General features: G+C 44.7%; 3 protein-coding genes across 3 annotated transcripts; 1 reads left to right on the forward strand and 2 right to left on the reverse strand.

Moving 5' to 3' along the window:
* The first annotated feature begins 13,351 nt into the window (after nt 1-13,351).
* Nucleotides 13,352-30,608, forward strand: LOC142591577 (uncharacterized). The gene is made up of 7 exons (XM_075703888.1): nt 13,352-13,357; nt 14,703-14,796; nt 17,480-17,619; nt 19,463-19,510; nt 23,353-23,388; nt 28,559-28,721; nt 30,449-30,608. The coding sequence occupies exons 1-7, from the start codon at nt 13,352-13,354 to the stop codon at nt 30,454-30,456; spliced, it is 495 nt and encodes a 164-aa protein (XP_075560003.1). The 3' UTR covers nt 30,457-30,608.
* Nucleotides 30,609-40,190: 9,582 nt separating this feature from the next.
* Nucleotides 40,191-40,736, reverse strand: LOC142591578 (iris-like). Its single transcript, XM_075703889.1, has one exon. It carries the CDS (start codon nt 40,734-40,736, stop codon nt 40,191-40,193), a length of 546 nt encoding a protein of 181 aa, XP_075560004.1.
* A 101-nt stretch (nt 40,737-40,837) lies between these two features.
* LOC142591579 (iris-like) lies at nt 40,838-41,224 on the reverse strand. The gene has a single exon (XM_075703890.1). The coding sequence runs from the start codon at nt 41,222-41,224 to the stop codon at nt 40,838-40,840; it is 387 nt and encodes a 128-aa protein (XP_075560005.1).
* Nucleotides 41,225-72,089: the final 30,865 nt, after the last annotated feature.

Here is a 72,089-nt window from a genome sequence, read left to right on the forward strand (position 1 = left end):
GCAGCCACATCACCCAACCGCCTCCATCATATAACATGAATTAACGTTGCTACTACTAGCCTCTTCTTCGTCGTCTCATGCTGGTCTCAATTACCGTTTTGTGTTGCAACGGCGATTCTCATTTTCACGATTCTTTCGCGATGTTTCTCGCAATTATACCAAGCACAGCGGCATACGATGACGACACAGCAGATGATTAGTAGCAAATACTTCCGCCTCATTTAGATAACTACCACAGGAGATTATGACTCTGGTGAAAAAGAACATTGTGGTTGTGTAGCTTACGATGATGACGATCACCTCAGAAAGTCACTTTGAAAGAGAGGCTACTAATTTGGCGGTATTGGGAAAACCAAAAAGTCATATAAAATTATTTGTGAAATAATAGAAAATATTATAGCGAAGATGAAAAAATCGGAGGACACCTAAGCACTTCTAATAACTTGTAAATGCGAAAGCAATAACGTCGAATTGAATGCCGCTGAGCGGCCCTTCCTCACCGGCAAGCGAGCGCGTTCAGAAAAGTGGCGTGTTTTGATTTGGCCTTACCGGGGTGCCGTTAGAACGCAAGCGAGACCTCGGACGGACAAGAAACAGGCGCGGACGACACAGCCTTCCGAGAGAGATAGCGGGGTGACGTGGCGTCGCGGCGATGCCCTCCCCTCTCACGCAACACCTGAAACGCTGTCGTGACAGCAGGCGTTCCCTTTCCCCCGCTCTGCTCCATCAAGGCGTGCTCGTGAGATGGCGTCACAGCCAATGGAGTTTAGGTGCTGCTTCGCTGCTACAGGCTTCAGACGGCGTTTTTTTTTTCTCAATAGTGTATTTGATCTTTTGCATCAAGTGTGTAAGGAATGTGTAATGTGCCTTGCGAGGAGCAAACACGTTTAAAACAAGCGCGATGAAAGCATAGATGGAACGTGAGAAAAGCGATATCATAAATGTTGCCTTAAGCTTTAAAACATAAGTAGAAAAAATTCAGAAGCAATTGTACTCTGTGTAGGTGGATGACCAGCGCTGTTTAATGCACGACACATACGGGACACATAATTTTTAACAAAGCTACGAACATATTTATAGTCCTAATGAGTGGTCATCGAGACGATATAGGTACGCACACACATTCGCGTATCACCTCTATTGTTCATCGAGTCAATCACGTAAGACAATGAATGGCTTATAAGGTGGTCTCCCCATTACAACGACAGAAGTGCAATTTTAGGCTGGAATGACTTGCGGCAACGGAGCCAGCTGCTAAGGACGACGATGACCAGCGCATGAGCAGTGGCGTGAGCGTATTCGCGCGGCGCCAGCGAGCCAGCTGTGGAAGAAGACGACGCTCAAGCCATTGCTAATGATAAGAGTTTCTTGCACAACGGAGCCAGCGGAGGAAGAAGATAACGACAACAACGCGTGAGCAGTAGTGAGCAGTAGCATGTTCGCGTTCGCATGGTTGGCGCCGAAATTTTTTCAAGCGAAGCTTGTATTACCTCACTCGTCCCAGTGTCGGTGTTGCCGTACGAAGAAAAACTCTAGTGGTGCCAAAATGAAAATTGCTTGGCGGCTTGTCAGCAGGTACGCGGACTCGTTGATTGCGGAGGTTCGTTCTGCCGAAGAGCAGGCTGCGTTCAAGGAACGGCAGCGCGAACAGACCGCGCGTCGTGCATTCGGCCGAAGAACAGGCGGCGTTTGATGTACGCCACCTGGAACTCGCTCGAGAAAGGGCTCATCGTCCACGTGCCTGCCGACTTCGCCGTGAGGAAGCGTGAAGCCGAGGCGTTACGACAACGAAGAGCCGCGCATCCCAAGCTTCGCCTGCACCCCTCTTCACAGTAGTGGGAGGGAGTCATTTTTTAACAGTCCTTTTTTGAAAAAGTTGTAAAAAACATTTTTCCAATAACATCGTTCTTACCCTTGTGCTTGGGAACACTTTGGATCACAGGTGCGACAAGGGTAGTTCAGGGCGCGTTATAGGTACCTGAGCACACACATGTATTTGCCATTGAGTTTGCACCCTTTCTGCACTATCGCGAGGATCGGCCCACACGATGATAGTTTCTGCACACAGGCGCCACAGAACACCGGATCTGAGCCATATGCAGCTTCGCTGTAAGATTACACAGAAATCTTAGGTGATATGAGAGTTAGTGAAATATAAGATACACAAGCAGAGCTATATGAAGTCCGAGTATATGAAACGGACCTTCGAGATTAAGTTTCTTTGAGTAAAAAAACCGTTCTTACGATAGTATAAATGATCAATCGATTCCTCTTTACAGAGATATAGCAAGACGGAATTGTGATGCCAGGCAACTTCTTGTGGCAATAAAGGAAAAGCTACGGGGACAAAGCGCACACACACGATAGCCCTTCTGAATATAGTGCCCCATTTTCATTCGCATTAAACTGAGAAAGAGAAAACATGAACACCTTATTTACAACCGCTAAATAAGATGATACACACCACTTAGGCTACGTTCACTCTTGGTCCCGGAGCAGGCGGAAGCGGAAAAAGGTTGAGAAAATCCGGCCGCCTAGACAGAAAAACGGGCGGAAAACCAGGCGGCGAAAAAATTGGTCTCAGACCGATTTTTTTCGCCACGGCGAAGCGGAAAACGGTTCCCCTTCACCGGAAGCTGCACTAACATGTAAAAATCCGGTCGTAAAATTTAACATTTTCCGTTGTTAATTGTCTATCTTTAGAAAAAGCAACTAGCTAAAGCTGTCCACGCTATGTCTTGTTTATTGTCCATGGTAGACGAAAGTTAAAAAAGACACGCGCAGTTGCGTGAAATGATAGCTTTTAGTAACTGATGGGTCAATGAATGAACGTATGTCTTGAAATAGTGTGATGAACAGCGCCACTACGCGGACAAACGTACACAAACTAGATGGATGTGGGCGAAAGCGGCAGTGGTTTCTGCTGCAGTGGCGAAACAAATGCGAACATCTTGTACATGCGCGAAAAAAGATTCTCCGGCCGCTTTGACTTTTCCGCCCGCTTGCCGTTTCCCAAGTGTGAACGTAGCCTTTAGTGTTCAAGCTGACTTAGTTTGCGGCTTCTTTATGCCGTGCCTGGGCAAACGCGCAACCGTCGCATGCGGAAGCTGCGTCTATCGGCATCGGCTCCGAGAAACCGAAAGTTCTGCCAAAAGCTGCCGGACTACTTGGCGTGGTAACGCACGGGCACATACTCCGGCCGGCCTTATAGCCTATTTTTTCATTGCCACTGAAAGTTATCCGTGTAGCAACAGACCGATGTCGCGTCCCCTCGCTTCGAGCGGGGGTTCGTTGCCTGCGCGACGAGCAGTCGCGACGTTCAGCTGCCACACCTGGGCAGACTCCGGTCGACTACGGAAGGTGTTCTACATTTACTACTTCTACTCGTGTTACAACGCAGCCTGATGTGCCTGTATTTCCGCACAGCTGAACCAAGAGCTGCCGTTTACCCCCCCATTTCACCTTCCTCCAGTGAAACAGAAGCAAACAAGCAAGAGTCCTACCTCGGTATACAGATTTTGACGTTATCTTATTCACCGCAGTTTTTGTTTATTTTTTATTTGAATGTATACATGCGCCGGCACTCAGCCCTTAGGGTTGGTCCTGGACCCGATAAATAATGGATGGATGAATTGATTATTATTACTAATGGAAGTAGTAGTAGTAGTAGTAGTAGTAGTAGTAGTAGTAGTAGTAGTAGTAGTAGTAGTAGTAGTAGTAGTTGTAGTAGTAGTAGTAGTATAAGTACCAATATTATTATCCTTACCGACTGCGCTATTCCTTTTTCTTTTGTATGTACGCTCTTTTTTTGAGAATTGTTCCTTATATTGATTGTTTTTTAATGCGTAACTATTCTTTGGCGAGCTCCCCAGCTCTGTCACACGAAAAGTGTAACGCCTTGTGTGTTCACAAAATGCGTAGTTGCAAAGTTAAAACATTTCATCGTTATGATAGTGTATATGTAGATGATTGGAAGCTTTTAAGCCATAAGTAACAATCTAAAGCAAAAAAAGGAGAATATCGATACAGATACATAGGGCTCCTTTGAAAATGCATGGGCTGGGCCAACTGAAATTTGGGGTCTGGTCAACTTGAAATGTGGCGTTGAGTCAACTTGAAATTTGCAGGTTGGCCAATTGAAATTTGGGGGTGGGCCAACTTAAAATTTGGACATGGGCCAAATTAAATTTTGGGTTGGGCCTACTTCAAATTTGAGGTTGGCACAACTGAAATGTGCGGTTTGGCCAACTTGCAATTTAATCGTGGACCTACTTAAATTTCGGGGTGGGCCTACTTGAAGTTTTGGGTTTGGCACAACTGAAATGTGCGGCTTGGATATCTTGGATTTTGAGGGTGCACCTACTTAAATTTGGGAGTGCGTGAACTTGAAGTTTGGGTGTGGGCCGAACTGAAATTTTGGGGTGGCACAATGTACATTTGAACGCTGTTGAGCGTCCTTCGAGGTTATGAACACCTCGTGGTCAAGCGAGCGCGTTGAGACGCTTGGCGGGTTTTCATGGGCCCTTACCTAGGCGCAGTCAGAATGTAGACGAGTGCTTGCGTGCACCAGGAACGCGCGCATAGCGCAGACTTGCGAGAGCGACAGGGGTGGTGACTCGGCTTCGCGGCGATGCCCTCACCCCTCACGCAACGCCTCGCCTGATACTGCGGGAGCTGATGTTCCTTTAAGGCGCGCTCATGAACGGCTTTCCGGCTGAATTGGTACGATTGCATTGAAGGGGCCAATGCGGCGAGCAAATCTGGCAATTGCCTACTAAAGCCTAAGCACTTTTTGTCAGCAGAAATGCCACGGACAGACGCGCATCAGCAAGGAAAAGCAAGTAAGCAGAACTAAGCAAAAACATAGTCACAGCCGAGCGAAGCAGTGCTTACGCATTAGTAGACAATTCTCAGAATTTCTGTAGCTCGTTTTAATTATACTCCCCTGCAGTTTTTATACTGTTTTATACTCCCCTACAGAGATACAAAGCCCTTTTCGTGTCGAAACTCTCGCCATGCGCAAGGAAGCTCGCAACTCGCTGCCCATATAGCTGCTGTGCGCTCGACACCATTGTCCGTTACATCTGAAGACGAACCACCATGCGTATGCCTGATACCACGTCGAGTTCTCAGACCACGCTTTCAACCGTCTCAGTGATCCTTCTCTGTGGCCAAGGTCTCGCTTGGTCAAGCCGTCTCATTGTAAGCTCCACGACAGCATGATCTTAGCAAGAGGAAGACGCGGTGAAAGACGGGACAAAGGGAAAGTGACGTATCAGTCATACAGCAGACACATGCATCTTCTACCAAAATTTTTCAAGGCATCTCAAACAGCATAAGAATGATGTCGTGAAGGGTAAAGCATTGACAAACGCCCTCGCAGAATGTGTGAAGAACAGTAGTCACGAGATAAACAGGAACAGTTAAGGCACGTTCACACCGAAGGCGGAGCGCACAGGCGGACAAGCGAATGCGGCCAAGCGGCCGCGGATTTTCCGCTTTGCGGAAAATGCGCGGCCGCTTGGCCGGATCGCGCCCGGACCGATTTTTTCCGCACGGATAAGTTGGCCGCTTTGGCCGCAGCCAATCAGAACCCGACACTGCGGAAGCGCTGGTGAAGGAAAGTAAACGAATGTCTTTCTCTGGGCTTTTCGCTTCTGTTATTCAAAAGCGTCAAAACGGCAAGTTGGGCCAGTTGGTTGGGATTCATAGTAAGGTTTGTTACAGCGCAACACAAGACAAGGACAAAAGAAGGTATAAAACGACGACACGGCGCCGTGTCGTCGCTTTACATCTTCTTTTGTCCTTGTCTTGTGTTGCGCCGTAACAAATCTTGAAAATCGACTAGACAAGTGGCGAGTAAGATGCCAACGATCTCGTCTTCCTCGTCTGAGCTCATCATTTTGCAGAAGTCGATAGCGGACGGGAGCGCGCCGACCCACGAAGAAAAAAATATCGAAAGTGCGCGTACAAACCCAAAGTGCCGCGAGATGGCGGCACGTCCCTGAAATCGCTAAAGAAATTGTGAGATGCCCCGCCTTCCCGGCGGCGCGGATAGCCAGAAAACGAGGCCGGTCTGAACAGGCGCGGGCGCTCGCCGCCTCGCCGCTTTGAAAATCCGCTTGTCCGCTTAGACGCTCCGCTTTCGGTGTGAATGTGCCCTTAACCCACAAATCGTATAGCCGTAGAGAAGAACCCGACAACGAGGCTCGATCTTTGATCTTTAAACATTCGAACCACGAGTGCGACAATAAATGGAGGCCTAACTAAGGAAGCCTTTCGTTCGCACGTGCTCTTTGCCACAGGTCAGTCGCCTTCACTAATAATACGTCCAGCATCAGGATTGGCTCGAATTTTTTCTTAGGAAGAATTCCAGCTTCTAGCTTATGCGCTTTTTCTGAATAAGGGCCCCGATCCTCCAGTGCCGTCAGTCACAGGTTCTCCCAAAGGGCCGATAGAGTCGTGTGCGCCATAGCACCCATGCGCTTGCCCGTCACCCGCGTTGACGAAGTGAAATGTAACTAATGCGTTAAGGAACATAAACTCCTCATGCAGTGTCTGAGAATGTAAAACAAAAAACTGCAGGACCTAATAAAAACTGCACTACTACTTCATTGCTACGAGGCCCCCACTGAAGCCTGAGTGGGGGCCTTGTGGGGCCTTTACATGTGACGCATAGCATCATAACGCTTACGCGCTACACGTAATTTTCACGGAAGCACCGTGGACATACGTTAGTTTTCTGTCAACCCTGCTTTGACGTCTAAAGGCCTATGCTATGTTATCTATGAACAAATCAGTAGACAAGTATAGCATGAATACAACTTTTTTGGCACCTCCGGACAGTAATGCGGCCATCATGCATGGGCCAGCCCGAGTGGTCAAATCATGAGGGGGCTGCATTAAGAATTTGATTGTGCCTCAATTTGATGTATTTAGCTTAGCATCGGTATTTGAAGCACTACAGTCCAAAGAAAAGCGTGGCACAGAAATAAAATTTCTTCTGGTCCTTAGTTTTTGCCTTTTGCTTTGAACTAACAGGGCTCCACTAATTAAAGAAAACTAAACTATGTATCTCTTTTCTTTACAGGTGACTGCATTGATGGCAGCTTACCCAGTATTATCAACTTCGAACAGGTATGTACCCAGTGTCTATGTTGTGTAAACACACAGCATCAAAAACAGTGTGACCAAGTTGTTTTGTATGTGCGTTGGTGTAGACCCACAAATGCAGTGGCAGACGTCCACAGATTAGTGTTCATAATTGATTATGTATTTATTGTACGTATTGTTTTATAGCACCTAATATCATATAACATGTGACCCAGCTAACATTAACCAAACTGTTAAAAAAAGACATGGTGCAAGGTAAATTATCGAGCCTACGGTGTACGGTCGAAAGAGGTCTGAAAACCGGACACCGTAGGTTTTAAAATCTTAGGTTGCATTGTGCTTTTATCTTTAACAGTTTGGTGAACGTTAGCTTGAAACCCTTATATTATAGATAAGGTCCTACAACGCGGTAGTTCGACTACTGTTGCTGCAACCAGTTCTTTGATGTACTTTGGCACTCTTGCTGAGAAATGCGTTCATACTCAATACATCATTTTATCACACAACCTGCTATGCAAATGAGGACTAAATCACATCGAGCACCTACATAGTTCTTTACAAAGTAGGCTAGAATTATTTCGTTACTGATGCTAATCTCAGGACTCCTGCTGTGTGAACTTTCGCTGAGTGCTTACTGCATTCACTTTCGCATTTTGCAGTATTCGCCTCAAAATCAATGTCTTGAAAGCTTCCCACTCAGTGTTAGATGTTAGTAATTGATTATAGAGAATTTACTGTTGGAAGCGCTACTCACAATCTAATGTCGAAAAAAAAATGGCTTCAGCAACGTGAGACCATATATTTCTATCAATTCCCTTAAACGCCTATTACATTGAAGAGATGATCAAAAGGCACCATATGTTCCTTACTTCTCCGTTTCTTGCATGTCAACTATTCGCCGTCGCAAGCTGCAGCAGAAGTGGAAACCGCCTTTTCGTCTAAATTGCTCTTTGCCGATATCGTCCCTCGCGCTTCTCGTTTCAATACTTATTCTTCGTAATATTTGCTTCCGCCTTATATAGTAATGAATGAATAAGTGAAGCTGATCCGCCATGCCTAGAAAAAAACGCAACTTCGTGTTACTATACATGAATAAACATGTGATTTTACAGGGTGCCTTAGTTAACGCTAGCCAAGCTCCTAACAAACCTGGTACAATACACAATTTCCAGACCAACGGTAATCGCCCATAAGTCCTGTTCCGAAATCAGAATATTCTGTGCAATCTTTGGTTGGCTAATTAGAAAAGAGTAATTAAGGATGTCTTTTTTAAGTAGTGCCTTTACTTTCAATGAAAGAGTAGTTATCGTGACCTGAAACAGTCATTTTCGTAATTCCGTCATTTTTGGCCACTCTCAGCACTGCGCAACTATTTTTTCCGCGCTTTAGCTGTAGCACAAATGTGCGAGAAGTGTCATGTGGTAATAGCTTTCCTATTGACAACCACGATTATGAATTGAAAACAAAAGTGTTGTTTAATTTGGTACCTCTTTAGCACACAGATATTATCCTTATGGCGGAAGATGACTAGGGACCTAAAATTGTGGGTACAATAATCATATACGCTAACAGACACTTAACAGGTTGGCAAACGTTATCTAGGACACCCGGCATGTACCCGCCGTGGTTGCTCAGTGGCTATGGTGTTAGGCTGCTGAGCACGAGGTCGCGGGATCGAATCCCGGCCACGGCGGCCGCATTTCGATGGAGGCGAAATGCGAAAACACTAAACACCCGTGTACTTAGATTTAGGTGCACGTTAAAAAACCCCACGTAATCGAAATTTCCGGAGTCCTCCACTACGGCGTGCCTCATAATCAGAAAGTGGTTTTCGCACGTAAAACCCCCATAATTAAGTTTACACCCGGTATGTAAGCATGACAGGTGTCCCCTGTATTGTGGTTCCAAGCCTGGGTAATATTTATTACTTCCTTACAGTGCCTTGGAACATCCCTACAGGTCTGCGACGGCACTCTGGTGAGCATTTAACGTCCATTTTTAACGCTGATATGCGGCCTGCCAGCGCTGCTTCAACGTTGTGCGAACGTTGCATGTCCGTGTACTTCGTAAGTGATGTGTTGATGTGCCGGTAACATTTGATGAAATAGCTTTATTTATTTCACGACAGCTATTGACTCACTTTTCTTACTTTCATTGCTGAAATGTTAAATTACCAAATCCAAGCTATTTGCTTCATGCGACGGAACGAAGAAATGAGAGCTAGGTTAGATGAAAGATGAGAGCGTGACTCAACTGCATAACAGTCATCCAGGAATTAACTCGCTAAAGCAAGCTGGCCGAGTTATAGTCATTTGCTTCCTTTTCTTTTGGGACCTAGTATGTTAACCCTGACGTCTCAACTACTCTTCTCAAATTGAATTCTTTCTTCTAAGACAGTTCATTCTGGGAGAATGCTTGTTTGAGTGCTTGGTACAACCCAATATATATACAAGCACCAGTGCAGGCCATGCTACAAATACTACAAGTCACAGCACAAGTCTGCAAGATTTAGTATGCTCCTCTGTTGACGTCTAGCATCATCGTACCAAAGTTCTTGTCATCATTATAATGGGAGGGGGGCGTGTTGACGTCCCGGACCAGGACGAATTTTTCTTCTACTCTGAGGCTTTTCTTTCGAGGAACCCGTATGGGTTTCCTTTGTAGCAATAGCTACGAACGGGTGGATGTCCGATTTTCCCTTTATTAATTACTTCTCTCCGCCTTGCGGGTTCCCGCAGAACTACTACGCGTCATCATTATGTTCCAGTCCTATTTCGTTTTCATTTTCCTCTTCCCATGTGCAGTGTGGCAGGCTAGAAATCACAAGCTCGGACCGACCGCCCTCTGCCTTTATATACATAAATCCTTCTCCTGCGATTGTTCGGATATGGTATGAAATGTAAAAGAACTAAGGTTGTCTAGGTACCAGATACTCTTGTTCACGTGGTTCGATTTTACTATCGCAGTACCTATTGGCTCGCGGTTAAACTTGTCGCCGCCGCTACTTCCCAGATATATGTGGTTCAATTGGTGTGGCTTGTAAGAAATCTCATTATAGAGAGCAGCTCACAAAGACGCTGTCCCTAATATTTCTGCAAAGTGGGCGAGTTTGGTACTGGTACTATGAAACATAGTCACAGCGCTGAAAAAGACAGGACGGAAGTTTACACAAAACAAACAGGTCGAGCGCTGGTCCGGCGCGCTTGTGCTGCGCATTCGGTGTGGCGTTTCTTCTTTCATAGAGCCATAAATATTTTATACATCTCTAGGACGCCTGACAGAGTGGTTATGCGCAGAGAGTGCTTGAAAGAGTGAAGCACCATTTATCTGTTATTCAGTATTCAGAAGTTTCATTTTGCTATACTACACAGACCCGCATTTTCGAAACGAGTGATTTAAGTTACTTATTCGTAGTGATTAACGTACGTAGCGTTCTTACTACTTCCAAACCTTTTTTTATGTTTCGAAAATACGCTAGAATTACGTTACTACAGATTAATATGTTCAGGCTAACATCATTTGCAATAAATATCAAACAAATTAACTCATAAACGTAAACTGATTACAGTAATTGCCTTTTTAGCTACAAACTTTACGACACATGTTTACATTGGAATGTCGGAGGGAATGGTCTTCATAGAAGTCTTCATACGTGTTTCTAGATTTCGAAATGGCCACGTTTCAAAATGGCCACGCCACACTTCTACGACTGCGACGTAGAAGTGCGGCGCAAAACGATGCTGCTGTCGCACTTCTAGTTCTGTGAGGTTATTCCAATCGGTGGTTCTCGCAACTTGTGACTGGATGCATAGTCGCCTCACTAACAGGGGTGAGACAGGCCACTTTATCGCGTACTATGGCGAAGCATCTTTTATGAGCCGCCCCACAACACCACCGTATATTTCACCTCGAGCCGCGTTTCGCAGTAGCGCGTACGTATTCAGGTAAATTGAAGGAATCATTTTACGCTATTTTTATCAATCTATTTGTAAATTTGGAAAAGTATAAACACACAACTGTACTTTCATGATAATTTCCTTTCAATTTTCTAATATGAACCATGCGCCGTAAAGTTTGTACTTAGGAAGGTTATTTACATATGTATTGTACGTATACATGTACGAAGGCTTTCCGAAAACTCGGTTTCTTGCGAAGAAAATTAACTGCAACACCATCCTATGTGAAACTAACAGCATATAAAACTTTAGTAAGGCCAATTCGTGAGCATGATAGCATAGTGTGGAACGCCGTACCAGAAAGGTCTCTCACAAAAATTAGAAAGTATTCAAAATAAAGCGTTGCGATATATATACTCTAGGTGTTCTCGACACGAAAGCGTAAGTGCTCTTAGAAACCAAGCAGCACTGCCTATCCTTGTTTGTCGGCGTCATGCGGCTGTCATGAAGTTTCTTTTTGTGCTGTGTAACGAGAACATTAATATAAATAAGCGAGATTGCGTGCAGCCACCACATCGACACTCCTATAGAACCTGTCATAATAGGCAGTATCCCACACACTGCGACACATTTAGATATTCATATATCCCGTGAGCAATCGAAATCTAGAATGCGTTGCCAAAGGAAATTGTAGAATCAGATTCCGTGGACGGCTTTGTCGCAAAATTGGAGCCATATTTTGGTTGCTCATGAAAGTATTTGAGCGCGTAGTTTACAGATAATGAATTGGTTGACTGCTTGGACACTAGTGCACGTGCGATTGCGTACTGCCTTATGATTTCAAACGTACAAAGAACTTCGTTGCCCCTTAAACGGGGTAAACTATTGCAATGTGCTGAATAGCGGTGTTTTGTTGAGCCCGATAACTACAATAATGTTATACGACTAATATTACAATTGTTTTTAGTACTTTTTGTTATTCCTTAATTCATGAGAAACAAAGAAAGTGTCTTGTGTATAATGCCAGTGTTGTTGTGTGGCAGTTTTCCTTTCTTTTCTATATTTTTCTTCTTACTTTTCTTTTCCTTCCTCTTTTTCCCATGCGCATATGTATTTTTACAATCCACTTCCTGTTTGAGCCTGCGCGAAGGCCTACAGTATTGTTAAATACTAAATAATATTGTAATTACTCAATTGATTCCTTTATTTTCTCTTACAAATAATGTCGGCCTGGTGCAGGTAGCACATCTGTAGCAACCGTGCACCAGCAAGTTTTCGAGGTTTTTTTTAGGTGTTCTAATTAAATAAAGAACACTGCATAAGGCGATGCACAAACAAAATTGTTAGAAGCTAATGAAGAGAGAATTGGGCAACCGATTGGAGAGGTCTGACGGTAAGCAATATTCAGCTGTGCCGAATAAAAATTATGTTGGTATCGTTTAAAGGAAGCGGTACTTTCGCTCCGTGTAGATACGCTATTCCCGAGAAACTGGTCAGACAATGCGTTTTCTAAGCAAACTTCAAGAAAAATATAAAGTTTCTTTTTATTCTGCATCTATGTGCCGTAATAATCCAAAGCCGTTATATATGTAAGTACCGAATAGTTCCGCAAGAAATTGGCCCCATCACGTGTTCTGGAGGAACTTCAACTGTTTCAATGGCTCGAAAGTACAAAATTCTGGCGCGAAGTAGTCACTATGTTATAGATTAACTTGCTGTTTCTGTTATTCCTTCCACTTGGCAAACAGGAAGACGTCGCAGAAGCCGTTGTGACTGGGGTCGAGGTAAGTGCATCTTTGAATCGTCAGCCAGTTCGCTACAGCAAAGTTTAACGGACTTTTACCGTAAAGAGCAGTCCTTATGCCCCGTTCGATACGTGACAGTCAACGCTGTGGAAGCTACGCAAGAAGTTGGCTCAAGAAAAGTGATGACTCCGCGCGTTTTGTCCACGCTTCGCTCTAGCGAGCACGCGCGCGAGGCTCCTTGCGACGGGTTGCAAAAACCCGGAAAGAGCAACGAAGGTGAAAATTCTCTAAAACAACGCACTAGCAGCGGTATACCACAGTGTTATTGTTGCTAAGGCTTAAAACTTGTTTCATTCAGTACTGAGCTTATACAAAAAAGACAGTTTCACACAACTGCGATCACAAAACATGGAACTATATCCACGCGCGAAAGAAGCCACCGAAAGAAGCCCCTCTATAGCCTCCGCAGCGCTGTGTGGAACGGAGTATAGGCGTCTCGAGTAGCGCCTGCGTCGCGGCAAAAGCCGCCGGGTTCAGCATCATCGCGTCATTGCACTCGCCTTCATGCTCCTAGCTTCCTCCTTGCCTGTTGCTGACATGACCGTGCGTCAGACGATCCCGCACGGGATCGCGCACCGGCAGTCCGTCAACTTCCTGCAGCTTTCGAATGTTTTAAACAAGAACCAAAGATGCAGGAAGAGCGTTCCAAGCGATGGAAGAAGAAAGCCAGCTAAAGATCTATATTGAACAGAAAAGAAAAATGGTACGAACAACAAAAAGCTTCGCATCAATTCAGACGGCTCTGCACTACGGTGCGAAGCTACATCGGGAAGCATGAGAACGCGGTCATATAGAATTTAATTTCTCACTTACGCCTATGCATGCATATCATGTGGAAATAAAGCAGGAAGCGTGGGACATGTTCCGTTAATATCTCGCCATCTTTGCGAACTTGTGCTATTTCACGTCCCGAAGTTGAACCACGGGTTTTATAGGGGAAGCCGTATTAAAAGGCTGCGCGTAATCCTTGATCGACTAAAGTCCTTTAACGTTTACAGACATCAGGGAACGGGGGCGTGTTCGCATTTCACCTCCGTCAGAGTGCAAAAGCCACGCTCAAAAGTCAAACTCGCAAGTTCGTGCTTTTTGGTAAATTGTTCGCCTAGGCCTCTAGACGATGTAAGGAATACTCGCAGGTCTCAGAACGTCCTAGACATCCTAATATAATAGCTTTTCGAGAGTCAATCTTTTTTTTTTCGTTTCCCAGGAAATTACTCTTTCGTGCAGTCATGATGCGGACGGTGGTCACGTGAGCACAGGACAGCGCAACGTTCTGGCACTCGCCCCGGTTCACTCGGTCGCCTCCTATGCTGCTACTCGTTGTGAGGGCCGATATATCCGCCCAGCAGACGGCCGAATGAGCCAGAGCGAGTGTCGAAAGGCCGCAATGTCCAGCTCCCACGAAATGACGTCAGGGCAGAGTGGAAGCTAAACTGAAACTGTCTGTAGAAAAGCTAATATAATAAATTATTTGAGCACTTTGAGACTTACGAGTACTTTTCTATGATTTAGAGGTCCCTGACCTTCATTTAACGGGAAAAACGAACGCTCAAAAATGGCTTGTCAGTATCCTTTCAAGTGCATTATGTATTCCTTGGCCTAAGGCACGGTCACTCAGCTAGAAGCGTCGCCGATGCTGCGTTTCTTGCACGCACAAGTAAAGAAAGACCACAGAAGGGCATAAAACAGCGCGCAACATTTAGGTTACCAGGCAAGCGAGAACGTTAGATCGCGTCGACACAGTATACGCGGTGACTAGAAATGGCGAAATATATTGCGGGGCAAATTTATCAAGGCGTCGAAGCAACAGATGCCGCTGCCCAGTACCGTGGGTGTTTCCTGGGGGCGTCTCACCCACAGCGTTTTTTTTTCTTGTTTTTCAATTTAGTGTGTAGCTTCAAAGCTGGTGGAAATAAGCCCGATTGGCGCATTGGCTGCTTTGATTGACGTCGTAGGACTTGTGCTTGGCAGCCTCGGCTCTGGTAAGTTTCCACTTTATCAAACACTATCACTTTTTTTTAAGTTATTTTTGCAATTTCATGCTTTCCTAATTCTTATACGGCCTGTGCCATTACGAAGGTGCCCTAAGATTCTGTACTTGGGCCCCTTCTTTTCCTAATTTACATAAACCATTTACCTGATTCAATTAATTCCTCTGTTAGGCTTTTTGCAAACGACTATGTTGTATATCGCGTCATTTCCTTATGATAATAACACATCACTACTACAGACTGACCTTGACAATATTTCTTATTGGTGTAACACATAGAAAATAAAACAACGCGACGAAGTGCAAACTAATGAAAATTTTCGTAACCTTTCCACTACCCTTGCATGTATAACATAAATGGTTCCCCTCTCGAAGAAGTGACTACTTACAAATACTTAGGGGTCCACATTAATTCTAAGCTGTCTTGTTAACCACACATTAATTATATTGTCAGTAATGCGAACCGCATGCTTGGGTATCCGCGCCGTAATGTTTCAATGGCCGCCTTCTCTTAAACGCCTTCTTCATAAAAAAGTTTTTCGTTCCAAACTAAAATATGCATCAGCAGCATGGAATCCATTTATTGAAAGTCTTATTAGTCAACTTGAAGCTGTACAGAATCGTACCGCACGCTTGATTTTTGCCAACTACTCCCGTCTTTCCAGTGTTTCGTCTATGGAAACAGCGTTACAGTTCCCATCCCTTTCCTTAGGCAGCAAAATAGCACGTATCTCATTTCATAAGATTTACTACCATAACCCTCGTCTTAAGCAAGGATTACTTTCCCACCCATCATTCATATAATCTCGTATTGACCATCGTTAAAAAGTGTTTGTTCCTCGTTGTCACACTAACCAACACTTTCTTTCATACCTCAAACTTGTAGTGATTGGAACCACGTTCCCGCTTCCATTGTATCTATTACGGACCCCGGTCACCTTAAAATGCGCTTGAATATGTTACCTAATATTTGCTTTGTGCTTTTATTTCTTATTTATTGTTACCACTCTCTCCTGTAACGCCCTATTGGCCTTGAAAGTATTCAAATAAACAAATAAATAAAAAGGCGCTTCCATTTTTATATGCATTCATATCCACTGATGTGACTCTCCTAATGTCAACCAAGGACAACTTTCTTTAAAAGCCACTTCAGCAGTTGCACTTATTGCGACAGTCCTGAGTCGCTTCAAGACTGTTTTCAAGGACGCCTTAATGTGGATCGCCAGTCTCCAGACTTTGTTCTCTTTAGAAGCTCATCCGACTCTGTGCTTAAGGGGCAATGACCAATCCTGGCTGCTGTATCTGAGGTTTTGGGCGAATCAAAGAGCTCCGGCTTTTTGTCTTGCGGAGGTATAGATGTTTCCAAGTGAGTTCTTACTCGATGAAATGTTGGATATATTAATCGAGGGTTGTCCTCACTGTCATGAATCGCGTGGTACCTTCGCATGGCAATCATCGGTGTCATTGTGTTCGGGGCCGCTTTCAAACGGCGCTTATGACAGCGTGACATTGCAGCCTCTTTCGGCCAAGTCCTACAGCTCTGAAGCTGATTTCTCCAGAACCTGTGGTCTTGGCTCCCCCACTTTTTAAACGTAGAGCTGGTAGGTAACGTATGGGAATTGGTCGTCTTCCCACGGAAATAAAAAGCGGTAAGTACGCCCGCAGTACAGCTGGAAAGAAAGTACATGCGCCACTAACATGTTGCTCGCATAGCGGACCTCCAGGAGCCGGAGGTTAGGATTAGAAACCTGTCCAGGAGCTTACCTCTCCAGGACAGAGATAAGCTTGCTTCTACAGGAGAGGCAAACTGGCCTGTCTCAGAGGGAAAAGGTCAGCTATGTGAGTTTCTCCATTTTACCAGAAGCCACCACGAAATTATGCAGCACGTGACCATGTTGGGAAGGAAGTGAACGTTGCAGGAGCTCTGCTGACAAAGTTCAACAGACTCGTGGGTGTATACCGAAACGTCGTCCATGCAACAATTGGGTCTGCTCAACAAAAAAGAAAGCAATTGTGCGTTGCTTCTGTGCCCTCTCCATAAAGTAGATGGCCAACCATCAGCAGTGCATTTGAAGAGGGCATATTCGTGCTTTGCCTTTACGTGTACCACTCTAATGACTTGCCAATGAGCCAGAGAGCAGTGTTGTACTCCATCTCTAGCCAATTTCACCCCAATTATCAGCCCCATTAACGTAGCTACTTTGCAGCATCAGAGATTCAGCTCCCCTGTTTAGTACTAAAGTCACGGCCTGCCACATGCAATCGGTGAACCACTTTAAAGACGCCCAGCTGCACCTGTTTCTTATTAAGGTAACTTCGTCGAAAAACCACGTGAACCGTCCCAAAGAAGTCATCAAGAGTATGGAGTTAAATTACTTCATACTCCTGAGAAGGACAGGTAGCAGTTTCCTGGCGTGTCAATGAGACTGTGAGCAATTTCCTCCCAAAATAGTTTTAATTGCATATTTGTTATTGTTTCGGCATTTACACAATGTGAAGGGTATACTTTGGGCGTGTCTGATCGTGCTGCAGAGATCCGCAGTGGTGCAAAGAAATATTAATTATGTGTGATTTTTCCCGGAGTCATTGAACTGCACCACCCTGAGTGGCCGTTTATAATTCTCGTGCGTTACTTATTATCACCGCGATGTAAATGTCCTTTCGTGGATGTGCAGAACTCGACTCGGTCACTAACATACTCACGCCCCTGTGCGCCGTGATTGACGCCCCCGGATGCATCACGCTACTCTCCGGAGCCGATACTTGCACCACGCCCATCCCAATAGGTCTTCCGGGATATCTGGACATCGGAGGGGTAGGTCTGGTTTTATTCGACAGTTCAGTTTTAGCAAATTTTTCCCATTCGATAACCGCTAGAGAAAGTGCCTCAAGATGACAAAAATTACTGTTATACCAAAGACGGCTCTTCGCATGACAGTTTTAAAGACCAGTGGCTTTTTCAAAATGCCCCTCCGCCCCAATAGGACATGCTTCAAAGAGGCTATTTCTCATAACCGACGGTCTAATGATGACAGCTTTACTGCAAGAGGGTCTGTCATTACATAAAGTGTTTGAGTTATGACTGAAAAGCCTCGCAAACATGGTCTATGATGACGATAAAAATTATCCTTCTGCGTACTCTTTTGCTTTGGTAAGATATTAGCTACTTTGGTGGCTGCAACGTAATCCTGCAGGCCTCTCTCAAAAATATGTGAAGTGCATATTTGTATAGGAGCTTTGTTACTTGGAGAAAAATAGGTTAATTGAGGAGACGCATCTCACAATCCTTGAAGAAAACTTCCAGCTTTTGTTAAACATCAAATTGTTCCTGCTAGGAAAATTATGCATTCATTCAAAATCCATTTTTTTAGAACAAATTGATTATTATATCATGTATCATGTATATCATGATCGAATACATCATGATTACAATGAGCCAGCGTAAGCCGCAATTTCTAATAAAGTCCCAACTCTTGCAGCTCTAGAACTTAAATTAAATAATGGGGTTTTAAGTGCCAGAACCACGATCTGATTATGAGGCTCGCCGTAGTGGCAGACTCCGGAAATTCGGACCACTTGGGGTTTTTTAATGTGCAATTAAATCTAAGCACACGGGTGTTTTCGCATTTCGCCCCCATCGAAATAAGGACGCCGTGGCCGGGATTCGATCCCGCGACCTCGCGCTTAGCGTATCAACACCACAACCACTAAGGAACAACGGTGGGTTAGATGTTGGAACCTTACAGTTTCTCTATGAGCACAGACATCCATCTGAATGCGGCCCTTGAAAAGACGATTTATGTTTCTCTTAGACGCAGGTTAAGCGTTACTGTACGCGAAATGAGTTTGTTGGTTTGTTAATCATTACTCTTCGGTCTTAAAGGAAAGGCCCACCAAAATCTAAAGGAATGCGACTAGACTATATGCCTTACGTGCGCAACACGTTTTGGGGTAAAGCTTTGTTATGAATTAGCAATATGTCAAATATGTACTTAGAGTTTTTACACCTTGTGTCTGCGCTATCCATATGCAAACTTTTTAAGCGTGGTTAGAGTATGTTTTATAATAACGGAAGACCAGCCTTTCTTTTAAGGTGGGGAGCAAAACAAACGCCCAGTTTTGTAGCAATAAACATTTCCTTAACGTGCAACGAAATTTATACGAATTATTACGTATCTCTTAGGCGTAAATTTTGGGCATGAGCAGCCATTGCTCATGGAGGTTCCAGCTACAAAAGGCAGTGAGGCCTAATGTTCTGAAAATATTCATAACGCAGGAATGACAGCGAAAATTAGGCTAGTAGGTACACCCGGATAACGTATCCTGGCATCAGGTAGGTGTGCAGCAATAATTGGTTTTGTGCCAGAAAGTTTTGGTGTCAACAACTTGTTGAAGCCGGATTAACACATCTTTTGAGGATCTTCAAATTAGGCATCGAAACAGAAATTATTTGCGAATACTATAGAAATTAATTCGGTATAGCTAAAAGAAGCCTAAACGGTAATTTTATTTCTTGCAAGCAGCGCTTCTCGAAAGCACGTAATCCAAGTTACGGAGACGTTCTTAAAACAATATACAACAGAAGTGTGGCTTCCATCTTTGTTTGGAAAATGCTTAATGACGTCACCTGCTGACAATGCACAAACTGGTGTTTTCAGTGCCTTGACAACGCTGTGGATTTGTGTGAAGCCGGCGAGGTTGCTACGGTAAGTCATGCCGTCCCAATTCATATCGCGCCGCATACGGGTGCGTCAAATACATCATAGAACATGTAGATAAATGTCGTGTCGCTTCTAAGAGCTCTGATATGCTCACGTTTTTCTGATCCTTGCTGTTCCAAGTTGCAAGTGTATCGGATTATTGCCGCCTGCACATTTAGCGCACAAGCAGGCACGGCTTCAGGCGTCCTCGGAAAGCAATGATCGACAGTGCCACTGTGGTACTGCTACTTCTAAACGCTGGTGTGATCACTTGCGAGAGCATCTTGAAGTGACTTCTGTGACAATAGTCCAGTGGGGTGCTATTTATTGGTACTAGCATTCAGCCATTACTAAAGCGAAAATCGAGGTGCTGAAGTATAGTTTTGCTCACTGCTCAGATTGCCTCCGTGGAATACAAACATCATGTCTAATAGGAATTGGTTTCCGTGCAAATGACATCACCTTCTGGTTGCACCTCAGCTCTGTGTAACTTCATAGGTGGACTGTGGTAATGTGTACGCTTACTCGCTATAGGAATGTCTAGGTCACTCTAAGATTACACACTGTACGAAGTATTCGACAAAAGGAAAGAAAAGTCAACTTTTTAGCAGTTCTTGAAAGGTTAACTCACAAATAGATGACGTAACATTAGGTCTTTATTACAATGTGCTGCGCGGAATAGATAAGCAAAAGTCATTCTCTGGACCCAGAGAATTTGCGGAGAGTTCCGGAGGCATTGTTGACCAAGCTATTTAGAAAGCACGTGATTTTGGGCATGATCTTGAATTGTAGCGCCAAGGCATACAGACAGAGACCAGAAGCAGACAGAGCGCTTGCTCTCAACTAAATCTTTATTGAAGCTATTAACATATACACAGATGACTGCGAATACCGCAGCATATGAGCATGACAACGTATCTTGATATGTTTAATTTATGTCTTTAGACCTTGTCATATTCATATGCTGTGGTATTTGCAATCACCTATATATATATAGGTTGATAGTTCCAACAACGCTTTAGTTGAGAGTAAGCGCTCGTCTTGTCTGCTTCTAGTCTTTGTGTTGCTTCGCGTTACAATTCAAGATCATGTTACCGTACAAACTCGCCAAACTTTCTATCCTTTTGCTTTTGGGCATGTTGGGCAAAGAACGCCTTCCACCTGGCAAAAAAAAATCTGTTTTCAACTCTCCTGTGTCAAATTTTGAAAAGCTCCTTGCGTCGATCTTGAATTAAATTTGGGCGCTGAGCTGTCTTCCCTACGCGGTTGGAGTATAAGGTGCCTCTCCCCTCCCATATATATATATATATATATATATATATATATATATATATATATATATATATATATATATATATATATATATATATATATATATATATATATATATATATATATATATCCCTCACTAAACTTACAAAGATCAATAAGTTCCGCTCAAGCGTTGCCCTACATACTATAAACTGCCATGCATTTCTACCTAAGGCAATGATTTGGTTGCTGTCGCATAACTGTGTCGGACTTTCCTTAGTTTCTTACTCCTCACGAAAACTCCACGTCCGCCTTTCTTCTGAAATAGACGGAATCGCAATTTCTCGCGTGGCTGAGGGCTGTTGTTATGATGCATACTCTGACTTGACTACCGGAATCGTGCTTTATTTAATGTTTATTTCTGCCGCCGCTTCGCTCGCTCAACGAGATTGCTCTTGGGCTTGCAATAATTGGGCCAAGGCCCTTGGCCAGAACCTCTCGAATGCTGACCAAATATGCGTAGTAAATTTTCTGATGTGTTCAGAGTGCAAAAAATTTGTTTCCGGAGGACATAAAAAATTCGTGGATTTATGTTGCGCATCCCACAAAAATAAAACGAAACCTGTCTTACCTTGCAACGAACTCGGAGTACGTGTTTTAACTGCTGCAATGGCTCCCCAACTAATAGTTTTATTTTGATACTCCATATTTGCCTGTCAATAATAACACGTTGCCTCCTAAAAACATTTGTTTTTTCCTGTTAGTGAGCTTTTTGACATTGATGTTATCAAGTATTTGCTCTGATGCAAACGCCATCACAACTGCCGAATGTCTACCCCCGGTCGCCTCCGCTATCGGCAAGAGAAATTGATCAGTTTACAAAAGTGTACGTATCAGCATGTTTTACTGACCTGCAAAGTTTAATTTGCTTGACGTCTGAGTGCCCTCACAGCTGGCTACGTTGCCTACCACAAATCAAAGATACGTTCGTTGTTTATATAATATCGCGGAGGACAGCTTTCCTATGATTTGCAGATGTTCGGATAAGGTGAACAAAAAAGATGTTAAGCGGTTCTCATTTGGATAACCACACACACTCCCAGGACAATCTTTCACGATGCTTAGGTTCGAAATTTCGCTCTTGTTTGCAACTGTAATCGATGCCCCGCTAAATACTAAAGCCTTTACGTCCCGTCCATTTGCTTGCACAGAAGTGTGCCCAAGCTTGGCACGAACGGTAAGCAAGATGGTCACGGGAAATGAGAGAAGGTAATCCTTTCCAATGTACACAGGGTCACGTTCTTACACAAAGTCTGTGACCTTTTTCAGTACATGAAGTACTGCCACCATTAGGAACACTCTCGGGATGCTGCGGAGTGCAGAAGTCTATCACATTTATAAGCACGTCATCAACCGTATGTGGTGTTCATAGTTAGACATCGTGCTTTTATTATTAGAGGCACGAGGAAGAGTTCAATAATGTTGAATCATCAACATGTAACAGCCTTCTCTTCACAACAGAAAAGCATTCTACCAGAGGGCCGGATTAATATTTGAAGGGTATACCACTATCCCAGCTCTGGAGCTTATTCTCGGAGAAAGGCATAAAAAAAGACTGCCTCTCCTCTCAGCCCCTGGTCGGTGCGCTTTTCCTGTCATTCTCAAGTCATGCCGGGTTTTCGCTATGCGTCGTAGCTGTAAGCGCATGTTCACAACCTTCTCTACGTCTCGTCACCAACTATTTTAGTCGCGCGAACCCGTAGAAACTCAGCCAGACTTGAGCGCTTGCAGATGACGAACCGTCGTAGACGTCCGGTTTCATCGTTTCTAACGACGCCCTCCTAGAATGCTGAAGAGTATTCTTCGTCATGAGTTCTAGCATTTGTTGCTGGTGCTCGCTGTTTCTCTGCTTGTGTTCCATTACATGATGTGAAGTGCTTTTCGCACTCTGAGATTTTCGGCCTTGTTCACTCATGCTGGCCGCCCACGGTCGCACTACACCACCAGTAGCAAAAGGTCGTCTTCGTGAGCGTTCTCAACAATGGGATCAGCTTTAGATGCTCGCGGGCGTGTCGCGATCCGCGTAGGTTTCGATCCCGTTCGAAAAAATGGTCGTCGGTAAAACGAAGTAGGTGAGGTGCACAACGCGGTATCCAGTCCTCGAATGCGCCAAATTTGTAATACAACATAAATAAGCTAGTATGCCAAGGTAGCCCTCATTGTTTATTCTAGCTTACTCCTCTTCTCCGCCCTTTAACCTTACCTCTTCTTCTTCTACCTTACACTGCACAAGAAACTATCCACTGAATGATATGATAACTCGCGGAGGACGACGAATTCTACCCTGTGACAGACATCCCGTACCGCCGCATAATGAATCAGGTTGCCTGATTGCAGACAAACAAACAGCATTTCTGTGGAGTACAAAGTGGCGTCAACGCAAGAGCCAAATTTTGCCATAGCTTGTGCAAACATTCCTCGGTAATGCGACTAAGGCTGCTAGCTCATGTGAAAGTACATAACACTGTGGAGCTTCTTGGCGCTGTCAGTAATTCTGGTCTGCTGCGTATGTATGATATTTTTTCTGTTCTCTTTAGGATGAAGCTCTTCTGAAGGTAGTGGATGCCTTGGTGGTAAGTGCTTTGCTCTAACAAAGATCTTCTTGTGTCATTTGGTGCACTCGAGAAAACCTGGCCGACTTAGGCAAAGCCATTCGGCGGTAACGGTCACATTGTGTTACGCACGGTGTACGGAGTCATGCGGAGTATTGGAAAACGAACTTTCTCAAGTATTTCAGTAAGCCCCGTTATATAGATAACTGGTAACTTAAACCGCGAAAACAAACGCTACCCACGCCGAAGCACGAAAAAACTGCGCAATGACCATTCTATAATTTCAACTTCAATTTATTCAGACATGTTCCCAACGTGCCCACGAGATGTTACAAATTTACTGACAACTGTTCAGCCGGGCAAATACGTGTCCAACATAATGGAGGCGGGTTTTCATTCGTAAGAAGTGCTTGTCGCACGCTTATCACGTTTGTTATGTGCTGAGAGAGTAGTGGCACTGCTATCAGAATCCACGTTGACCTATCCCTCGATGTGCGCGTGGGTGAGGTGGGCACTATTCACATGCACTCAAGCACCAGACACTCGAGCATTCACTCGTGCATCAGACAGCGAGCCTCGGAAGAATGTGTCAACTTATTCGCTTTAAAAACAACAGCACCAGTTCAGTAAATGCACTTAGTCGCATCGAAGCCACGCTCTTATACAGAGTAAAAACAGGATCATCTTACACTTCTGCATGCATGTTCAAAGTCCGCGGTGCTGCTTCTCCAACTTCCGTCACCGTATATGACTCAATCAATTTCTTTTCGAGCGGAAAGAAAACTAATGCAAAAGCAAATGAACCGATAGCTGAGGAACGTACCCTTACTTTATGGTCAACTAAAAATTATACAGGGCAGCTATACAGCAGAAACTATTGACACGATTGAAGAATTCGTGGTTTAGCTTTAAAATGCCGCCGGACTAAAAAGATTGGAATAGTTCAGTTACATATATCTTGGTTATCGCTAGAAACAATGAGTAACTTTGCCTGTAGTTTCGTGCTCTCATAACTCTTATGTTTAACTTATTTCAACGATTTCAGCTGCAGAATTAAATTAATATTTCACTATATGCATGATAATATTGCAGATACTGTGGCCGTTAGAAGCGTATATTATATTGCGAGATTGTAAATACAATAGTGATTTCGGGGATAAAAACTTTTGTACGCAAAGTAACGTGGACTGAAACAGACGTCTTATGACTACATATTGTTTTAAACGATGACACACGTTTTGTTTCGCAAATATCAGTAAAGGCACCATTTGCAGAGAAAGAATAATTTGCTGCATTTGTTGCATTTGCTGAGGCCCCGTACAAACGAGTTGCTACAACCAATCCGTGCAGCTGATACCGGATGACACCACCATGATATCTCCATCCGTCTCCTGCGTCGTGTGAAGCCGAAATGCATGGTTAACTGCGGCCGGCCGCGGTGTGTATTGCCGAGTGAATGATCTAGTACTGAGCGTATACTACAAACATATGGGAAGAAGGACAAAAATTATGGCATTGCAGGTTATATGAACATTTTTCTACCTAACATGGTTTCAAACTGGTCCTTTGTTTGCAGGAAGCACTCTAGAACAACGCACATCAATGCGAGAAGAAAAGTTGCAGTTTCGCCCGAAAGGCGAAGTTTCGATTGCGATAGCGAATTGGTGGACACCTATACGAAGCAGCAATGGTAGTTTTATCGGCCATTGACCTTGTAAGCATACGCATGCTAACTAAATTACCAAGCATGGTGTCACGCGCGCCCAAGCAAACGTGAACGCATCTCACTCGATGACCACGGAAACTCGCTGTCGAAATGCTGGAGTGAGGAAGTGCGGCTGCAGCAGCGAGCGAATTGACCTTCGTGCCGGGTCTCGCATCAACGCGAACTAAGCCGCGTTTTCGCGGCACAGCGCGAAGCGCCCTCTGTTGTCCCCGTGGCAGATGGCTTTCGAGGTACAGCGGCCCGGGCAACCGCGCGCAGCCGCCCGGGTCGCCCAGAGTAGAACGCACCCCCCTCCGTGCCCTTCCCACGGAGCCATGCGCGCGACGGAAGACGGTGCACTTCCTCCCCGCTTTCCTCTCTTTCGTGCGCGTGATCGAGCCGCGATCGCCGACTTACCCTCGCACGCTTTGACTCCCACATACAGCATACGGCACCCGGCGAAGATTTTATCGCCCTTGAACTCAATGTGGAATCTCACGGCGACGCCGACGGCAGAAATACTCTTGAAATGTTCATATCATTGATATAGCAATATTAAGGAATGGTACTGGCGTAGTACTGAAGAAATTTGCACGAATTTGCCGTCGCATTTCAACAGCTTAAACGTAAAAGAACAGTACCGTACTCTGAAAATGCAGCTTCATTCATCTACACATAGATCCCTATTTCTGGGGCATTTCAACCTGCACCAAAATTCTTTAAATTGTGGGGTTCAAATTCTCGAACCTACGTGCATTGTCGGCTATGAAGGACACCATAGCTCGGGCTTTCTGGAATAATTTTGTCTACCGTTGGTTCTTTAACTTGCACCCAATGGACGGCACAGGAGCTCTCTGCATTCGGCCGCCATCAAAATGCACTCGCCGCGGCCAGGGTCGAACCCGCCGTCTTGGGCTCAGTAGAGTAACACGTTAGCCACTGAGCCACCTCGACAGGTCACAATACCTTCGACTGAGTAGTTATCTGTAGCTAGACACATCCTATGATAATTCCGTCTCATATTTGACATGGACTTTACAGCGAAATTGTTAGCCTCTCGGCGGTCGGCATTTTTCGTGTCCGCGTTCGTTAGCGAAAAATGCGGGCTTATCCCGGTGGCAGTGCAGGCCAGGAGCAGTAGCTCCTACCACCGTAACGCTGAGGCTACAAACACTCAGCAAAGTTAACCGATTGGTACATGCATACTTTAAAATTACGCATACAAAATATAGAACGATATCCGCTTCAATAAAGAACAAGCATTACATAAGCATCCGAACCACATAATTGTTGATCAGGCGCTCCTGATAACAATGCGAAGCCCGTAGCGTTCCCCGCGTACGTTTTCCGGTAAAGATTACTGTGGCGCAAGCTGCCGCGGCGACGCCAGCTTGCGACGTGGGGAGTGACATCTGTAGCCTTTAGCATATAAAATAACCAGCCTATCAACTGATTGTATTTGCAGCACCGCTACGGGTACGAAATGCGTAGTTCGCACTCCCTAGGAGCCGCGTGAATACGAGGAGTGGCAACGGGAAAAAGAAACGTCAACACGACCGGGGGCGGCTTGCTGCCAAAATTACCGTTACTCATATTACTACCATTACCCTAAAGCAATAAAGCATTGCATACCCTTCAGCAGTTATAGTGGTGGTTTTTTAACCCGTTCCCTGGGGACCTATTTTCGCAGACCCGGGATTGCGAGTCAGTATTTGTTATGTCGCACACGCCCTAAAACGCACCAAATATGTTAGACATGTGGCCGGTATTCATAGAATACTCATTATGAGGTCTTAAGTGAAAGTAGGAGAAAAAGAAACTGTGCAAACTAATGAAATAAAGAAGGCAGAAGGACCACAGAAAAAATTTATGTACGCGAAAATTGCCCTGTTGGCAGCCTGTCATTCCGCTTGAGAGCAATACCCACACGATATTGGTGAAATACCTAGCATAACCATATAAAATAACCAGCCTATCAACTGATTTTATCGGCAGCACCGCTACGGGTACGAAATGCGTAGTTAGCATTCCCTAGGAGCTCCCTAGAAAATTGCCCTATTGGCAGCCTGTCATTCCGCTTGAGAGCAATACCCACACGATATCGGTGAAATACCTAGCAGAAAGTGCGTTTCCGCCGATCAAGCGCGGGAAGCTTTTAATATATATATATATATATATATATATATATATATATATTTCCCAGAAACGGGGACAACAAGTAATGACGGACGGTCGCTACACAGGTAATCATTCGAGCTTGATTGTACTTTTCCGTTAGTTCCTGAACTTTAGCGGCGAACACGTCCCAATTTTGTCGAAGCGAAGGGTTTTCGAAAGGCGGTAGGAAAAGGTCGAGAAATGCGACTGATTCGTTATTTAGGACGGTAAACTTTTTGTAATTATCTATGGTTTTTCTGAGTTTATTTGCTTTGGGGCTTCAAATGTTAATTGCAAATTCGAGTAGGCAGTGATCGCTTATACCAGGTAGGTGTGTAATCTCCAAGATTGTATCGGCGTAGGATGTGAAAACACGGTCAAGGGTGTTTGCGGCTTTAGAAGACACACGTGTATAGTTCGTTTTACTATAGCTGTGACAATGAAAAAAAAGACCGCAAGGTTAACAATTCCTTAGCGTGTGCGGAAAAAGGAGAGAATGAAGAAGGTTTACTTTTCCAGGTCTTGTTTGGAACAATAGAATCGCATAAACATAGCATGGTAAAAGAAGGAAATTACATGTGAACAAAGGTAATACTACCGTGCACTTCTTGGGAAAATGTAGGTGCTGCAGAGAATGAGCGATAGCACACGCTTATGATGAATGTTTTTCGTGACTAAGAGCTACGGAAGTCCAGACAGCCTCTAGATCGTCGCTCGTGCAGACAACACAAGACGGAATGTAATGTGAAATACTCAAAATGACGCCACTTCCTCTACGTGCAGCGGGATCGCAGTGACAAACGCGAAATTGCGCAGCATGCACCATGGAAACTTGTCGCAGATTCGAAGTTTTTGATGCAGCAAATTCGTCTCGCTCGAAAAGTCATAACGTTATTTAAGCGACAATTCGGTAAAAGCGATCTCTGACAAAACGTTAATCAGCGCACGCGTGCCGCAACACTGAAAATGACGGGCTAGTTCGTTATGCTTCAGACGAAATGTTGCTAGTGAAAAAAAACACGAACGAGCAAGGAAAGAACGATGGAACGCTTGGTATACTTTTGGATTTGTAGGGAGTGCTTTGCATCTTCTCTCTCTGCAACAATGTTGAGCCTCGACACGCATGGCTGAAATATGCGCTTCGCGTCACGGCGGTAGCCCGTGGAGATTACTTTAAGAAAATATGAGCATCTTGAGAGTCGGGTCTTGCGCAGCACGCGTGACACCTAATGCAAATAATGTTCGACGTTCAAAATACCTGTGGTGCTGCTAAGAGCGTCACACGAAATATTGGTGCGCAGTAACAACCAACATACCGTCCCGCCGCAGTGCCTGCTGCGCGAGCTGCTGGACTCGGACGCTGGCGATGAGGTCGTGAGGGCCTTGTCCTGCACAGTTCTCACTTTGGTGGAGAGCGCAGCGTCCAGCGGAGGCATAGGGATTCGACTCGCACTGGGTTCGATCACATCAGTCATCGGGACCACCGCGACGTGTGAGTGGCCACTGCGCTAGCGCCGTCAATAAAGAGCAGCGCGCCGCGTGCGTGTTTCTTCGTGTTGTTATTGTCATTAACGCACTACGTTGTCTGCACTAATGGCACTGCAGCAGGTCCAAATAGCCGCCTTCCTCCATAACTGATTCGCAATTTTCATCCTTCGCAACATATGCGCAACTTAAGCCAGTGCTGGATAAGTATAAAGCTACATGATTCCCCAACCAACGTGTTCATAAACAGGCTTCGAATTGAAGCCCCTGCACGACTCCATGTAGCAATGTATCTATGGATATATTTTATGAGCATCTGTGTTGAAACGAGGCGTTCTGTTGTGCAGTGCGCTTATTTGCGCCCTGTTGCTTCGTTCGTTCTTGGACCTCATCTCCCTGTTCCTAATAACAAATCACCCTGTCGTTTACGTCACTGCATAGAAAGCGATTAAGACCGATCACCCACCCATCCTTTCTGGGAGGACATCTCTTGGAGCGTTACATGTCGTCAGTGCTAATTAGAATGGTGCCAAAAAGTTTAAGAGCAAAAGCCTCAGTTTCTTGTAAATGTTAATAGCGCCTTATATGGAAAGTATGTCAAAATGAGTGAGAAATATTGCTTTATCTTTGTTGACAAATCGACATGAGAATGCGAGAAAGTCAAGTTTACACTGCATTTTTTTTAGAAGGCAGGCGAATAATATGCCGACGCTACGGCAATTTCGATTCGAAGCGGAGGGCCCTCGATGCAGCGGGTGTTCTTACAATGGGCGCTACAACGGACGTGTACACAGGGGCGCATAATCTATACATTTCGCGCGCACGCAAGTCGCAAGGGCCTGTATTTTATTTCGAGCATGCTAAATGTCTAAGCAATGTTTTTTTTGTTTTTTTTGCATTCGGCAAGCTATATTTGTCGGTGACCACCCGTAATTTTGACAACGATTTCGGCATATTGTATTGTGCCGTGGTGGTCTTGGTCTGCAAAAGCAGTGCTCTTCAAGGAAACGGGACTGTAACTTGATGCAGGGCTTCAACAGAACGCTTTCTTTTTTCCACATACTGTATATATCCGCGTAAGGGCCACACTTTCTTTTTACAATTTCGACAAGGTGAAGCAATGTTTGATAATCCGGTGATGAAGATAAATTGCCGATATCCCAATTAAATTGTGGGCCTTGGCGTTCGTCTCAGCGAAGTAGGGAGGCTCAGAAATGATTTTGTTTGCCAAGTGTTTTTGATTGTGCACATCACTTGGTACACGATTGTATCATAGTACGTGATCGTAAGCCGCGTCTGTTGCCTTTATATTACCTTCCGCGCATTTGAGGCTTAGTCCGTGCCACTTGCAACGCGAACAGGTACCGGAGAGAGCTTGCGCAAAATGTGGCCTTTGAGAAAGCGCGCGCACTCAATTTCAGAGAAGCAAGCAGCACATAGTCTTTGTTGATTATTGCTGGAGGCTCATTGCTAAGAAGTAAAATCTGCAATGAAATTAAGGTGCAAGGTTTACACACCACTTTTCTTTTCCATATTGTTTCCACTAAAATAGGACTAGCAGTTTACGCCTGAGCAGCATTAAATATGCTCCGTAACTATGATCGTTTTAAAATTTACCTTGTTTTCGACTTCATGTCATTTAACCTGATGGTGTTGGAAGAAGTAAATATTCAACACATCCTCAAAATGGTGAACAGCATATTCTAATGTACATATTCAACGTTCTCTTTGCAGGTTCATGAAGGAAACACACAGAGAGCATCACATGTTTAGCCCGCAGCTTTGATATCTATTATGTAGCCAGCATTACCAATGTCAATGGTATAGTATTGAATAGCATGATGGCCGCTCTGACTACCTCAGCTTTGTATTCTACTACGGCATTCGTGGTGCCGCTGCCGCAGCGTAACTTTGGTTTATGAAGAAAGCGTTTGGCATTAACAACCATAGAATGGTGGATGGGTTTTCAAGAGGAGTCAAGTACCAGGTGTATAAGATTCCGCAATAAAACTACTGTATCCCGGCAACCTCTTTGCTGACATTGTACTCGTCGTATTGCAATGCGGTCAGTGGTATAGAGCTCTTTCGGTTTATGTCCCACCAGTTAGGCACGTGTCCAGATGTTCTATTCGTTTTTTTTTCCTTTGCATACGGCCCTTACGACCTACTTCGAGCTATGTGTTGAGCTGCAAAGGGGCATCCGGCATGAACGCTTTCATCAGTGATGCCCTACAATGGTCTCAGAAATCAGGCAGCACACGAAGCCCACGCCCGCTGCCCATCTCTGAGGTCATGCTCTTCCAGAACGTAGAACGGTGGCAAAGCGTGAGATTTCACAGTAATTTCATTCTAAGCAGCGCGCAAGAGGCAAGGACGACTAAGAAGAGCCCGGGGCGATTGCTGTTTTTAAACTATAAGTATATCACGAATAACCTGTGAATTTATGAACGGCATCCCTGGAACGAGTTAAAGAAATACATTAAACTAACACGAATATCCAAAATTACGACCCATCAACCAGGCACGTACGCAGGATTTTTTTTCGGGGGGGGGGGGGGGGGGGGGTTCTAGACGTAGTGCGCGCACTGCGGAAGGTTAGAACTGCCCCCCCGCCCCCTAGCATAGCAGGGAAGTGGCTACGCCAGGCGGCTCAATTGATAACTGTAGAAGCGTCATTCAAAACACACGGAATTATTCTCCAGTTCCGACAGCGTTTTCTCTACTTCCTTTTTAAATAAAAAGATGTTGATCCATAAATATTTTCATAAACAATTTTCGTTTTTCCTCCCTGTTTGGCTGTTGCCTTGGCTTTCTCGCTTAGTAGATCGCTTAATTTCTCATCACCTTGCGACTCTTGTTTCCAGTTGCCAGTTTTGCACGAAAAGTGCTGTACAATAAGGGAAAAACCAGACGAGGTAACGGGTGACAGTCATATTGCTTATGGGTTTAGGGCTATTGCAGGGTCTGATGATCGACGCTGTTTCGCAATATTTTATTTTCCACCTTATCTAACCCATATCGCGGATATATGGTTCCGAGGATCTGCCAGCGTCGTGGTGAGCTGTCACTCGAGGAAATAATGAAGGACAAGGAAAAGTTAAACGTAACTGGCGTTTTCTCCGGCCACAACTCGTTCCATGAGCATACAGACCAATTGACAGGAACCGAATCCCTTTCCTGGCGTTGGATCACTCTAAACAAAGAAGGTTGAACTAACGAAACAAGAGGGATGCACATGATCGTTAAATAGATGGTGACATAAAAATTGTGTTGGGCATTATAAATAAAATAAAACATTATAGTTAAGACAATCAACTACGCCCTGCCTGGTGCAATAGATTGTGACAGCTGAATTCATTTTGAGTTAATCGCGCGGGCACCGAATCGATGACAAAACCGGTCTCCACACCCCAGGAGATGCCGATAACTACCGCCATCCAAAAGGAGTTAAAAAATTGAAAACTATTCCATTCCGAGAAGATGGAATGGCAGCGAAAGCGGACCACAGTCAAAGCTCTCAAACGAAAAGCAAAGTGTTTCGCATATGCGCTACGAGTCGGCCTGCGGCGGATATCGGGCCGACCACAATATCTCGATATCGCAACATCGGGCCGACCCGCGGCGAAGGTGAAGCAGGCGTTAAAAACCCTGCATACGTGGGCCAACCCCGAAAGTGGTGCAATGCCGGGCCGACCCGCAGTGGAGGCAAAACAGGCATTAACTCATCATACGTCAGCCGATCCCGAACATATTCGAATATCGGGCCCATCCGCGGCGGAGGTGAAGCAGGTGTTCAGCGCTGCCCTCATGTGGGTCCATCCCGAAGGTAGTGCAATTCCGGCCCGACCCGCAGGGGAGGTGTAACAGTCGTTAAGCACTCCCCATATGTGAGCCCATGAGCCCATGAGCCCATGAGATCATGAGACGAAAATAATCAGAAAAATAAGAATGGGCTGGGGTGCGTTTGGCAGGCATTCTCAGATCATGAACAGCAGGTTGCCATTATCCCTCAAGAGAAAAGTATATAACAACTGTGTCTTACCAGTACTCACGTACGGGGCAGAAACCTGGAGGCTTACGAAAAGGGTTCTACTTAAATTGAGGACGACGCAATGAGCTATGGAAAGAAGAACGATGGGTGCAACGTTACGGGATAAGAAAAGAGCAGATTGGGTGAGGGAACGAACGCGAGTTAATGACATCTTAGTTGAAATCAAGAAAAAGAAATTGGGGGGGGGGGGCATGGGCAGGACATGTAATGAGTAGGGAAGATAACCGATGGCCATTAAGGGTTACGGACTGGATTCCAAGGGAAGGGAAGTGTAGCAGGGGGCGGCAGAAGGTTAGGTGGGCGGATGAGATGAAGAAGTTTGCAGGAACGACATGGCCACAATTAGTACATGACCGGGTTGTTGGAGAAGTATGGGAGAGGCCTCTGCCCTGCAGTGGGCGTAACCAGGCTGATGATGATGATGATGATGATGATGATGATATGTGAGCCCACCCCGAAGATACCGAAGGGCGTGTTATAGGTTCCCGAGTCCACAGGGGTATGTGCCATTGATCTTGGACCCTTTTTGCACTGTCACCAGGATCGGCCCACATGATGATTTCTGTTAACAGGCACCGAAAGAAACTACGGAAAAAAGAGGCGAGGCGTGCAGACAGGACACAAGAGTAGAGAAGTGGAAAACACGAACGCCGACTATCAACTTCTATCACCACCTTGTTCACTTCTCTACTCTTGTGTCCTGTCTGCACGCCTCACCACTTTTTTGAATAATGAATCCTTACCAACTAGCTCAGCTTTCTGTCGTTCTAAAACTACGGAAGTTAGTTATACACTGCTTTCGCTGTAAAAGGCAGCAAAATGTTGGCCGCCGAGTAGATTTGTTGACGCTTTAGGAATGTGTGAGGAGTGGTGCCTTGGCCTGATAGGGGGGGAGGGGTTAGGCCGCTTAATTTCGGGGGGGGGGGGCACCCCCGGGCCCCCCACCTCCTTGTGTACGTGCCTGCCCTGGAACGAGACGATACACTCCACTAGAGAGCCCCCTTGAGTGTAGAAGAGATCTGCCGCCTTCTTGAGTTGAGCCTGTCAAATACCGACTTCACCTTCCGAGGCAGCTACTGCAGGCAGGTGAAGGAAACTTCCATGGGGGCTTCAATTTCCGTTGCCATGGCTAACTTTACTATGCAGAATATTGACGAAAGAGCTCTGAGTACCTTTTCCCCGAAACCAAGAACTTTCCTCAGGTACGTGGATGATTGCTTCTGCATCGTGAAGACAGGGCAAGTCGCAAACCTGCAGAGCCACTTAAATTCTATAGACCAGAATATACACGCATTTCATATATGAGCGCGAACAGAACGGATCTCTCCCATTACTAGGTGTACAAGTTACACGAACAGAAGGCATTCTACAATTTTCAGTCTAACGCAAACCAACCCACAAGGATCGCTACCTTCACTTCGAATCCAACCATCCCGTAAACCACAAGACATCTGTTGTAAATTCTTTAATCAAAAGAGCCGAAATTCATTGCTCGTTGGAATCAGACAAAAAGAAACAAAGGAGAATGGTTCTCAACGAACTTAAAAGGAATGCCTACACAAATTGCTTTATTCGAAAAACCACCTCGCAACAAAAATAAGAAACAAACTACAAACACCCTATAACTAAAACCGTTGACTTCACCCCTATCCCATAAATGAATGTCCATTCCATGCGCCAAAGGTGCCAGCGAAGCTCTCAGCCGAATATTGAAAAAACAAGGCCTCAAAGTCGCGCACAAATTGATGAACACTTTCAATAATCTCCTCCCTAAACCGAAAGACTGTCCACAAAAAAAAAAAACGCAAGGCGTCGTCTACAAAATCAGCTGTGCCGACAGTCCGGCGACGTACATCGGGGAAATAAAAAAAATCTAAAAGAAAGAGTCAGACAACGCCAGAATAGCGTCAGAACATTCGACCGAATACGCAGCGCCGTCGCCGAGCATTCTGAAGACGCCGATCACGAAATTGCTTTCCAAGAACTCCAAATCCTTCGAACAGAGACGAACTCAGCGAAGAACAAAGAACCGAAGCAGTGTCCCCCATTGACTATTCAAGATATTCATCCGTCTACACATGAGGAGTTCCGCACAAAAATATCAAAAATAAATGGGCTCGAGGTGTACAATCAGTCTGACGTAGATGCAGCGTAGGAGTCATTTCTCTGTCTTTTCAAAAAGGCTTACTCGGAATCATTTCATCCTAAAACACTGAAGCATAGAAAAGCTAGAAAACCTTGGATAACCAATGCACTTCTGAAACTAATCAAACAAAAAGATGCTCTATTCAAACGTTTTTTTTTTTTTGGACACAAGAGACACATGCCATCTACCCGAATTTAAGAAATTTCGAAATAAGTCATCTGCTGCTCTCAGACAAGCCAAGAAAGATTATCTTCATAGGTTGTTTAATCCAGAAGCAATAAAGCGAACGGATATCACGTGGAGAAACCTTAGGACAGTGCTTAACATTGGACGTCAGCATTCAGAGGGCGTACGAGAATTGATAATTGATGGGGAGCGTTCATCAGGCGCGCATTTAGCAAACGCTTTTAATAATTATCTTGTGTCCCTTGTAAATAGTTTGCACGATCCACGCTCCGCAGAGTACCTCAATACCAGAAATTGTGATAGTGCTTTTTTTACGTCCAACTAGCGCCGAAGAAATTTATCTCACGTTCTCCGCTCTGCGAAATAGTAAAAGCTGCAATATTGATGACCTACAAGTACGCCCCGTAAAACACGTTTTACATCTAATATGCTCAGCTCTTGAGCATGTGTATAATTTGTGCTTTGTAAACGGTATATTTGCCAAGCGCATGCAGCTCGCACAGGTTACAGTGCTCTTCAAAGCCGCTGATAAAAACAACCTGTCTAGCTACAGACCAATATCCATTTAGCCTGTATTTTCAAAATGTCTAGAAAAATTAATAACACTGAGAATGACCGCTTTCTGGGAAAAACATAATATTTTTACTGGCTGTTCGGTTTCCGAAAGGGTCGCTCGACAAAGTTAGCTCTCCTAACACAAAAGGAACTAATATTACAAGCATTTGAGCAAAATTTAGTGACACTAGGCGTTTTCGTCGATTTTTCAAAGGCCTTTGATACAATTAACCACACCACTCTGCAAACAAAACTTGAAATTTACGGTTTCAGGGGCCCGTTCCTTGGCTTAATTGAAAGCTATCTGCAGTTGAGGTGTCAGAGAATTTCAATAAATAACTGTATTTCCGATAACTTACCCATTCATTCTGGTGTACCTCAAGGAAGCATTCTTGGAGCTTTGTTATTTAATATTTACGTAAACGACATAATGAATATTGACACCACTGCCCGATTCATCATTTACATTGATGACACTAGTCCGTTCTTTACATCTGGTTGTGCAAGGGACCTGTTGGCTTTTGCGAAAGCTGCTTTAAGTGAACTTAATCGATGGAGTTTATTGAATTCACTGTCTATAAATAAAAACAAGACAAAGGCTGTACTTTTTCAACCTAAAAACAAAAATGTCCACATTGACGGCCATTTGCGAATGAGTTTCTCGATTATCAACTTTGCGCCATCCATTAAATGCCTCGGGGTCGTATTTCAAGAAAACTTACTTTGGAATCTTTATACAGACTCAGTTGCTAACAAAATCGCTCGTGTTGTGGGAATACTAACGAAACTTCGATTTTTTTTTCCCTTGAGCGTCAAAAAACTGCTTTATAACTCTCTCTTCCTGTCCCATCTGAATTACTGTCATTTATTCTGGGGAAACACCACGATGTCTAACATCACAAAACTTCTTCTATTGCAGAAGAAAGCAGTGCGCGCTATCGCCAATTCTTATTATGACGCTCATACGCAGCCTCTTTTCAGCGCCCTTAATTTACAACCGGTCACCTCCATATATCGTAGTATTTTACTCAAGCGTTTCCCTACTGCGAAAAAACTGAACACGAAATTTTTGGAGCATTGATCTCTATTGACAATGAATTCTAACGCTTACAACACACGTCACAGAGAACCATGGTACGTTCCTAAAGCGCGCACTAACTACGGTCAACAAATGTTACGCCACGCACTGCTATCTTTGTAAAACTCATTAGAAACTCAATAGACACCTATCTCTCCTATTAATGTGCTCACTGTGGATTCCTTTATTTTTTTGCTCTGGTATACACTGACGCCATGAATGCTTAACCAATTTTCTCTGCTTGTAAATAACTTATTTATATATGTGAATTTCAAGGCTGTATTATTTGTATCATTTTATACTATTTCCTTTCTGTAACATAATTTCTTGCAGCATTCTATTGTTGATTTTTTTTACCCGTATGAATTTCTGTTATACAATGTTCACTAATATTCACTTTCGTTTATCCATTATTGTATGTTTGTGTTCTCTTTATTGTGCACAGTGCCATTTCTGTAGGGGGTACAGACCCCGTCAAGCCGAATTCATTTGGATTTTTGTCTGTACTCCTGTCATATGTACATGTATAGATGCAAATAAACTTGAATTGAAAAAAGGCTGCTACTGCAGTCATGGCACATTCAAAATAAAGGAATAACATTTAACCGTGTCAAGGGCAGCCTATTCTCTGTCTGTTTCCATGACGAAAAGAAGGAAAGGATGTCCAGCCAATTAGATCCCCGTCACCAAAACGTCCTCGCTCCCCCCCCCTCCTGCCTCCTTTCAGCGGCGCGGATGGATGGATGTTACGAACGTCCCATTTCATACGGGGCGGTGGGTTGCGCCGCCAAGCTCCTTTTATTTTATTGCCTAATGTCCTACCTATGTTAAAAATGAAAAAAAGAAAGAGAAAAAGAAAGCCACGATGAACCCCCACAACCAAAGTTTATGAACCCTTATTGCGAACTTTGTTTTTGTACGCCTCCGTTGTTTGTCGTTTGACTACTTTCTTCCACCAATCTTGCAATCGGCTCTTACTAATCTCTATTGTGGGCATGCTTACTTTCCCTCAGCTCTCGCTGAACCCAAGGGCTTCAAGGAGGCATGTGATTCCTAAATCGACAGCTAGGCAGATATCTTCACATTCTAATACAACATGCTCCATCGTTTCTGTAGCTTTACCTCACCAACCACAAGCTTCTTCTTTCTTCTTACATGTCCCTTTTAAGTGCGTATTCTAAGGCACCTTGATCTCGCTTCCAAAAGTAATGAGCTTCCCTTTGAGTTATCACAAATTGTTTCTTTCCTGATTTTGTTTTTACCACTTAAGTAGTTACTCATGGCAGGTTTCTTTTCCATTGCCGCCACCCATAAGATTATCTCAGAATCTCTGACTTTCCGCTTGACGTTCTTTGTTGCTGTGTTGCCCCCATACAAGCTGCGTACTTGCTGGTAAGCTTCCTAGTTCTTTTCCTCCACTGTGAATCAATCTTGTTCCTGTACCTGAACACTCTCCCAGCCCATTTACTTTCTTGCATATTCCTCAGTCGTTCTTCATAATTAGTTTTACGGTTAGCTTCCCTCACTTCAAAACTATTCCAGCCCATATCACCCTGCACAGCTTCATTTGTAGTCTTCCCGTGAGCGCCCAGTGCGAGGCGTCCCACTGACCTTTGGTTGCCATCGAGTCCTGATTGTACACTTGATTTCAGCGAAACAACCGCATTTCAGAATACAAGTCCTGGAATCATTACACCTTTCCACATATCCGGAGCACCTCGTACATATTGAATCTCCATAGCAGTCTGCTTTTATTCTGGCCGCATTTCTCTTCCCCTTTACTGTTACTGTGTTTTTCCTACGTGTCCATGTATCTATTGCCTTCGTTTATCCATACGCCAATATATTCTTTTAAGTGAGGTATTTCTTGGTCTCGTGTTGTCACCGTCTGTTCGCTGTTTTAATTGAATACCGTAACACCTGATTTTTTTATCGCCATATTTCAGACCTAACTTATCGCCTTCCTGTTAGAGATATTTGCCAGACGTTGCACGATCTCCTTTCTACTCTCGATATTTCAGCACATTGAGTAAGGACAAATAAGTTATCATCGAGAGCACTACCTAATCTGAAGCTGGTCTGAATTTTTCCCAAAATGTCATTATTCTCTGCCCTTGCTTGCAGCTTTAATTGCCTGCATTGATAACTTGCATATTATCGATGTTATGGTCCACGGTCTATACGAGTGAATTCTATCTTTTTCCCCAATAGCTTTATAAATTATATTGATTCAATTTTCTCACGAACTGTCTGGTTTTCGTCTAACTTTTAAACTTTTTCCCACTGCTTTCAACAGAGCTTCCTTGCTTATTGGTCCTAGTTCATTAATCAGCCTATCGAGAACCTCGTCTAACCCCGTGGCTGTGCGCTTCTGAATTATCTCTTCGGCTCTCTTCCAGTTGAAAATTGTCAGCGCCAGCTCCCTTTCCATCTGGTTCTCTTTCATGCCCCTTTTTTCCTAAACTACAACCTCGTCATTTAATTTAAAATTTAATGCCGCGTCCCCTACCAGTTTGTTTCCATCTCCGTCTAGGATATATTGTTGTGTTGCTTCAGACGACCTGTCCAATAAGCTTGTGGCTTCAAAATATTCTGGGTGCGGGTTTCTTTTCCTGACGTATTTCTGACAACCAACATTCGCTTTCACCTTTTATCTTCGCTTGCGCACTCTCGCTGGTCAAGCGCCCTCAGAATCGGTCATTACGACCGACCAGCACCGCTGCAGCCATCCCACCCTTTCGCCCCTTCCCGTCTGTCAAGTGTCTTCCCACTTCCGCGCTATCCTCTCCTTTTTTACACAGGACCTTTTAAAAGCTGCAGACCGCCCCCTCGAAGAATACCCCTGAAGGAGGAAGCGAATGGGTTCCGAAACGTCGAACTAATAAAATTCACTTATTTCGTTGGAGTCACTCCCAAAGGAGGTGGAAATAACTTTATTGCATGTCTTGCGAGTCGGTGGGGAGGGCCAAAGGCCCCGCTTAGGTGACGGCCAGAAGTTCGTGAATCTTGGTGGCATCCTCGGCCCGCTGGACGGCCCTCACAGTCGCTCACAATGTCATCATAAATTTTTCCAACCAGACAGGTGATTCTGTCGAAATGTTTAGCTTCGAGTACTTCGTGTAGCTGTGTAATAATTTGGTATCACAATCGACGATTTCCATTTCGGGCGAAACTGCAACATTTTTATTTCTACATTTAATATAATATATAGTGGCAAATGTTGACCTTTAGTCAGTTAAGTCAGCCAGCCAACAATTTCGCATATGCTGTCTTCTACGTGACTTCTTTTCCGTATTAGCACGTCATTCTTAATATAAATACATTCATGAATTAGACATAAACTCCATCGCGTGTAACATAAAGCCTTTCCAGGAAGAGGACGAAGAGGAAAATGCAAGAAATTCCGCGTTATCGCTGCTCAAAGAAAATTTCGCAATGCGGATCCCAATCTTGCCTGTGCTCACGGTCTTCGCACTGAACCCAGACAAATTATCACGTCCGGTTTGTTGCTCTTGATAAGGAACATGAATGGACGGTCGACGACAAAGCGCGTTGAGTAAAGGGGCATCGTTGCACACCACATGGGGCTCGTCATGGCTATCAAACACGCCGCATCCATGCCTTCCTCGTCGACCTGCACGAACGTCTTGTGAACCACATTAGCGACCGCCGGCCGCCCAATCTCAAATACACCCGACAAGTCAGCGTAGCAAGGCGCGAGCACCTCTTTTGCGCCAAGGGCAATGATACTGTCCTTGAGCAGTAAGCTCGTATCGAGTTTAAACTTGGGAAGGCTCAATTCCACGTGCATGACCATTTTGAGGCTAGACACAAGCTCGCAGAATCTGGCGGGTGTCAGTCTCTCCTGGAGAAGAGCGAGTCCATCCGGGGCGTCGGGAAGGACGATGACCATGGAAACCTTCAGACCTCTGCACGGTATCTCCACGGCCCTCGCCCTCAGAGCATCCGAATGTCCCACCCTGTAGGTACGGTCCTGGTAAAGCATGTCTACCAGAATGCTGTTCCCGGAGTCCAAGTGAAACTCTTGCGGTCTGGTGTATCTCCACTGGAAGGGAGACTGCCAGAATCCCTGGACGTAGACGGCGTTCAAGAGGATCGACGCTGTATCGGCGTCGACGATCCCGGCGGGATGACTTCCCGAATCATGGAGGCCGTCTCCGCTGCAACCCACGCGTTCCCTTCCTGCCGCGCCGCTTCGTGGCTGTTCCTGAAGTCGACGGACTTGACAGTCGTCCCGAAGAAGTTTTTCAGAAGGGATATGTAGGCGGCTTGCACCGGGAGCTGCTGCTCGCTGTACATCCGGCTTGCCACGCGGAAGGAGGCCTCGGGAGCGTATGTATTTAGGTCGGCGAGAAGCGCGGAAAAATGATCGCGCAACTTATCGACGCTCGCCTTTACGTGGAGCAAGCCGTACAGTTCCTTGGCAGTTTTGTTGCGGGCACCGGCAAGCAGGATGGAGATCGCGGCGGCCATGATTATGGGTGAGCAGACGACGTTATCAATGTGGTTGTTTTGATGACAAAGGACTTGCTTGTACAGACGCAAGGAGAACTTCAGCAGAGAGTCAGCTATGTTTTGGGACTTCATTCTGCCAGTGCTGAAGAGGAGGAGAAGCAATGCAGCCAGAAGTGAGTTGAAATTCCGACGCTCTTCTTAAAATGCAAAGTATACATAGCAAGATACAGCATGAGCATTCTAGAAAAAAAAAGAGTGCTTTTCACTTGAGATATAGATGATTCGGGACGAACCTCATCGTTCTTTCTTTCTATCTCTCTTGTTAACGGATTCATTATTACTGGACCTTTTCCACGATTTCCATGACAACAGCAGCAACATCAATGACCATATATATATATATATATATATATATATATATATATATATATATATATATATATATATATATATAATACCCTATCTGCGTGTGTGTGTATATGCCTGTGTACGAGAAGGAAAGGGTTTAACCGAGGGCCCCGATTTTTATTAGCCATACCATAGGAAGCCAACAAACACTGACATCAAGGACAAGATAGGGTAAAATTACTTATGCTTAATAAATGAAATAAATAAATGATAAATATTGCAAATGAAAGTGAATGAAAAAACAACTTGCCACAGGTGGGGAACGATCTCACAACCTTCGCATTTCGCTTGCGATACTCTACCAATTGAGCTATCGCGGCGCCGTTTCCCCATCCACTTTCTTGGGCATTTATGTTTCCTAGTAGAACCTTGGGAGTGTTAGCCAGCGCCACCACTCACAGACCTTGGCGGCGGACGTGGAAAGTCCTTTCTGCCGCAGGCATCACGAGAACGTGATCTCTTTGGGTGAAGGCAGCCGGTCAATAAACCCATACATGCTACCTGAAAGCATCAATGTTGCCGAATTCGAGACCTTCGTTATACCGAGGGTCTCGTTCTTCTCTTCTGTTCTTTTCGTTTATCACTAATGAGGGCCTCGAATCTGGCAACATTGATCATTGCAGATAGCCTGTGTGGGTTTATTTATGTGTGGATGTATTAAAGAAATACTTTGCGAGGGACCTATACTTGAGATGGGGGGGGGGGGGGGTCATTGGCATGGCAGCGCTAATTAAGTGACCTCATCGAAAACAGAGACGACGTTTCATTCCCTTTACAAACCAAATAGTTCTCATAAGAAACCTAATATTCCCAGTGAAAACACTTCATCCGTACAACATCCGAATCCCGTCCCAATGTCTGTGCACCGTTTCGGAGACAAATAGGACATCGCCGAACGTACAGTTTTGAATACTCTACCATGGATGTCCCAAAGATGTCACACATGAACCAGTTTTGGGTAGCCTACCACAGATGTCCGTACGTTTTCCCACGTATACCTTTTTCGGCACACATACATGAATATTTTTCGCCCAATTGTGGGCTTAGTCTTTGAATTTTCACATAACAGAATTGGGTTTTCTCGGATGTTGGAATTATCATCTGAAGCTATCATGTCTGGAGCTCTTGTGTAGGTCGTACTTTACGAGTTTTCTGGCACAATTTGCTTTGAAAACTTCCGTTAGTTCAAGAAGCCACTTGCGCTTGGCGGAAGGCCTAGAAAAAGGAGTGTTCTGCACTTCCGCCCGCGTGAATGCGCGCGTAAAATCTGCATACAATGCATCTGTTCTTGATGCGTCGGCGGTTTGCCCGTTGCGTGTGCTGCGAACATAACGGACATTATAACAAACACAGTGCAAAAGGCGCACACTATGTGCCTGTACAATGTATGCATAATGTCCCCATGATGTTGTCCCTCGCCGACATGCAAGGGATGTCCGCAAGACACGGAAAGTGCGGTCAGGCGATGGAATGAGAGACGCCCGCAAAACGTATGCAACAAAACCTTGGGATATCTCTCCTGGAAATGGATGTCCATAGGATATTCATAAGACGTGAATGTTGTCACTGGGTTGGTTTTACAAGGAGCTTGCGATTTGATAAAACTACTAAGCTTGAATTTGGCCGCCGTCGTCGTCCCTGATCAGCCCACCTTCACTTTCTTCTTTCTTATCCTATCATGGTCTGACTCATACCCATTAGTATATATGGCAGACTGGCAGATAATCTGGAGCATAAAACAGAGTGACCATATACAGTAATGAAAATTCACTTGCAAAATTTATCATTGCTGAAAAATAAATGGCGCAATAAAGGCCAGTAACGCAGCGTTTTGGGCGTGTTAGTATGACCTGATGACACTTATAGCACACAAAAAGACGAGGACACACAAAGACGTGGTACACACAGGCGCTGATTTACAGCAGTCTTTATTTCAAGTATTTGAGTGTTGATAGCAGCAGGGATCAGTTAACTCGCCAAATTATCGAAGCCGGAATAGTAGAGAGGTTAGGGGTAACTGCGTTTCAAAACTATCAATATCCCTTTCGTTTAAAGACATATGCTATCTGCGTAAAAATAGGAGAGCTTTGAAAGTTGTGGACTTGTGACCGTTCCTGATGTTGCCTATTTATGTGGTTCTCTTACTCGAAATATACGCTGTTGTAAGTCAGCGATAGGAAAGAAGGTCAGGCAGGTTCAGACAGGAATAGCTACGCACACGTGGCAACTAGGAAGTCAGCAGGCGATGGAGAGGAGGGGAACAAGCTAACCCCAAAGAATGAGGTCATAGTCGATAATAAGAGGCAGCATAATCTGAAAGTTAGGAGGGAGGAAGGGAATACCCTAGCGCTTATAGGTGGTGACTCAAATATGAGTCGGTGCAAAAGAACTATAATGGAGCGTGTAAAGGGTGATAAGCGGGTTGCAGTCGGGTCGTTCCCAGGCAGGACAATGGACGCAGTACTGAGAGAGACAAAAAGCGAACTTTCTAAGAACGTTGCAGAGCGCAATCTGGTAGTGGTAGCGGCGGGGCTAAATGATGTCCTGAATGGTGAAGCCGCAAAAGTAGTGGAAAGATTAGCGGAGGGAGTTGACGATTTAAGGGCGATAGCCCAGCAAGTCCATGTCGTGGTATACGCAGCGCCGGAGATGCAAGCATGGAACGGAGAAATTACCAAGGACGTTGTGGCTGTTAATCGGAAGATAAGAAAGCTAAGCCAGGGGAAAGGCTTTCAAGTGGCAGGCATAAACAGAGAAGTGCATAGAGCAGGCTTTGGCGGAGGCTTTACACGAGATCGCATCCACTTTAATGGAAGGCTAGGAGCCGAGATCGGCTGGCACCTGGGAGGCCGGGCAGTAGCTTTTTTAGGGGCTCCACTGCGGCTCAGGGCGTAGGGGTAGGTAGAAACAAAGTAGAAAGTGCAACAATAGAGGCTGAAGCCAATAAAATGGCCACTATGAGGTCCAGGAACAAATCTACAAAGAGAAATATAACACCAGGATCAGGTACATAAACATGCAAGGCGGTAGGAAGACATCCAAGTGGTTAGAAATAGAACAGCAGTTAAAGGACGAAAAAGTAGGTGTATACGCGCTATGCGAAACACACCTCACGGATCTAGAAGACCCACCGTTTATTGAGGGCTAAATCTGGGAAGGGAGCAACAGAACAACAACAGAGAGGAAGGGAGGAGGAGGAGGTATGCTGATACATCAAGGAACAAATTGGCAAAGAATAAAGTCAACTTGCAAAGAACATGTCTGGGTATCAGGTACAATTGCCGGTAAAAAGGCATGGCTAGGAGTAGTTTATTTAGGGACAGGGGAAAAATGCAGGCAAGCGAACAAGGATCTAGTGACGACATAAAACAGTTTCGACATAAAGCAGTTTGGAGAAGGTGCCGATATTATTCTGCTGGGTGACATGAATAGCCACATTGAGGATCTGGATAGATACACAGATTGTAACGGGAAGTTGATGCTAGACTTCTGTGAGCGACACAACCTAGTTATAGTCAATAGAGAAACTACGTGTGAGGGACAAATAAGGTGGGAATTCCATAACAGGCAAACGACCATTGACTACTGCTTAATGTCGCAGGGGATGCATAGCAAGCTCGCAATAATGGAAATAGACGAAGAGGGGAAGTACGGCCTCGGAAGGGATCATGAGCGCATTAGTCTGCAGCTGGGAGCCCTGCTCAAAAGAGAAATGCAGGGAAGTCAAAAAGAGTACGCAAAATAAATGACGAACCAATAGCGCAAACAGCGACCGGCATAGAGGAAGCAATAAAGAAACATCCCATGGAAAAGTGGGATTATAATCAGTTAGAACTACTCATTAGTACAAAAAATAAAAGAAAAAAAGGAGTAAACCGCTGGAGAGGAAAGAGGAAGCCACGAAGTTGGTGGAATAAGCAAACTAGGGAGGCCATCGAACAACGACGGTTGACATCACGGGAACACAGAGAAGCAAAGAGGACGCAGTTGCCTCAAGAGAAAATAGGTCAAAAGTGGGAATCTTATCGACAAAAGAAATAACAAGTGCAGGTCCTCGTCGAGGCTAAAATAAAGCAGTCCTCCGATCACTGGCTGGCTGAAGTTCGCGATGCAACTAAAGGAGGGTCAAGAAAATTCTGGTACCATATAAGCTGGCTGGGTAAAGCGAATCACAGAAAGCAGAAACAGATTCATGACGCCGAGGGAAAATATTTAGAGGGAGGTGATGCTGTGAACTACATTGGTTCAGTTATAGCAGAGTCATTTAGAAAAGACGATAGGGTAATCGCCCCAAATGAGGGAGCAAAACAGTATAGCATAATAGAAAACAGCTTAGAACTGACCAATATTAACTGGAAAAAGGCAGAAACAAATGTTCCAAAATTTACGTAAGCAGGGATAGACGAAATTCCAATCAGGTTAATTAATGAACTTGGCCCAAGAAGCAAGAAAACACTGATAGAAGCATTGGAGGCAGTCATAACAAATAAGCCGATTCCGCAGAGCTAGAAACAGAGTAAAATGAATTTGATTGATAAAGGGAAAGGCGATAAGACCACCATAAAATCTTTCCGGCCAAGTACGATAACATCAGTTATATATAGGCTTGCGATGCAGGCGGTGAAATTAAAAATGCAGTCATGAGTAGAAAGTATAAAACACTCGGAGAACATCAGAACGGGTTCAGAAGTGGTAAGCGCTTAGATGATAGCCTATTCGTGCTTACCCAGTGCATAGAAATAGCTAAGGGAGAAAATAGACCTCTGTATTTAGCCTTCCTGGACACAAGCGGTGCATACGACAACGTGAACAGGGAACTCCTGTGGAACGTAATAAAAGATGAAGGTATCAGTCATGAGGTAACTCATTTCCTACAGGAAATATACCGAGAAAATAATGTTGAAATAACATGGGAAGGAATTAAGAGTACTACGAATGTAGAGGTACACAAAGGATTAAGGCAAGGTTGTCTTCTATCACCGCTGCTGTTCATGTTTTATATGATAAGTATGGAAAGAAGGCTACAAGGAAGCAATCTAGGGTACAATCTGTCGTACAGATTAGACGGATAGGTTGTTGAGCAACGACTACTGGGTTTTATGTATGACGATGATATTGTACTGTTAGCAGATAGCCAGGAAGATTTGCAAACTCTGGTTAATTATTGTACAGACGAAGGAGACAGTCTAGGTTTCAGTTTTACCGCAGCTAAGTCCGGTGAGATGTTCTTCAACGATACAACTGATCAGGAGCTTACAAGGCCTTGAAATACCCCGAGTGGCCGAATACAAATATTTCGGTGTATGAATTAACAAAGGACAGATGTACGCGGAAAAGCACGAACAGTCTCTCATAGGAAAAGGGCGAAGGGATGCCGGGATAATGAAACATAGGGTACTGTGGGGGTACATTGTAGGTATGAAGCACTGAGAGGTATTTGGAATAGAATAATGGTGCAGGGACATAGTTTTGGGAATGCGGTCCTGTGCTTAAGGGCAGAAGTTCAGTCGAGACTAGAAGCAAATCAGAGAGCTGTTGGAAGATTAGCACTAGGTACCCATGGGAAAACCACTAACGAAGCAGTACAGGGGGATACGGGCTGGGCATCGTTCGAAGCACGGGAAGCTCAGAGTAAAATCCTATGCGAAGAACGCCTTGGGAAATTGGACGATAACAGGAGGGCAGCTAAGGTAATTAAATACCTATACAGAAAGAGCATTGACTCACAATGGCGGAAAAAAACAAGGAATCTAACCAGTAAGTAAGCTAGACACGAGGACGGAGAAGGACAAAGCATTAAACCACAGGTTAGAAACGCGGAAGGTAAAAATTGGATAAATTCAATGGAAAAGAAGCATAGTGTTTAACTATATCGATACTGGAAACAGCAGATCAGGAAGGAAACCTTTTATGATAACTGAAGAGGTAGTGCCCTACTCTTTGAAGCGAGGTCAGAATGTCTTAGAACGCGGAGCTATAAAAAGGAATTACAGTGTGTGGTACAGTGTGTGGTAAATCTGTAGAAACAATAGAAGACATCCTACTAAAATATGATGGTATCCATCCCGATGTCGATGCTGGCACAGTCACGCTTCCTGAGGCCCTAGGGTTCAGAGATAACAACATCCATGTGAATAAATATGGGGTGGATATTAGCAAAAAGCGATTGGATGATTGGTGGCTCAAAAGCAGAGGTGGCATAAGGTTAAAAGTGTAGGAAGACGTATTTAAAGAAAATGGCGAATTTTAATAACTTCCAACACAGTTAAAAAAAATAAAAAGCTGAGCTTGGTGGCTACTGCCATCACCTCGTTTCAAAGGGGACGCTCCTACCTACCATCCATCCATCCATCGAGAGTAGAGAGATATTGTGGCGAATGGACGTGCTTTTCAGGGCTCACTGGCAGCGACGAAATCATAACATTTTTGTGTATGCTTTGAGCTTGCTTCTGTTTTTGATTCGCCGATTTTTCAAGCCTTTAGATATTATTTGGGTAGTTTTTTTTTGCCTCTCTCCGTGTCCGTGTGCGCAGGTGTGCTTCGTGTACATTTGGTTTTTCCAGAATAGTCAGAGCGTCCTTTCGCGCCACGTGCTTCAACACATGCAACCGGGTGGGACGTTAATTTTTTATAGCCTTCAAATAGTAGCTTGGAAACGGCAAGACTAATATATATTAGTGGTTTTACTGTGTGTGCTTTGGTAGGAAAGTGAGAGCGTGGCCACGTGGTTGAACACGTGCGAAAACGCGTCATTCTTTAAGTTTGTGCGGCATTGATTACTTTAAAAACATTGGTGAGAATTACTTTGCGACATTGTAAGGATTTAGATCCTGTGCGTATCGGTTTCTGCTAGAAGGCTCATGCTCCGCATAATTATAGTATTATAATACTATAGTATTTGCATTAGAAAAAGCCGTGCAATACATGGCAAGAAAGTCGGGAAAGCGTGCACTGTGCTGGGGGCCCCTCAAGGCAGGTGAAAGGACGGATTAGAATGGAGAGATAATCGAGTCAATCGGCACGCACTTTGATGTCGATGCTAGGCAAGAAAATGGAGGCTTTCCAGGAAGAGCTTGTCAAACAGGTTGAAGAGCTGAAAAATGAGCTAAATAGGGAAGTGATGCAGAGAATGTAACGGAAGAACGACTTCAAGCAGCCGAGGAAAAGCTCAACACGGCCGCAATCGTGAACGAGAATGGTTGGGACAATGGAACGCAGTCCCTTGACGTGACAGAAGAGGGAGTGTCAGCAAAGCACGTGAATGCGTGCAACGTGGGGAGGAGGTAGGTCGAAAGGGCGACAGCTACCTTGAGGCCACCACACACAAAAAGCAGGAGCGCGGGGGTCAGTGCCCCTTGTCGAGTCCGAATCACGCAGAATCACGCAGAAGCGGGGAGAGATAGGAGATGGTGATTATCGCCGGCGATTAAAATCTGGCTAGGTGCTCACAATCGATTGTGGAGATGCTGAAAGGCAATAAAAGAGTGGCGGTAGGGACATTTCCAGGGCGGACACTGGGTTCTGTCATGGAACGAGCAAAAGCAAAGCTCACGGAAAATGCCCACGTGCGCAACCTTGTCATAGTAGCAGGTGGACTAAATGACGTCCTAAACAGGAAAGGGGCAGGACTAGCCCAGCGCTTGGCGGAGGTGGTGGACGACTTACGCGAACTATCTCCTCGGGTGCAGATCCTCGGGTGCACGGTGCCTGAGGTGCCTGTACGTGACAGTCACGTACAAAGAGCCGCAGTGGCTGCTAATGAGGCGATGTGGAAAATGAGTCGAGAGAAAGTTTTCGAGGTCGTCGAAGTAAACAGGGAAGGTAGGTGTGGTGGCTTTGAACGAGAGGGGATCCACTTCAATTACAGGCTTGCATGAGAAGTGAGCTGGCGACTTTCTCGTCGTCCTGTTGCTTCTTTAGGAGGCCCACGGGCGCTCAGGAGGCCAGAGTAGGTAGTAATCAACAAGGTACCCTAGGGGAACCCAGAAGGGCATCGCCGTCAATAACAGAAAAAGGAGGAAAGCAAGAAAGAGAGCTCGCCATGCAATAGGCTGCATAAATATGCAGGGCGGCAGAAGAAACCAAAAGTAAACAGATCTTGAGGAGCAGTTAAATAGAGAACCAATAAGGGTGCATGCGGCTACAGAAACGCCCCTAAGAGACTCAGAAGAGCCGCCAGTGATTGAGAATTATGTTTGGGAAGGATGCAACAAAACTAAGTCGGAAAGAAAGGGTTGGGGATTCGGAATGCTCATCCGTCAGGGAGCCAAATGGAAAAGAGTAAATTCACAATGTGAAGAACATCTTTGGTTACTAGGTACAATGAGTGGGGAAAAAACTTGGCTGGGCGTTACGTATTTGTGGACCGTAAATAACTGCACAGAGAAGAATAGAGAGAGTGGAATTCATAAGTGCTGATATTAAGCGTTTCGGAATGATGCCGAAATTATCCGATTAGGTGACATGAATGCCCACACACAGGATTTAAATGGCTATACTGACAACAACGGCAAGTCAATGCTAGACCTTTGTGAGCATCATAACCTCGTTACCATGAATACAGGGCCGAATTTTGAAGGGCGGATCACGTAGGAAGTGGAAAATTGGCAATCGACCATTGATTACTGTCTGACAAGAGAAGGAATTCATAATAAGTTGAGAGAAATGGTCATGGACGAGGAAGGGTATGGCAGTGTAGGGAGTGACCAAAAACACATCCGTTTGAAAATGGAATATGTAGTTGGGAAAGGGAGCGAGGAATGCAAAATAGCCAGTTGAAATTTGAACACTGAACTAATAACAAATATAGTCAGTAGAGTCCAGAAAGAACTTTGCAAATGGCCAAGTAAACAGTGGGAATATAGTTAGCTTCTAAGTGTAATAATGACAGAAAAACGGAAAGAGAAACAACATGTTCGTTGCAAAGGAAAAAAGAAATCGAAGGGCTGGTGGAAGAGGATGATACGAGAAGTGACCGCCCAACGACAGAAAGCATCCCGAGAGAACATGCAGGCAAAGAAGGCGCAGTTGCTGCAGGATAAAGTAGCCAGTAAATGGGATATATACCGGGAGAAAAGGTCTATGGTTCAAACACTGGCGCAAGCAAAGATAAAAGGTGAAAGTGAACGTTGGTTGTCAGAAATACGTGAGAAAAAGAAGGCCGCATCTAGAATATTCTGGAACCACATGAAATTATTCGGCAGGAAGTTAACAAAAATACAACAACATATTCTAGACGAAGACTGAAACAAACTGGAAGGAGAAGCGGCATTAAATTAAATGAGAAAAATAACAGCCGAACATTTCCAAGGCAATGATGAGGTTGTATTTGAAGAAAAAAAAGAGCACGAGAGAGAACCAGATGGAAAAGGAGCTGGTGCTGACAAATTTCAAACGGAAGAAAGCCGAAGAAAAAATTCCGAAGCGCGCAGCCACATGGCTAGACAAGGTTCTCGTTATACTAATAAACTAGGACCAAAAAGCAAGGAAACTCTGGTGAAAGCAGTGGAAAAAAATTTTAAAGATAGACGAATTCCAGACAGTTGGCGACAAAGTAGAATGAATTTAATTTATAAAGGTAAGGGGGAGGAAAACAGAATTCACTCGTATAGACAGTTGACCATTACATCGGTAATATATAGGGGAGCAATGCAGGAAATCGAAATAAAGCTTCAAGCATGGGCAGCGAATAATGGCATTTTGGGAGAACTTCAGAATGGCTTCAGGATAGGTAGGTGTTTGGATAATAACTTATTTGTTCTTACTCAGTGTATTGAAATATCAAGATTAGAAAGCGGACCATTAACTGTGGGCTTTTTAGACATTACAGGAGCGTATGACAACATAGACCACAACATTTTGTGGGTTAGGTGACGATTGTCAACAGATATTGAGAGATTTACCGAGAAAATACTGCTTGCGTTGAATGGGAAGGGATGAGGAGCGAGGAGAAATTTGATATCAACAAGGGACTGAAACAGGGGTACCCTTTATCACCAGTGCTGTTTATGATGTACACGGTGAAGATGGAAAGGGCGCTAGAGGGAATTAAAATCGTGTTTAATCTCTCATACAAACAGGCGGGTAAAGTAGTAGAGCAGCAGCTTCCAGGTTTACTTTACGCAGACGACATTGTGTTGCTAGCTAACAAGCAAAGTGATTTGCAATGTCTGGCTAATATCTGTGGACAGGAAGGCGAGAAATTAGGTTTGAAATTTAGTGTTAGAAAATTAGGTGTTATGGTATTCAATGAAAACAGTCAACAGACAGTGGCAATACAGGGCCAAGAAATACCTCGGGTAAAATAATATAAATACTTTGGTATATGCATAAACGAAGGCAATAGACATATGAAAACACAGGAAAAAACAATAACAATAAAGGGGAAGAGAAATAATGAAGCCATAATGAAGCACAGATAATTAAGCACAGAGTGCCATGGGGATACAATAGGTACGAGGAGCTGCAGGGTATGTGGAAATGTGTAATGGTTCCAGGACTTAGTTTTGGAAATGCGGTTGCTTGCTTGAAAGCAGGGGTACAAGCAGGACTCGATGGGAACCAAAGGTCAGTGGGACGCCTCGCATTGGGCGCTCGCAGGAAGACTACAAATGAAGCAGTGCAGGGTGATATGGGCTGGACAAGTTCTGAAATGAGGGAAGCCCACAGTAAAATTGATTATGAAGAGCGACTGAGGAATATGCAAGAAAGTAATTGGGCTGGGAGAGTGTTCAGGTATCTGTACAAGAAAACATTGATTCACAGTAGAGGAAAAGAACTAGGAAGCTTGCCAGCAAATATGTGGCCTGTAGGGTGAGCAACAAAAATCAAGCGGAAAGTCAAAGAGGCTGAACTAATGTCATGGGCGGCAGCAATGAAAGAAATGCCTGGCACGAGTAACTACTTAAGAGGAAAAGACGAAATCAGGAAAGAAACAATTTATGATAACTAAAAGGAAAGCTCATTACTTTTCGAAGCGAGATCAGGATGCTTAGAACACGCACCTATAAAGCGAGATATAAGAAGGAAGAGGAAGCATGTGCTTGTTGCTGTAAAGATAGGGAAACGATGGAGCATGTTTTATTAGAATGTGAAGATATCTGCTCAGCGGTCGATTTAGGCACCACTGGATTGAAGCCCTTGGGTTCAGCGAGAGCAGGGAAAAAAATAAATATGTCCGCAAAGAAATCAGTACGAGGTTATTGCAAGATTGATGGAAGAAAAGCAGGGAAACGACAAAAAGCAGAGACAAAAGCAAAGTTCACAATAGGGGGTCAGGAAATTTGGTTGTGGGAGTTCGTTTTTTTAACCTTGGTAGGACATTAGGCAGTATAGTAGCAAGAGCTTGGTGGCGCAACCCACTGCCAAAGGGGAAGCTCATAACATCCATCCAGCCACAACGTGCTCCCGGTGGTGTGAGAGGAGGAGGGGAGTGGAAAGGGTTACATAAGACAGAGTACGCCCATCAGACGGCCTTTCACGCCATGGACGCCAAACTGTTAGTACGTCCCAGGGTGCGCGCTGGTGAACTCCAGCCCGCACCCGCTCCGGAAACGGCGACCGGCTAGAACGCCAGCGCCGTCGAAGAGCGAATAATCCCTTGCTCCATGCTAACGGAACAGCAGCGAAACACCAGAGGAGATGAGCGAATTCCGTGGCTTGGAAGAAAGAAGCTGAGGCTTGACGCTATGGCGCAGCTGTGGTTCTCCTGTGTTTCCCTAATAAACATCTACCGCAAATCCTAGCTCAACGCAACGATAGAGATGATAAACGACAAGATCCAAGTATTAAACATTAGCGATAGATTGAGCGGATAATCACACGAAACCAATAACACCTGAACAGAATGCATAATTATAACAAAAGAATAGATGAGCACACAGAAATAACAGATGATCGCAAGAACAGAAAAAAAACTGATAATCACAAGAAAATAACAAACCAGGAACAGATTATAACAAAAAAGAACAGATACACAAAATAAAATTACAAGGAAAACATAGAACCACAGCTCCGCAGTTTCCTCAGATATCGCAAACGTGGAACTGGCTTTAATTTTTCATTATTGCCATTCCAGCTTCATAACCAGACTCTCGTCATGATGTTGGCCTAAATAGCCCAAAATCTTTGGCAACCATTCTTTGTTATATTGCGCTCAGTTTTACACAGACGACATAATTGAAGGACGGGACGTGGACGGACGTTGCGTCTGTGTAAAACTGAGCGCAATATAACCATGAACGTTCACTGACTAGCCCCCTTCATTGCTTTACTAAATGTTGCTTTGGCAACTAGTTATTCGCAGTCGTGATGCCGTCATAGTCATTACATCGTCAGCATTCTGGCTATGTCACCCCACTGTCATCATGCCTTCGTCACACCATCTTCGTCGCAGAGTAGTCGTTATACCACTGTTTCATGCTCACAGTCAAAATGCCATCTTTGTCGTTCCATTGTCATCATCAGCCTCTTCACGTGACATTTGTCATATCGTTGTTTTCGCTCCTTATACACCTACACAGTGATCTGGGTTGTGTAATCGCTTGGGCGCACTAGGTATGTGATTATGGTCGATGCCATCGTAGTCATAGTGTCATCATAATTCCAGCGTTGTCATGCGACTCTCGTCGTGCCGTCATCGTCACACAGTCATAATACATTCGTTGTCATAATGTTACTGTGACGTGGTTGCGTTCATTACATTGTTGTCGTTCCAGCTTCACCATGTGACTATCATTATGGTGTAATCCTGATGCAATCATTGTTTGCGCGCCGTCGTATAAAGTCGTTGTCACACCATCGGCGTCATGAAGTCATGGTCATTCCATCGTCATCCAATTTCGTCATGTCGTGGTCATGCCATCGTTACACTCTTGTTTGACTATCCTCGTCAATCTATTGTCATTATGGCATCACCATTACACTGCCTGCGTCGTTTCCTTTGCATCATTCTGTATTTTAACATTCTATCGTAACAATGCTGTCACATTTAATCGTGACTATGCCGCCGTTTTCATGACATCATTGTCATTGCATTGTCAGGTAGCCACTCTTACGCACACGTCATGCTGTGGTCGTCATTCCGTCGTGGATGTGCCATCTTTGTCATACACTTGTCGTCATCCTATTGTCTTCATGCTAGTGTCGTCACACTGTCCTCGTGACGTCGTCATCACTTCAGAACCATCACACCATCGTCATTACCGCCTTCACCATTCCATTGATATCATTCCGTCTTCGTCTTTCCATTGTTGGCATTAACTCGTCCTACAGTCCCTGTCAAACCATCATGCTCTTTTGTGACTTAGGCAGGCGATTGCCAGAGTAATGTCAATTGATACCGGAGAGTGTATATCGTGTGCAATCAAAGCAAGGAAAGTCTTAGAACGACCATTGCAGGTATAATTCTGCAATACACTGTGTCGCTACATTGCTTGAATGCTAATTGCATCACTGTCAACAGTCATCATGAGATGGGATTTGCCGTAATATGTTTATATGTTCACATCAGTTTATGTCGAGCCAACACACACTGCATGTAGTGTCCAGGTATATACTTCGCTTTCCAGCTGCCTGTGTCAGTAGGACACAAATGAATCTGGCCTCAGGTAGCCATCGTCACTAATATTGTCAATAAGCCTGCAAGCAAGGTGCAAAGTGGACGTGAAGTGTGGTTCCCAACAGCACATCCAAGACCAGCATGTTTCAGATGAGCAGAAAAACAAAGAAGCAAGTCTGCGGTAGTTGCACGGAGCACGGCCGTTTCCAAGGAGCCCGACCATTCATCGCCCCATCCCGGTTAACAGCCGCATTTAGCTCACCTCATTTCCTATCATTAACAGATATATACCTGAATTTCTGGTTATTAAGCGGAGTTCCCAACATTTCACACTGGAAGGCTATTCCCCCTTTCCAGCGCCTATAGGTGGCACGGAGAACGTTTCAATATGGCGGGGATAGAGGTGATGAAGACGATAGGAAAGCATACGCATCTCCAGAAGCAGGCGGCTTACGGGCCTCTGGTATCTTTAGCGCGATCCTTGACATTGCTAAGGAAATGCAGAGATGTGTTGTAGAGGGAGAAGCTAGGTTTAACGCTGGCCATATAATGTGGTGTGAAGTACGAGAGACTACAAGCGCGGCTGCCCAGGTCGTGTGACTGCCTGCAGACAAGCGGCGTGAGAGGCCCCGCCGCATACTATAAGAGTTCAAGTTTGCAATGTAACCGGCACCGTAAAGGTCACTATTTCTCCTTACGCTTTGTAACCTATACGTGATGTACAAGAATTGACGCCAAACAGTTAATCGGCAGCGCTCGGATGCAACTAAAGCGCAGTACCCCCACTGCCGTTGCATAAAACAAATGTTGTGCATTCACAACGAGATAAATGGCTCCATGCACCGGCGTAGTTGGGGAATGCTTGTTAATAAGATGCCAGATAACGCGGAAACGTTTCAGTAGTGCCGATTTACAATATATGAGCGAGACAATGAGGTGCGCCAGCGCGCCCCGTTTCCAGCACGATTAGCGTTTTCGCGTGCTGTAGGGAAGTTCGCATGCACAATCTTCATAAATGACCACTTCAGGTACGTAGTCCTGGCCATTGTTTCCTGCAACATTGTTATAGAAGAGATGCTTTAAGACCAAACAAAAATACAACATCAGAAACGCGTGCGCTCGACCTCCGATTGGTATACACCTTTCACTACGGCAAAAAAAAAAAAAAAAAAGCGAGCGCCTTGTGCATAGACCGCCTGTTTCCTTCTCACTGAAAACGACTAACAACAGTTACGGAATACGTTCTCTAGTTTGCAATGCTCGCGACGCAGCCTCAGGCACCGTCGCAGAGTATTTGCCGAAACAGCGCGAGTGCAGGCAGAAAACTTAATGAACGGTGACACTTGCGTACTTAAATTTACTCTGGGAATCTGTAAAGGGCGTTCTTCGGGCAACCCTAGGTCTCACTCTTGCTTCGTGGGACCGCAGCGGGATCTTTTGCGAAGGCACGGCGTTTCTCTTCAGCCGCTTTCGTAAGGGCTCGCCACAAAAATGTAATGAAGCCATTGAGCAACAGGCAATTACATTCGCCAAGGTGGCCCCAAAAGAAGTCGTCTTTGTTGAAATGCTCACTAATACGACCATTTCCTCGCTCACTTGCTTCCCATAAAACCCCTCAATCTCCCCAAGTAGCGCCAACTAAAACCCCTTAAACATCGCAAAGTAGTGCCACGCTTTGAAGAATGCCGCCTCCTTGAGCGCTCTGGCCGAAGCCGACGCCACGTCGCTATTGGCCTAATGGCATCACGTGGCCACTTGCATCGGCTTCGTTTGTTTATAGTCAAGCTGCAATGCCATTTTTGCTCGAGAAGCGGCGCTTGTTGTCGCCTTTCCTTCCATTCCTATTCTGTGTTGTTTTGATTTCGTGAACGCCTTGAAGGATGTTTTGTGGCAAGTGCGACGTCACTTCACCTCATTTTGTGTGACCATGACCTGCTGCGCGTTCGGATGCCAATATAGTTTTAGCAAAGGCAAGAATCTGTTCGCGATACCGTCCGGCAAGCGCGACGGGTTAAGAAGAAACACATGGCTTCACCGAATCGGGAGGGAGAATTTCCGACCAACTTCCTCCGCGCGACTGTGCGAGGTAAGTTGTGAGTCTCTCAGAGTATAGTATGTGCCAGGCAAGCGTGTTGTGCTGCGGGCAATAACGCAGTAGATATTATACAGTTCACTGTGCATGTTGTCATTTGTACGCACACTTTAACACGAATTTTACGCAAAGTCTGCTTTGTTTATATACGCACTACGTGGTCGTGTTGGTCGCATTTGGTACGCTTTAATGGTTTTGTACGCCAACCGGCTTGAGTTCGCGGGCACGCGAGGTTTCGTGCGATAACATGATTACGAAAATTTTAAGATTCAGCGCAGTCCTTTTGACAAAATTTCAGTCTCGATCATGAAAGCGCCTCAGGAGAGCAACTCTAAGCCTTTTGTGGTTACTTACTAGCCTTCTTTAGATAGAATAGCTTTGTTTGCCTCATTTGTTCGTGTTCCTCGTTGGCGGTCGCCCGGTGGATTTGCGATGCAGAGGCACCGATGAAAAGCGTGCCTGCTCTCCCGAAACCGTGCGCGGGGCGTTCGTCGCCGAGCGACAGCATCATAGGTAATTGAGACGTATGTGCTAATTCGCGTGAGCTTTAAAGTGTGCGAAGCTTAAGATGCGGCGGTGGAGCACTCGCAAAGAGAACGTGCGGTCGCTCGCCCGTTCCATGGCTGGTTTAGTCGTCTTTCGTGCTTAGTCGTTTGCTCGTTCGTTCAGTTCGCGCGCTTGTATAGTCGTTCGCTTGCTCGTTCATTCCCCTATTAGTTTCTACAGTCACTACGCCTAATTGAGACGCGCTTGCTGTAGGAATCTTAGGCCGGTGCGTTTATTTACGCATTGAGATAATAAATGGTGCACACGGACTTGGGAATGCAAAGGCAAATCTGCAATGCATCTATGCTGAAAATAAACTTAACTGGCAGCTCGAATGCCGTTTCATATCATTTTGACCTTTAGATAAAACACCATGTCACCTGCCGCGATTTCGGCCGCGTCATGGCGGGGGGATGCTTTGCGCGATCATGACTTCACTATATAAAGTCATGTCTCGCAAATGTTACTTCGGAGGGAGCGCAACCGTCCTCAATGCATGCACCTCAGTGCAACTCGGTTCGCGACAAGTACGTCACTTAGTAAACGGACGAACCAACGCACGATGAAGTGTTATTCGTGATAAGTCATTAACCTTAAAAAAATTACTGAAGCCCACAGTGGTCTTGTTTGAGATTGAGTCAAGCATTGTCATCGCGCTCCCGCTTCGCGCACGAATGCTAAAAACTTATTTTATTTTCTTGTGTACGCAGAGTCCCGACTCGATTATCGGCCGCAGTATTTCTGTCGACGTTGAGACACGAGAAACATAATAGCACCAGCGTCCACCTCTGAGCCTTTGCGCGCGCTTAGATTGGCAAGCACGCACGTTGGCGGCCCTGTAGCTTGTAATACACTTTCAAACCTTCAGAGCAGTTATCTCCGTCAGGCTTGCACGTCATAGCTGATACGCGCCGCGAATTCACATGGTAAGGGCGGCGCGGATTCTTTAGGCTGAGGGCTTGCTGGAAGTCAAGATGTTGTCGTTCGATCGTAAACGTGTTATTTACAATCATTCGCAACAAGATCTTGCGACATGCCCTTGACAAATCTTAAGTACGTAATTGTAGGGCACGCGATACATTCGCAGTCGTCAACGCACATCGTTAACACTCCTTCAGGTACTTTTTTTAAGAAATAGTTATCGACAAATGAAACAAAAGCTGCCGTTACTGAATTTGTACAACCATCCGACTAGAAAGTCTATGCTGTACACGAAGTTACGTGGAACTGGAAAGCCAACATGAACGCCTAAAGAGCACTGCCTTGCTATGCGTGCATTCACTCTGCTAAAGGTCGTCTGCTGCGCTCGAACATCGTAGGCGGCGCCGTGGTCGAGGAGGGAGCGTGAAAGAGAGGAGAAACGAGGAGGAGTGAAGGCGGAGGAGGAGAGTGTCACTACCTTACGAAGTTTAAGAGGTTTTAGCGCCAACCACTTCCCTCCTCCTCCGCTTGGCGCGGCCTCGACGATGGCGCCGCTGGTGGTGGGCCTGCCATGGGGAACCAGCGCTGGAGTTTTCACGGCGCCTGCAGCGCCGCCCTGGCGGTCAGAACGTGCACAATGCAGCCTCCCCCGCGGACGAAAATTGCGTTGCGTGCCCTTAAAGTCGAAGGAAAACAAAAGGGCGCCGACGATACTGTTGCGTATACAAGTGCCACAACTAAGTCGGGATGAGGGAGGATGTATCCTTCTGCGTCTTTCCATCTAAACCCTACGAACAAGAACGGAGGCGGCGTTGGATCCAAGCAGTCAGGCGAGCGGAGTAAGCTCCCGTCTTGTCGCCCTGTCAAGCGGTGTCGGGCTGGTTTCTAAATCAAATTTTGCGTGTATCCTTGGTTTATTCGATAGTGAAGACGGTCAGGCATGGCAGACAGTACCAAACAGCAGAATCTGCTGTCGGTATTTCGTCGGAAACAAAATGAGCCATAGCATGCACCATCCGGCATATGTACCATTTTTCCTTCGCAATGCCACCGCCAAGCCCCTTCCAACGCCACCGCACCAAGTGAACGATACGAAAGGTAAAAATTATCCATTCATTGCCAAGAATTATGTAGGAGGGAAGCTGCCTTGTAATACGAGTTGTATGCGCATAGTGCCGGCGCACGCGCGACTAAGCCACCTATGTGTTTATAAATATGCGCATGTGGATGAGGACTCTGCGCTGAGATACATCCGGCAAATTAATGTAATTAGTGCTAAATGTAGCCAGAATTGTTACGGATCAAGCAGCCGAGCACTCAAACCTTTGCTTGCGCGAGTCAGCTGATGCGATAAAGCTTTCTTCTCCATTGACTGCTGTGGCGAAGTAACATCAGAATTTTTAATGTCTAGCCAGAGAAATATGGAATATCTTCAGGCCAACTAATACTTCCGAAACCATAGCGCAGCACGACCGGAGCCATAACTGCTAGATTTGCGAGGCAGGCAGCCACGCAAGCATGGCATCGATACACGACGCAACCGTTAAAGAAACACACGTGCTCGCCGCGACGCACTGTGAAAAATGTATAAAGCTTAAAAAGCTTCTTTCGTCATTTCTTCACTTGATGGCGCTAGCTTCTTTACAAAAACTCCACTTGAAGGGGCGCGAAAACGGAAACATACGAACTATAATACGGCTGCGTATGCGTGTGTCGTCTGGTTGTGTGGCTGGAATATGCCGCGTTTCGTCGCCAGGGCGGCGTGCAACGCACTCTTTTCGACGCGCCGCCTATCCAGCGCTGGTTCCCCATAGCAGACGACGGCTATCACGCTACGGGAGGAAATCCGCAGAAAAGTTCGTTCGCGCCCTGCGGAGCAGTTTTTTCAATCGAGATCTTTCTTCGTCAGTCGGTAACTGGCCTTTAGAATTTCGTGTTGGAATTCCGGAAGAAATAGAGAAAAGGACAATTATTCAAGCCGTATTTAAGGCGTAAAGCGCGCGATGTTGAGAGTTCGTGTTGCTGGAACTCAAACACGCACGTAATTACCAAAGTTTCAGGTGTTGACAGCGTGAAAGTATGTGTACGTGATTTCGTCGGTTCATTTGCCTACCTGCAGGATACTTTTGTTCGGCCGGCGCGTGAGAGATTCCGGTTGTGTGCGGTCAGCAATGCCTGGCAGCAGGGGCGTTTTTTTCATTGCGGGGTGCTTTGGTAATCGTGACGATATATTGTTTTATTTTTTTCAAGTACTGCTCCAGGAGGGCACATGTAATGGCTAACGGAGGCCTCTGAAGAGCACGTGGCATTACAATAAAGCAGGCGTCTCAGGGAGTGTTCGCATACAAAATTGGCTGTCCGCGGTCTTATACCCCCTTGGCATGCACAGGCTTCGGCGAGTCCCATCTAGCCCTGTTTCTAGCTTTGGTGTTCCCGTTGCCGCTTTGGTGCCCTGGAGGCGCCGTCACTAATACCAAATAATGACAAGTTGTTACAACTAGTAAATAAATTTATTAAAGGAATACAATAGCGCCGAGGCGCCAACTTCTAAAGCAGCGCTAGAGCGCCCGCGCGGGTATTATGAAACGCCAACGAGGAATTTACCGTCCCACGTACAACTCTACGATCAAAGTGCAAGTTAAACATCGCCAGGCGAGCTAGATAATCTTATCCGGAGCCATCCACTACGACCTCCATCCTAGCTTTAGTCGCTTCGGAACGTTAAAAACGTTAATCACCACAAATCAAATCAATAGATGCGGGCGTACATTCGAAGCTAAAAGACCTGCATCGTAAGTCATAGTGAGCCTTGCAAAAGCGTCGAGAATGTGCTAACTTCTGGTGGAGCTCAAAACACACCCTGAGTAAGGTCGCTTTAATGTCACGGGCCAGCTGCAGATGCGTGCATTTCACCGCAAGACCAAGCTACATGAAACAAAGAGAGCCCATTCGAAAAAAAAAGTCAGCCAACGCGCTAAAAACCACGCAGAGCATGAAGACACACTTTTTCGAAGCGGAAGGCGTGAACTAGGTTCAAAAGAAGAGGTTGTGAGTAGCCTTGGCCTTTACTTCACAAAGCCGTGCGTTCTTTGCCACTTCCTCGAAGTCAGCCCGCCCGATCTTGCGAATCCACAGTTCTTTTTGCGTTGCGCCCGCCGGACGGCAAAGCAAAACGCTTTTTGCCCTCACTGTGTCTGTTGCGGTAAACGAAGGCGCAGCAGCACGGCATCGCAATTAAGTTCTCCGCCCTACACATTCTATTACGCTAACGCACTCCGTCAGTCCGCCTGCCGTACTTTCGTCGCGCAGGCCCAGCAATGGAGGTCGGCGCGCGCTGGAAAGAAAAAAAATATACCAAAGTGCGGCGCCTGCTTCCACGTGACACAGATTGGCCAATGGGGGAACGGAGGAAGCTGGGGCGACAGGAGACGTGTAGGAGGACGCGCCAGGGTGAGTGGGGTGGCGGAAAAATCTAAGAATGGCGCTACCGTTGAAAAATTGAGGGGCTTTAGCTTCCCGATGCGGAGCTTGAACGCCCACAACTTCCTCCGTTTTTTTTTCTTTTGGAAAGTGGTGCTTTTCCGATCACTTTTCCCCATATTGCATGATTTGTGCATTGTGGCACACTGCACATGCGGTTGCTCTTCGCTCGTCGACGGTATTTTTTTCCATATCGAAAGTACCAAAACGCCAACACAGCTGAAGAAACCGCGTGCGCGGGAAATCAATCACCCCCTCCCGGGTTCCGAAAAAATCAGCGCGGCTGCGCTAGCGTATCTGGAAAGCACGATATTGATTATATAGCTTTAATTGCTGACCACTGTTTTATTAATAAATTCTTAGACTTGTCCTATATAACGTATTTACTCGCATAATGATCACACTCGCGTAATGATCGCACTCCTAAATTTTGTCGTCAAAATAAGATTTTTTTTAAGTTTCCCGTGTAATGATCGCACCCCGAACTTGCCGCAGCGGTGTGTCGTGTGCCAAGTCTAGCTAATAATGATCGAGCTTACCATATGTCGACTGCTATGCGAACGACTCTTCAAGACAAACCAGGCGGTCCGCACGCACCAAACATTCTTAAGTAGATGCTTCATTTCATTACTTGCATCACTTTCCGCACTTGCATGACAAAAAGAGGTACAACCAAACTTGCCTTCATTATGTGTAGGCTTTATAATTGTTGTGGTCAACAACAAAAAAGGCGCCTTTCGATTCTTCTCATCTGCGCACGTGGGCACGCAACAAATCGCGAGCGGCAACGATAGTAGCCCCGTTTACACTGATACGTTAGAAGTGTACTCTATTCATACGCCGACGCTTGTAACACAGCTAAGATGTTCGCACACCCTTAGCGTAAACGTGCCGTATTAGGATAGTAGTGAAGACATTTGCCGCAGTTTCCGCAGCATGCCGGTCATATGTCACTGGCAGCTAAGCGCACCCATCTGTTTCTGTCCCCTCAAAGTCGACATGGCAAACTTGCCGATATTAATGATATTATTCATTACTAGTACGGAAGAAATTGTTTCAATGCGCGTAATGTACTCTCGAGAAGATAAAAAAATCGCGTTCGGCGCGTTCGGCTTGCTCCGCCGGCCGCCATTTTTGTTTTGGTGTCCCGGACTACATACAGCGTGTGTGGTGAATATGTAGAAACAATAGAGCACCTCATACTGGAATGTGATGGTATCCATCCCGATGTCGATGCGGGCACAGTCACGCTTCCTGAGGCCCTGGGGTTCAGAGATAGCAATAGTCATGTAAATAAATATGGGGTGCAAATTAGCAAAACACGATTGGAGGATTGGTGGCTCAAAAGCAGTGAGGTGACATAAGGTTAAAAGTGTAGGAAGAGGTATTTAAAGAAAATGGCGAATTTTAATAACTTAATACACAGTTAAACAAAATAAAAAGCTGAGCATGGTAGCAACTGCCATCACCCCGTATCAAAGGGGACGCTCCTACCTTCCATACATCCATCCATCCAGCGGCAGCCGCCTATTTGTTGACCTGTTGTCATCCCGCAGCAAACGCGGCATGAAATTTTTTTTCTTTCGCTGGAAATTTAACCCGCGTAATGATCGCACCCTTGAATTTGCGTCAATTTTTTTTGCAAAAGAGTATGATCATTATGCGAGCAAATACGGTAATTTCATAGCACAATTTCCATATATATATATATATATTTTAGTAAATGTAGTTGGCCATTAGGAAATACAGAATTTCGCCGAGCTGGTTGTTTTAGGTCTCAAAGAGTGTTCTACATCTTCACGTTGCCTAATTAGAAGGGGGGGGATAAACAATGTTAAGAATTGGCATATAGGCCGGCTAGAGATGCATACGCCTGACAAGCTACTTTGTACTCGAGTAACTGGAAAGAGGAGCATGCCATTTGCGGAAGGAGGCCAAGCACATAACAGGCAGGTCGGCTCAAGCAATGAAGACCAAGCCCATGCCGTTTAAGAAGTGAAAGTCAGGATATCGCCTCAAAACTAGATTTAGAGTCCTACCAAAGGTCTAAAAAAGTTAAATTATGGGGTTTTACGTGTCACAACCACTTTCTGATTATGAGGTACGCCGTAGTGTGGGAATCCCAAAATTTTGACCACCTGGGGTTCTTTAACGTGCACCTAAATCTAAGTACACGGGTGTTTTCGCATTTCGCCCCCATCGAATTGCGGCCGCCGTGGCCGGGATGCAATCCCGCGACCTCGTGATCAGCAGCCTAACACCATAGCCACTGAGTAACCACGGCGGGTATCAAAGGTCTGAAAATCTTACAACAATGGTTGGTTGTTCTGAAAAGCAAGAACAGCAGCCTGCATCACTTATTGCACGCATGCTGAGGATCAAACACACACCATACAAGCCACAGTTTCAGGACCATGGCACAGCTACCCACGTGAGCTGCTTGCTCCAGACAACATTACACCAAGAAACCCCACATTTATCCAAAGCATTTTATTTGCATGCCCCGAAAATGCGTTACAGATTGTCTTTTAGTTTATAAGTTCACACTAAGACATTCTGCACCAATCCCAAAATCAAATGAGGTAGTCGCAGTCCAGAAGATATCAGATAAATACAAGGCCTTCAATAGTTGTACATACCATACGGCAAGCACTGAAATCTAAATCTTGTACACAAATAGCCTGGTAAGTAGGTCGCCGGAAAGGTCAAAAACAACATCCAGCAAACCATTTCATCAAGTATTTAATGGAATGGTCTTTCAATGCTTGTGGACATGTGGCCTCAATAACCACTGTCTGTAAATGTTGACTTGGGTGATTACAAATGAATAGTTATCTTTATGATAGCCTGAATTTACAGCACCACCATAAATTGGAAACTGCATCAATTGCAAAGTTAATTTTAGCTAAAATTCCATGAATTTCCTATTTCATTAATGACTGAAGTGCACATGTCGCACCTCAGGATTATGAATGCTGTCAGTTGTTATGGCATCTGCATTTTGTGCAAACATGAAAACTAGCACGAGTTTCAAGATGGCGCTTCCAAACTTGTAGTGAAATGCACTACTATTTCCGTGGTCATTTTCTCACAAACCCTCCTTGAGCAATGTTGACAAAATGCGTGAAACACCAAGCTATTTGGCACCGATTCTTGGAACTAATTTTGAAAACTCCACTAAACAACCTATTAAACAATTTCTGGTGTATACCACTGCTATAAATATAGGCAAGCAAAAAAATGTTTCTACCCCTATTAAATGGAAACAGTGATCACTGCAATTCCCTGTATAGGAACTGCATTTATTTATTTTTACATGCTACAGCCAAATGATCTATAGCCAGAGTAAGCAAAAGACAGACAAAATGCGAATAGAAAAGTCATGAGCATAAAAATTCAGCACGACATGCAAACGGCAAACACAAATACCAACTAAATAGTGTCGAACACAAGAGATATTCAGTAATAAGGACTATACAAAGCTGGAAGGCACAGCAGAAAAGTGTTGTGACAAAGTGTAACAGGGCACCCTCTAAAACCATTAAGCATCTCCAATTGATTGTAACAACTGAGATAAAAGATAATGAGCAATTTTTACTGGGTATATAACATGTACCAAATGTTACTGGCCTGCTTAACATAACTTCATGGAAGCCAAATCACAGTCCAGTGCAGAGTGATGTGAGGGTAGGTACAAACAGCAGGTACAAAATATTATATATTGTGGCACATAGAGGCACTCAAAGTACCCAGTAGGCAGCAAGACAAAAATGCAGGTGCACAGCCTCTGGACTGCAACAGCACTCATCAGCGAGAGGCACTGTGAGCATGCAATTGATACACAAATTAAAGTGCTGAACACTCTCCCACTTCCAATACCAATGGAACTGGGTTTTACCATTGTGATTAAATCTGTGGGTTATTACTTTTGGGTAGAATAAACGAGCGTTGAGCCAGTTTGGGCTTATTTTCAATTTTTACCAGCCAATTTCTAACACCAATACGACAATCGGCGATTACTTGATCAACTGTGTCATCGGTGGTTGAATTGTCCTAAAAAAGAAATATCAGGTCTGACTGGTAGAGAAGAAATATGGTACTTCAAGTACATCAGTGCTACCGTCAGTAAAATCTTGGCATGGCATGACAGTCAGAAGAAAAAACACGGAAACAACAAAAAGTTACCAATTAAATAATAGCATTAAAGTATCTCAAACAAGAAAAAAAACAATCTTGAGACTTTTTTAGACTTTTTTGCAGTAAAACCTTCAAAACCTTAAGATACTCATGTCTTATACATCAATGGTGTCATTCTTCATTATTGTATTCTGAATGCAATTATAAAGAAAGAGAAATTTGGCATCTAATTTGTCTTCTAATATCTAGCAATGTTTACTCCAAACAAACTTTGGGAAAATATAAGTGTACTAGTCTGAACAGATATATAACCCGCCACGGTGGCTGAGTGGCTAAGGTGCTGCGCTGCTAAGCACGACCTCGCGGGATCAAATCCCAGACATGGCGGACGCATTTCGATGAGAGTGAAATGCAAAAACGCCCCCGCCCCGTTCATTGCGGGCACATAAAAGAAGCCCTGGTGGTCAGAATTAATCTTGAATTAGTCCACTAATATGGGTGCCTCATAATAAAATCGTGTTGTTAGCATGTAACACCCCAGAATTCCATTCTGATCAGATATATGTGCCTCTTTAGACTTAAAAATCATGCTACTGTATAATACTTACAATATGTGCAGAGTATGAGCATATATTTTTGTTTAAATGAAGCTGAAACAAATAGTTTCTTATAATAGTGTGTTACCTTTATGAGGTCTGTGTATATGTGGTGACGCGATTTACTTAATATTATAAACAAAAATTGTAAACAACTCAGTAAGAGGGCATGTTCTACATAGGCATCTGAGGACCCTTTTTTCCATTTTCTTCCCAGGAAGAAAAAAGTGGAGAAGGAAAGGCAGGAAGGTTAACCAGTTTAGCTCAACCAGTTTGCTACTCTACACATGGGAGCGGGATGAGGGGATGAAAGATGGTCAGGATAGAGAGAGCACACAGCACAGCACACACATCATCAGTTACAGTCCGTCACTCTTCCGTGGCACGTGGCATCACTGTTGCAGCCGCTTGTCTAATCCCGTCTCTTTCAAAAACCGAAGTAGTTCCTTCGTCGCGTTCAGCTGTTCTGTCTTCTTCCTAGCTTTTAATATTTGTGAATCAGAACACAGCAAAGTAATATGAAAGATAGATCATTAGACAAAAGTAATTAAAGTACTGACATTTCTTCCTCATATTTTTGTCTTGAACGAAGGTCTCGGAACTCGAAAACTATAAAAACAATACTAGCAAGTCGCAGCACAACCTGAATAATTTAATAGTTTTTCTACAGCTGGCTTCTGTTTTATTTCACAGGATGTTACTATGTTGTGATGCTATGATGCAGAAGGTGGTCATATGGGAGCAGGACACCGTGGCATTCTGACACTCGCTTGGCTATCTGCGAAGCTCCTAAATCGTACCTCACAAACGAGTAGCTGTACAGGACGCAACTTGGCGAGTTGCAGTTCACGCCAAACAAAACAACACAATGTAAGCTCTATAGTGAGTTAATTGTCTCTTTGCAGTTAGCCCATGGTTGGACCCAGTCCTCAAATGATGTCACCTCTTCAGGTTGGTACACACTACCCCAAAATCTAATGTGTCCTTCACATTAAAACGCAAGGTGATGGACATCTTAAGTTACCTCTCTTGAGCATTTGAGACTCAACCTAAGAAACAACATTTCATCTAATGCATTGTGGCCCGGGCTTTTCTGAAATTATTATCGTTTTTAAATGCGGATCAACCATGATTATGTCTGTGAATGGTAATTGTATCTGGAATAGCAACATGAGAGCATTAACACTTTTCAAAACGACTGCGAAGGAGTCAAATTACAAAGTGTGATGCAGAGGTGCAATGTCTTTGGATACGTTCAAGAACAAAGAACCACAGTTACTGTGTCTCAGCTGCAAGTGAGTAAAATATTATATATTTTAGGTAGTAGCACTTTAACCACGCAAATTATAAACCTATTGGTGACTACCTTGCCACCAGCGAAGTGACCGGACTTGTTTATTGTTTGCCATGGAGATGGGAGGCAGAGATCTGTTCATGCACCGGAAGTTATATGAATTACAGGTAGGGGTGTGCAAATAACAAATTTTCAAATACGAATAGAATATGAATACCTAGCTTCGAATATCGAATAATGATACGCACATGCATTTATTAGCAAGTTGGGTTAATTTGTTATATTGGAACAATGCAATTGCATTTCAATATTAAAACTAGACTAGTAAGCCATTAAACTAAAGCATTGTGCCTTCGGATCAAGTTAACTTGGAAAATTTAGTATTTCCCACTAGCTGTTCTCGCCAGCCTCTGCCTTATTATACCGTATCAAATGCCTGTAAACTGGGAGGCATTTCACCCTGTGCGAGTGGTCACTCATCGCACTTGTTGCCAAGCAATAAGCTCAGAACTGGGGGCGGCACAACAAAAAGAAAAAAGAAAGAAACTTGCACCTTCGCTGTCCGCCAACCCGTGCCTCTTGCTACAGAGAGTGGCTTTCTTACAAAATGTAGACGTTTAGTGGCTTTGCAGGCGAAATTTCACAACGAAACACATAAATTCAGCACAAAATCGCTCCAATATACTTAAATTAGATAGAAACGAATGCCAAAAACCACGTTTGCTCCCGCACAGCCAACAATACACATTCAACTTGATTGGAATATTTGTAGTCAATCGAACATTTTTGAATATTTCTCGAATCGAGTACAAATATTAAAAATATAATATTCTAACTTTTCGAAAAATAATGATCATCATCATCAGCCTGGTTACGCCCACTGCAGGGCAAAGACCTCTCCTATATTTCCCCAACTACCCCGGTCATGTAATAATTGTGGCCATGTTGTCCCTGCCAACTTCTTAATCTCATCCGTCCATTTAAGTTTCTGCCGCCCCCTGCTACGCTTCCCTTCCGTTGGAATGCTGTCCGTAACCCTTAATGACCATCGGTTATCTTCCTTCCTCATTACATATCCTGCCCATGCCCCCCATTTCTATTTCTTGATTTCAACTAATGACATGAAATCGTGTTTGTTCCCTCACCCAATCTGCTCTTTTTTTATCCCTTAACGTTACACTAATCATTCTTCTTTCCATAGTTCGTTGCGTCGTCCTCAATTTAAGCAGAACCCTTTTCGTAAGCCACCAGGTTTCCGCCCCGTACGTGAGTACAGGTAAGACACAGCTGTTATACACTTTTCTCTTGAGGGATAACCTGCTTTCCATGATCTGATAATGCCTGCTAAACGCACCCCAGCCCATTCTTATTCTTCTGATTATTTCAGTCTCATGATCCGGATCCGCAGTCACTAACTGTCCTAAGTAGATGTATTCCGTTATCACTTCCAGTGCCTCGCTCGCTATCGTAAACTGCTGTTCTCTTCCGAGACTGTTAAACATTACTTTAGTTTTCTCTAGATTAAATTTTAGACCCACCCTTCGGCTTTGCCTCTCCAGGTCAGTGAGCATGCAGTGCAGTTGGTCCCTTGAGTTACTAAGCAAGGCAATATCATCAGCGAATCGCAAGTTACTAAGGTATTCTCCATTAACTCTTTTCCCCAATTCTCCCCAATCCAGGTCTCTGAATACCTCCTGTAAACACGCTGTGAATGGCATTGGAGAGGTCGTATCTCCCTGCCTGACGCCTCTCTTCGTAGGTATTTTGTTGCTTTCTTTATGGAGGACTACGGTGGCTGTGGAGCCGCTATAGATATTTTTCAGTATTTTTACATACGGCTCGTCTACACCTTGATTCCGAATGCCTCCATGACTGCTGAGCTTTCGACTGAATCAAACGCTTTCTTGTAATCAATGAAAGGTATCTATAAGGGTTGGCTATATTCCGCACATTTCTCTATCACCTGATTGATAGTGTGAATATGGTCTATTGTTGAGTACACTTTACGGAATCCTACCTGGTCCTTTGCTTGACGGTAGTCTAAGGTTTCCTGATTCTATTTCCAATTACCTTAGTAAAGACTTTGTAGGCAACGGACCGTAAGCTGATCGGTCTATAATTTTTCAAGTCTTTGGCGTCCTCTTTCTTATGGATTAGGATTATGTTAGCGTTCTTCGAAGATTCCGGTACGCTCGAAGTCATGAGGCATTGCGTATACAGGGTAGCTAGTTTTTTCTAGAACAATCTTCCCACCATCCTTCAACAAATCTGTTGTTACATGATCCTCCCCAGCTGCTTTCCCCCTTTGCATAGCTCCCAAGGCTTTCTTTACTTCTTCTGGCGTTACTTGTGGGATTTAAAATTCCTCTACACTATACTCTCTTCCATTAACGTCGTGGGTTCCGCTGGTACTGTATAAATCTCTACAGAACTCCTCAGCCACTTGAACGATCACATCCATATTAGTAATGATATTACCAGCGTTTTCTCTTAACGCATGCATCTGATTCTTGCCTATTCCTAGTTTCTTCTTCACTGCTTTTAGGCTTCCTCCGTTCCTGACAGCATGTTCAATTCAATCCACATTATACTTTCTTATGTCAGCTGTCTTACGCTTGTTGATTAACTTGGAAAGTTCTGCCAGTTATATTCTAGCTGTAGGGTTAGAGGCTTTCTTACATTGGCGTTTCTTGATCAGATCTTTCGTCTCCTGCGATAGCTTAACGGTATCCTGTCGAACGAAGTTATCACCGACTTCTATTGCACATTCCTGAATGATGCCCATAAGACTGTCGTTCCTACCTTCAACACTAAGGTCCTCTTCCCGAGTTAAGGCCGAATACCTGTTCTGTAGCTTCATCCGGCATTCCTCTAGTTTCCCTCTTACCGCTAACTCATTCATCGGCTTCTTGACGTAGTAGTTCTGCGGAAACCCGCAAGGTGGAGAGACCACTCCCTATGGAGTGGTCTCTCCGTATGGGTTTCCTTTGTAGCAATTGCTACGAACGGGTGGATGTCTGATTTCCCTTTATTCATCGGCTTCTTATGTACGAGTTTCTTCCGTTCCCTCAAGTTTAGGCTAATTCAAGTTCTTACCATCCTATGGTCACTGCAGCGTACCTTGCCGAGCACGTCTACATCTTGTATGATGCCAGGCTTAACGCAGAGTATAAAGTCTCTTTCATTTCTAGTCTCGCCATTCGGGCTCCTCCAGGTCCACTTTCGGCTATCCCGCTTGTGGAAGAAGGTATTCATTATCCGCATATTATTCTGTTCTGCAAACTCTACTAATAACTATCCCCTGCTATTCCTAGAGCCTGTGCCACATTCCCCCACTTACTGGTCTCCAGCCTGCTTCATGCCTACCTTGGCATTGAAGTCGCCCATTAGTACACTGTATTTTGTTTTGACTTTACTCATCGCCAATTCCACTTCTTCATAGAAGCTTTCGACTTCTTTGTCATCATGACTGGATGTAGTGGCGCAGACCTGTACGACCTTCATTTTGTATTTCTTATTAAGTTTCACAACAAGACCTGCCCCCCTCTCGTTAATGCTATAGAATTCCTGTATGTTACTAGCTATATCCTTATTAATCAGGAATCCAACTCCTAGTTCTCTCTCTCCGTTAAGCCCCAGTAGCACAGGACGGGCCCGCTTTTCAGCACTATTATATCCCATTTACTTCCCTCTAATTCCTCCAATAGCACTGCTAGACTCGCCTCACTAGATAACGATCTAGCGTTAAACGCTTACTGAATAATCGCACCACCATAAATACAGGTTAGTGGGTTCCTACGGTAATGTACACCCACAAGGGTGTGATCCATAAGTTATCGGAAGAGGCCTCG

The sequence above is a fragment of the Dermacentor variabilis genome, chromosome 8 (assembly GCF_050947875.1).
Source record: "Dermacentor variabilis isolate Ectoservices chromosome 8, ASM5094787v1, whole genome shotgun sequence".
NCBI classification, from domain to species: Eukaryota; Metazoa; Arthropoda; class Arachnida; order Ixodida; family Ixodidae; genus Dermacentor; species Dermacentor variabilis.

Bases quoted from the DNA above. Each gene is read 5' to 3' on its own strand.
- LOC142591577 (XM_075703888.1), top strand. The intron at 17,620-19,462 runs GTAGGTCTGGTT...TGGTGTTTTCAG, and splicing joins GATATCTGGACATCGGAGGG to TGCCTTGACAACGCTGTGGA. The intron at 23,389-28,558 runs GTAAGTGCTTTG...GTCCCGCCGCAG, and splicing joins AGGTAGTGGATGCCTTGGTG to TGCCTGCTGCGCGAGCTGCT.
- LOC142591578 (XM_075703889.1), bottom strand. From the start codon at position 40,736: ATGCTTTACCAGGACCGTACCTACAGGGTGGGACATTCGGATGCTCTG.
- LOC142591579 (XM_075703890.1), bottom strand. From the start codon at position 41,224: ATGGCCGCCGCGATCTCCATCCTGCTTGCCGGTGCCCGCAACAAAACT.